This window comes from Rhyacophila brunnea, unplaced genomic scaffold, assembly GCF_057557595.1.
Source record: "Rhyacophila brunnea isolate RB1 unplaced genomic scaffold, BYU_Rbru_1.0 scaffold_13, whole genome shotgun sequence".
Lineage (NCBI taxonomy): Eukaryota > Metazoa > Arthropoda > Insecta > Trichoptera > Rhyacophilidae > Rhyacophila > Rhyacophila brunnea.
In genome coordinates, this window is record NW_028232785.1 from 7,761,462 (window position 1) to 7,833,550 (window position 72,089).

Genomic DNA, 72,089 nt, shown 5'->3' on the forward strand with positions numbered 1-72,089 from the left:
TCAGTAGCAGCGGCGGGTTTCCTTGAAGCAGATGACGCAATTGATTCGTCGGAAGATATAAAAGGGGGCCTTGAAACGGTTCCAAGCTGTCATACAATAAATAAAATTAAACCAAAATCTTAAATTCCTCCCAAATTTTGTATAAGACTTACAAAATCCTTGCGAATAACAAAAAGGAGCCCATAATATGACCACGCAAACATATATGTACTTGTACACGACATAAGTCGATGTGTCGGGCCTTCACGTCCCTAAATCCACCACTGTTTAGACGTAGCAAATACACATGTTTACCACAGTGATCTTCACATCCAGTGATTGCAGTCAAGACCCTCGTAGTCCAGTGCGTAAAGGTTTAGGTAAATGAAAATAAATGGTTACATGTAAATTATACGTTATAATTTCACTGTAGCACATTTCACCGTGAGCTTCCTTATCAGAAAGAGATGACCGTATACTATACGGTCTCAAATTTTATTAGATTCGATATGAACATTAATTCAATTTTAATCGCTGATTTTGGCAAAATTCATGAATTATTCAAGAATGAAAACCTAACCTAACCTAACAAATAATCCAGTAGGTACATCGGCTATTTTCAAAATTTAGTAATAAAATATAGTAAAGTAGTATAACCCGACAAGAACCGTGTTTTATTTAGACATGAATTTTATGTCACGACCCAAAGAAGTTGGACGGTCTTTAATATACGGCCAATCACTCATAAATTGATACAACTAACATATCTGGAGCATCTATCTGATGATTGCATTAATATTCCGATGAGGCATGTTTGAAAGACAAGACAGCTCGGACGATACAAATAGACACTAACGAACCTTATAATAATTATGACCGTTAAGCCAGGCGTATTCGATAACCACTTGCGGATGCGACAGCTCGCAATAACTCGTAATTATACCTGCAGGTCAGATGTTTATCGCTAGACTCAAAGTGCGGGTCTGGGTATGAGGAACGTAACTGGAAAAGTGCGGTATTCCGTGGGTAAATGTGGAAGTCAGTGGCGCCTGCGAGATTTTGTTAAACCTTTAACCTCGCCCCTTTAATCATCAATCATAGGTGCAGACCATGTGTTTATTGCTAGATTTAAAAAATGAAGTGTCTGAGTATGGTGAATATAGCTGGAAAAGTGCTAAGGTCGGCGTTTGCAACCCCGCCCTATCGCGCAGCCTTAAAATTCAATACTTGAAGCGCGTAGTTTCAAAAGCCTATAAAACGATTTTAGGTAGTTTTGAGAAAAATGAGAAAAACTCATAGATATCTATTAAATTTGTGATATATTTATTTTTTAATAAATAATTAATAAGTGTATTTTGGCTTATCAATTTTTGAGGTATTTGAAAAGCACACCCAACTATTTTAGCGGGTTTTGAAGTTAACCCTATTTTTTGATCAATTGTGGTACGTATTGACGGTTTTTGGCGTTTTTTAAAGTTCAATCTTTTGCCATCATACAAGTAACAAAAATATCCATCTAAATCATGGGTGGCCAACCTTTTCAGCAGCCGGGCCAGATTCTAAAAATGAGATTTCCTACCGGGCCGCACAACCGATTTTTTTTATTATACAAAACAAAAAAGAAATATATATTTTATATTAATAAAATAAAACAAAAATGAGAATCAAACATATTTATTAGATTAGACTTTTTTTAAATAATAAAAATTAAACAAAATAGGTAATATAAAAATAATAAATTTTAGTGATAAGTTTGATTTTGTGTGGCAGAACTAAGTGCATCAATATCGATATCGGTTGAGGTTGTTCCTACACGCAAACAGTTTTCCAAATGCACATGAGTGATTCATGTTCTCACTCGGGATTTGATATGCTTCATCCGACTAAAAAGCTGTTCACACGTGTAAGTGTTTCCAAATAGCGAAGTCATTATTAGAGCATGTTTGTAAAATGCAGGATATTTCTCCTTGTCCAAATATGTTTTGTAAAACTCTTCCAAACCAACCTGATGGAATTTCTCCTTTAACTGTTCATCGCAACATATTTCACAATGTTCCATTTGTAAATTTCCCGGTAATAAATTCACGTCTACGGAGAATGGCGTTGCAAATGCAGCAAAAGCCACACCGTGCTTTTTTAAATCTTGAGCCAATATCGAATCTCAATTTGCGAAATTAGCACATCTAGCGGCAGCATTTATTATTATTTTTATTTTCTCACTGTTCCACGGGCCACAAATTGACTCCCAGCGGGCCGAATCTGGCCCGAGGGCCGCGGTTTGGCCACCCATGATCTAAATACATATTATCTAAAGCGTCAATTACATTGAGCTGTTTAATGGCAAATTTATAATTTGCCTGTAAAGTCGCCCAGTGTAATCATCGAACAAGCTAATAAGCAGGTTGTAAACACTCTACCGAGAAAAGTTGAAAGCCGGTCATCTTTACACGCTACACGCCGGCGTGTGGGCCTACTGCGTCTGCGCAGTAGAGCGCAGTAGCAACCTCCCGGTAAAAAAAACAAAATACGTTCTGTCAAAATAGTCGCTGGCTTGTGGCTTCTCAGCGAATGGAAAGTTTTGTGTGTAATCATCAAATCGCCAACAAACAGCTCGTAAAGAAGCTCAATGTAATTGACGCTTTAATCTGTTCTGTGCTATTGACATGTCAGATGACGCCATTACATACTTTACGATGTATATTATCTAATTTGCTTTTCAAAACTGTTTTACCTATTGTTTATGGTTCTTATTTTGCCGCCAATGTTTTATAAAGTTTATAAAGTACCCACAATTAGACACCCACGGTGGCTGCGCGGCTTAAACGTAGGACTATAACGTCATGGGTTCCAGATTCGAATCCTGCATCTGGCAAGTATCTAAGTTCCAAAATTTCAAAAACCGTTTTAGGGGGATTTGAAATTAGGCGGAATATTTTTTTGAAATGTACCCCCCAAAATAAATTTTCTGTGTATTGTGCAAGTTAATAGTAGATTGGGGTGTCTGAATGTATACCTCGCTTTCCACATAATAAAAATAAGCATATTAATAAATCTTGGATCTTGCCATTTTTTATACTTTCTGCAACCCCCTGCCCCAACCCTTTCTGGGGTGAGGCTCGCGTGTCGCCGGACAAAGGTGAGAGAAAAAAAGGGCGATCGAGAGGATGTGACGTCACGGCGCGGCGGCCAATCTCGCGCCCAACATCTCGGTGACGTCATGAGCGATCGACCAATAGCATGGCAGGATGGCCTCGTGGATTTTATTTCAATTTTTATTTTATTTTATTCAAAAGAATGTATTATTTTTGGCCAGACTGTCTATATGTGGCGAATCGCAGGTTGGATAACAATCAGAGCGTCTTCTTAGAGGTTACATATTGTAAATTGTACGTAAAACATTTCACCGTGGCACAATTCGCCGTGTGCTTTCTAATTATTTTATTAGATTCAATATTTTACCCTTTTGTACTATAATATTCAACATAGAAAAGGATGGCAACACTGGCTCTACTGGTTTTTTGCGATTATCTCAAAACTCGGCTTTTGGAATATGTGAGTTATGTAGAGCGTTGGAGCGGACCCTTTTTTGAATTGTTCCGCTCCGGGACCTAATACTTGCTCCGGCTACGCTCCGGGTAAAAAGTTTTAATAAGTATTATATTATCTAAGTATACAAATGTTAAAAAAATAAAAATAAGTAGTTTTAAAATAATCGTCATTTTCATTATTAATTATATTAAACAAAATTTCCGTTGACCTAACGAGTGTGCTAATATTTCATTATATGTAATTTTGTCTTTAGGGAATGACAACTTTTGGCGGTGTCAGTCACTATCCTCAGCCATTAGGGGACGATCAAAATGACAAAGTAGTAAGACGTTTGTTTCATCGCATTTTTCGCAATCAATAATAAAATTATAACCAATTTCAGGCACTCTACGCCTAGTGAAAAGCGTAAAATCAACCCCTCGGTGAGTTATCGGGTAGTCACACGAAACATGTGAAAAGTTCACGAAATCGTTACGTCACGCACCACAGTGAAAATATAACATAAGAATAGGAATTCTCAATTTTGACCGCGGCTATAAAAAAAATAATTCTCGGCTTCGATCGCAGTTTAGATTGGGGTTTGGATACGCGTCGACAAATTCGGGGGTTTCTTGCGGAGGGCAATTTTAGACACGCCATGGCGCAGTACGTATGCCTAATACCTACTTAAGTAAGAAAGAAAAACCGTCTATATATTAAGTGCCTTCTTAAAGGTGTATATATATATCGAGCATGTCCAACTTCAGCGCTCGAAATGGAAAAGCTTATGAACCGGAACCGTTCAATAATTTTCCGAAAATATTGGCGTGAGATTATTTTATATATTATATTGTCTTATATCAATGGCGAGGGTAGATGGGTAGACGTAGGTTGTAGAGATCTGACATAAACAGTTCACACTAAATTTTGTCAGTCATATTTTTTTATTTTCAATTAACTAAAAATACAAATTGTAGATAGGTACTGCTGTCACTTTTTAAAATTACGAAATGAAATTTACTGTACTTTAGCGGCGAAGTGTGGAGGTAGGAATAAGTAATAGTGCACACTAAACAGTCAGGCATACAATGTATTTGTTTTTATTGAACTAAGACTACAATTTGCTGTGGATACTATTAGTTAGTTTGTTAGTTTTTAAAATTCAATTAAACCATGCCTATCCAAGCCGTAGAAGATAATAGTCAAAAAATATTCGTTTTACTATAAACATCTAACATTATACCATTAAACCATATAAATCATTTTAAATAGTGTGCAATTTTTTTATATGTCTTTGATTTTCAGGAGTCGATCCACTGCTGGATGAAGATCTCCTGTAGCTCTGTCCAATCGTCTCGGTCCCTCGTTCTTTGCTGCCACGTACATCTACCGAACTTTATCGGTTCTTCTATCCAGCGGGTTTAATAAGTGTGTTTCTTGGTTACCAACATGTTCAACCCGTTGCCATTTCATCTGCGTAGTGCCCTCTATTACGGGGGGGGGGCAAACTTTTTGGATGGAGGCCCAAATTCAAGAATTCAAAATGAGCGGCGGGCAGCAAGTAAAATATCATTTTTAAATATACACTATTTATTATCACGAAAAATAAACATTACAAAAAAATTAATGGGAAGAATGAGACTGTTATAGATTAATAAACATATATAGGTTGATCCAAAAATAACGAACATTATTCTTGCATAATCTTTAAGTTGGTCGAATTTGTCTGAATTAAGGGTATTGTAAAATTTGGAGATTTCTTCACGACGATGCAATTCTCTTAAATCAGTGTCACACTGCAGATCAATAATCTCAAGTTGTAGCTCTGTCGGTACACTATCAATATCTATTGATCTACATACAATATCTACATCCAGAGCGAGATTATAATCCGAAATTTCTTTCCTTTCATTCCCAATCGATGTTCAACGTAGAAAATAGTGGTTACATAGTGTGAGACGAGACGCAAGGAAGACGTACTGAGATAATACATTTACGAAACAACAAATTCTTCAAATTTTAATCTATTGTCAATATTTTTTAAAAAAATTGTAAAAAAGTTATTCGTAATCAGAAGTAGGTACAATTAATAATAGCGGGCCGCAAAAAAATGCCCGGCGGACCGCAGTTTCCCCCCTCCCTCCCTGCTCTATTATATCGTGTACTCTTGTCTGCTTCCTTATACATTGGTTTATTGTGTGATATTCATGTGTTGTGCCCAACGTGCACCTTCACATGCAGTACTGCACTACTGGTATTTTTAAAATTTCTCTTACATTAAGTATTCATGTTTCACGTGCATACGTGAGAGTTGGTTGCACATATTGGTTGAACACTTTACGCTAAAGACACAATGGAAGGTCACTAACAAAATACTATTCAGGCGACCAAATGCACTCCATGCCAGTTTGGTTCTGTGAGCGATCTCGTCATAATATATCTACCTAATTTCGGACCTTAGGTGGAAAAATCCAATAATAGTCTTTAGACATCTGATACGCATGGCCCCCACAAAGGGGTGGCTAACAGGGCTCTAGCCTTGGGGCCCGGGCTCGGGAAGGGCCCGGTGTGGCGAATCGATCAGATAAGTGATATAAATACACATCACAAATCCTCCCTAATAGTAAAAAAAGTCGCCTGTTATTGTTTAAAATTATTTGTTTGTACGATACAATTTTTATTTGTGTATCGATAATCGACAACTCCATAATTCAAATAGATGTAAGTATTAAAATATAAAAAAAACACTAAAAATATACATAATTTATTTTACCGCGTACACCATTTGGAAAATGCTACTGTAGAGCGTCATACTGTCTTTATCCTTAGCGATAGGTAGGGGGGGCCACCAAAGATCCTAGCCTGGGGGCCCGCTTCAGGATGTGGGGGCCATGCTGATACGTACTACTATTTAAGGCAGCCCTTGTATTCCAGTGCATAAGGCATTGGCTTTTCATCCGGAGGGCTCCGGTTTCCATCCTGGTGAGGTCAAAAAATATGTATTTGATTTTATCAAAGCCTGGTTGTTTGTGATTGTTTCACTTATATTACTGATTACATTGCTTTTTCCCTACACTACTGTCATTGGACATCATGGCATGTATATTTATTAAATAAGGCTATACCTCAGTTGAGGGACGGTCTAAAAAGATCGTGGCTAGGCGATGTGCGGATTGCGGGTCGCGGGTGCAAATGACGCATGCCAAACGAAATATAATTTGTCATATAAATCCAACATGCGTCCATTTAATGTTCTGTTTATTCGCCATCACGAAACAAATTGACGTATTCACACCTCGACGTTCGGTCACCGAGTGCCAGCGAGTCCAAAATTTCGTCGCGCCTATAGTTGAAAATTATTTGCCGTTTCACTGATGTATCGTCTTAATGTAAGATTTGTGAAGGAAAAAATACAAAATTTTACGAAATAGGCCGTCAAAAATTATATAATTGCTTTTCATTACTTTATCTGCCGCACATAAGCAGTGCATGGCCTGTCTACCCCTGCTGGACATCACATTTTTTCACTTATAATTAATATTGTATTATTTCCGATCGTTTAAGTAGGTAGTTTAATTAGTAATATCATACAATATCCACGGACAATGAACATGTACAAACAGGCCAAAAGGCATTGTATTGTATTTAGTAATAGAAATAAAACATTGAAGTTAATCTCTCCAAACCACGCCACGCACCACACCCGGTCTTAATCGAGCATATCACGTGGCCCTACATTGGCGATGTGAAGCATCTAGTTCAGTTTCAGGCCGGGAATGCCCTAGGCATAGGAGAATATACCCAAAACTAAGGTTGCTACACTCAAAGTGAGCTCTGACTGAGTTTAAAGTTACTTTCTAATGCAAAGTGCCGGGGAGAGAAGAGCACAGGGAAATTATAAAAATAAAAATGATTCTAGTGTATATATAATAAAAATAATGAAGCTAATCATACGGACAGCACAAATTATGTGAATAGATCTTCACGCCCGCAGTAAGACGCCGCAAATTTTTTAAATGCAAGATAATTGGCCTTAGTTGCAACCGACTCGGACGGCCCGATGGGCCTAACAGCTGGTTGGACCGACCTGAGCATCTCCTCCCGTTCGGAGCACATTCTAAGACATTCCCAGACGATGTGGTTGGCATCCTGAATTTCCCCTCCGCATGGACATGTCGGACGGCTTACAAGTCCAAGCTCAAAGATCTTGCCAGCGAACCCACCGTGTCCAGTCACAAATTGACTGGTGTGCAGCGCTCGAAATGGAGAATTTTACAAACCGGAGCGCTCGATAATTTTACGAAAATATTAGCACTGTTAATTATCTAATTCTGTACATATATATGTATTTAAAAACGATTATGTTAGATTTTTTTATTATATGACATATCTCGCTCAGACGGTAAAATTAATATTTACACGAGACGGAGCGATAATTTTGGGGATTTTATGAACCGGAACGGCGCTCCGGTGCGTTCCGGTCCATTTCAAACCCTGCTGGTGTGATGATCAGGAGTCAGATATTTAGTTATCTCCAATCGCCATTTAATATTTGGAAAAAACATATATGTGTGCCGGCCCTTGGTTGATTCGTCCCACCGTCGCTGCCAGGTCTCCACGCCGTCATGAGACGTATTGTCCGCTTCAACTCACTAAAAATGAAACAATCATCAACCAAATGCTTTGAAAATAATCACATCAATATATTGTGACCTCACCGGAAATCAAACCCGGAGCTTCCGGATGCCAGCGCCTTACGCACGTCACCACCAGAATTTATCTCGTATTAATATCGCATAAAAACTTTGTAACACAACACATCCACCCGAGAGTTCCGGGTTCGATTCCCTCGTCAGGACACAATATTTATATAGTGTTTTTCTCAAAGCCTGGGTGTTTGTGATTGTTTAAAATTACTAACAACCACCTTGTACAAAAAAGCAAGGACATGGTAATTAATAATTCTAAAAACAACATACAATCTTATTATTGTTTGTAGAAATACGTGTGTACGACATATTAACAACTTTCTTTTTAATAATTATTAAAAGATAATGATTTTCCTAATAATTTCCGAAATAGAGCGTTATTTTTATTTTTTCCTCAAGACAGAGCGGTAGCCTCCGGTGCGTTCCAGTCCATTTGGAGTGCTGGATTTACTATATTAGCATACTTTCCCATTGTCATTGTTTAACTTATATAAACAATATTATATTATATTCGACTGAGGGCATTAAGGTATAACCAATTACACAACAATACATCTCTTTTACTATGATAAAGAAACACGCAATTTATTAATCGTTGTAAAAATTGATTTATTCCCAATATTAACGTCTCAAGGAAAAGTGCCGCTTTAGGGAAACCAAAATTATTTGAATACTTTTATTTTTCAGTCTCAGATTGTATGTACATATTAGGTTATATTTGACAGTTCCAAAGATGAATAATTATAGTCTGAAACAACTGTCAAGGTTAATGACTCCTGGCTGAGAATCGTGGCCACCATGGAACGCAAAATTAATGGGAACTGAAATACTTAACGGGTGTGGAGTATAGGTCGCACAATGAAAGTTGAGGCGAATACAGATACGAAAGTTTGTGTGTATTGGTGCATTTCTGAGACAACGGGCATTGCACAACGTCTACTAGAAACAGCCGTTTGTCCTGCTTACGCGTACTTATTGCGCTTATAGCGAAAAGAGGACAACATGCGTATAATAAATCGACTGTGTTTAGGAAAAAGGGCGTAACCTTCGATTTTTCGAAAAGTGCTTTTATTAGATATTAACAATGTATACAACTAAATACACGTTCTGTAAAAAGGAAGTAAGCCGCAAATGCCGATTTATTATCTAAATTAAGGTTTTAATTGAGCTTTAATTAAGTTTGGATTTAAGGAAAAAAGCATTTACCCTCAATTTTAATGATTTTTCTGTAATAACTTCTTTAATTATTAGTAGATCGAAAAGATATTACACCAAATCATCAATCATCATACACCCAATGTCTGTGCTTATTTTTTATTAATATAGAACCAAAATCATTCAAAAAACGTTTTTTGCCTCTCCTGTAAAAAGGTGTTTTGAGTGGGTTACGCCCTTTTTCCTAAACACGGTCGAAACGTTGATGTCGATTTAAAAATTTGAATCATCACGTTTGTAAACAATGCGTCTGTGTGAGTATTGCTTGACCTCAACTCTTGTTAACACAATATCTATAACAGGCAACCGATCTTGAGTGTGGAAGAATATAGGAAACTTAAACAAGTGAATATTGATGCAACACACACTATTGCACGTCTATAATGTGTGTTTCATTTTTCTAGGACACTCACACATTCAAAGGCAAAATGTAATGTATTGTGATATAGCCTACCTGAATTCTATTTATTGATCTGTTCTGTGGTGACTATCTTGAAATTCCGTCTTCTTCTGAGCGACCAAGACTTTCCACCTCTCTCGGTCCTCTGCTTCTCTCAGGAAAGAGTAAAGACTGCCCCCATTCAGCTCCTTCACTTGGTATCTCCAGTGCGCCGACACTCTTCCTCTGCATCGCCTCCCTGGAAGTTACCCAAAACCACCAGTCTCCCAGTGGCGAAGGGTGGAGGTAGGCTATTAAGATCCATCATAAATAGTGCACATTAAACTTGGTCAGTCAAACGTGTATGTTTTTATTGAAATAAGACTACAATTTACAGATGGTATTGGTTAGTTTTTAAAAATAAATTAAACCCTGCCTAAACCAAAACATTATAATATTTGTATATTTTAGGCGATACGACAAAATTGAGCACACTTTTTCATTCATACTTATTTGTTTTCGTTTGATTAAGAATACATATTACACATATTGTTGGATCATTTTTTTAATTCATTAAGCCCTGCCTACGCCAAACTATAATAGATAAGAATTATTATTCTGTCTATAAAATATCCAAAGCTATGTATGTTTTAATTGCATAATTTTAGTTATTTTATAGATAGATGAGTATTTTTTGACTATTATCTATTATGGCTTGGTTTTCGCAGGGTTTAATTGAATTTTGAAAACTAACCAATACCATCTGTAAATTGTAGTCTTATTTCAATAAAAACATATACATTTGACTGACAAAGTTTAGTGTGCACTATTTATGGCGGATTTTAACAGCCTACCTCCACCCTTCGCCACTGCAGTCTCCACAGGTTATTCTCTCCGTACCGAATAATATGATACCTATATAAAAATGCTGAATGTGTCTTAGACATGGCCCCAACATCCTGAAGCGAGATATACGGCGGACCCTCTACCCATCGCTCAGGTTAAGGGCACTATGATTTTTTACAGTAGTTTTCCCCAAGTGGTTTCCACGGAACCCCAGGATTAAGGGTATTCCGTGTATTTTTTACAATGTTTAAATAAATCCAATTGATTTATTGAGCTGTTGACACTCAGCATATTATTACGAAGCACTGATCGGGTCATCCTTTTTGTGGTAACCAAGTAATATTATATGCTACCCTTCGCCATATTGGATAGAAAGCCAAAGGAAACACGCTTAAAATAATTATAAAATAAAATTCTACACGCGAAACATCATTTTATTAAGATATGAATCATCAAAGCACGTCAAATTACATCACACAGTCATATTTTATTAAATGTTAATAATCGATAAGGAAAATACCACTAAGGTATATTTTGTGGTGTATGTTTTTATCACTTAACTGGCCGACCCGCCACGCCACCCTTGTGAGGGCCATGGTCTAAGACGTCATATTTTGAGAGTCCTTCTTTTATCTGGAGTCTCTGGATGATTGACTCCTTCATTATGTGGTGTGTCCACCGATCAGTGTTGCCATCTTTTTCTATAATGATTATAGTACAAAGGCGTAAAATTTATAGTATTTCTGAAAAATATATAGTGCAGGAACATTTTTCGTTTTGAATCCTTTAAAATTATAGTATTTTGGTATATTTGGCGTAAAATTATAGTACGAGGGTGGGTCAATAAGTCCTTAGAAAAGCCGACAAGTGGCGCGACTAGTACTGTAAGCGGTTTGTTTTCATGCAGCGGCACTACCGATTCAGTATGCTGCGAAGTTTCAATCAGATTGGTCGGGTTGTTGTGTGTTTTTCGTACATTTAAAAAAAAAATTTGCTTGTGGAAAATGGAAAAATGGAAAATGGAGAAAATTGAGTTTAGAGCTGTTATTAAACATTTTAATATAAAAGGGTTAACAGCAAAGGAAATAAAAAATGAGTTGGATTTAGTTCACGGCATATCTGCTCCTTCACTTGCAACTATTTATAACTGGTTAAATGAATTTAAACGTGGTCGTACATCAACAAAGGATGAACCACGCTCAGGACGTCCTGTAGAGGTGACTACACCAGAGATGATCAATAAAATCCACGATATGGTGTTAAGTGACCGAAGATTAAAGTTGAGTGAGATAATTGAGGTTACAGGGATCTCAAAAGGTAGCGTCATTTCTATTTTACATGACAAATTGGGCATGAAAAATATTTCTGCAAGATGGGTGCCGCGTTTGCTCACAGTCGACAATAAACGCAATAGGGTGGTGGCCTCTAAAGCCCTGTTGTCGCTCATGCAACGCAATCCGGATGAATTTTTTCTTCGCTTTGTGACTGTAGATGAAACATGGATACACCACTATACTCCCGAGACGAAAGAACAGTCAAAGCAGTGGATTGCGAAGACAAACCATGTCCAAAGAAGGCGAAAACCGTAAAATCAGCTGGTAAGGTTATGGCTACTGTATTTTGGGATGCACGTGAAATTATTTTCGTTGACTATTTGGAAAAAGGAAAAACAATAACAGGGGATTATTATGCATCTTTATTGGACCAGCTAAAAAACGAAATTGAAGAAAAATGGCCTCATTTAAACAGGAAAAAAATCCTCTTTCATCAGGACAATGCCCGTGTTCACACATGTTTACGATCAATGGCTAAAATTGAAGAATTGAAGTTCGAATTGGTCGACCACCCACCGTATTCGCCAGATTTAGCCCCCAGTGACTTTTTCCTTTTCCCAAACTTAAAAAAATGGCTAAGTGGACAAGGTTTTTTTGCAAATGAAGAAGTCATCGATCGGACAAATGCTTATTTTGAGGACCTTCCGAAAACTTATTTTTCTGACGGTTTAAAAAAAATTGAGAAACGTCTAACCAAGTGTATTGAGCTCCAAGGAGATTATGTTGAGAAATAAAAAAAAATACAAAAATAAAAACTGTTTTAATGCTTTTTTCTAAGGAATTATTGACCCACCCTCGTATTTAACATTTTCCGCGGAATTAAAATTATAGTATTGTACTATAATTATAGTACGGTTGGCATCACTGCCACCGATACTACATTTTGAAGACATCAATTGCCTTCCACTTCCATGTCCTATGGATCCATGTCTCGTTTATATTCAATAATATCATACATACATAATTGAATTTGATAACACCTCAGATATGTACCTACAAGATTTTTTTTGTTTGTTTAAATACAATGCCCGACGAGACTTGAACCATTTATCACTGAATTCGGGCCAATGTGCTTTACCAATTAAGCTACGGGCATCATAGCTAATTACGGTTAAATTAACTAGTTGTTTTTAAATAAAATGTTTATCAAATTGCGTTATGTTTGGCTTTCGGTTTTTGTGTTTTAAATCAAAGTATCAATTATTGACCTAATAACTAACCGACGCCCTAATCTTAGATTAAGCTACGGACACCATATCTAATTACGAATAAAAACCAATCAAAAGTCGCCAGTGGGATTCAATCACATCTTTCATTTGACGGATTAGTGGTCTTATCCTTTGAGCTATCAATCCGTCTGCAATTAATGCAAATTATTTCTAATAAATAAGTATCTACGCTTATCTGAGGTGAAACATTGTTGTAGGTAATTTATTGACTAAGATGATTTAAAAAAATATATATTATCAACGTCATTGTATGAATTACGAATTAGTGGATATTTAAAAAAAAAAATGTGCGCGCCTGACTGCAATACTTTTAGATTCAGTGATGTCCCGTGGGGGTAGGCAGATTGAACGTCGCTTGGGGGTGGCAATTACTCGAAGGGCGGCAAATCGAGGAGAATCATTAGATATGTACCTAAACTTAGTAATAACTGAAATATCTATCCATTAAAAAAAACAACTGACTGGTTGGAAACAGAATGTATTAATTAACATAAAAGGTTTACCAGGACTGTAATTTTAATGTCGATTTCACGATGTCTAGTTTACTTCCGTTCTCCTTCGACGTCACGTCCTTGATGACTAGCAATGACACGTGCAGATTTGCGAATTATAGGTAAGTATATACCTACCTAATTAATTTATCCAAATATTTTTGCCGGTTACTCATTTTTAAATGTATCTGAAACCGTAGACTCGCAATATTGTAAATTAGTATATAGTGGTATATATTTTGTTAGTAATGTATCCATTCAACACATTTCTCAGATATTTAAGTCATGAAAGGATGATAAAAATACTGAATAACAAAAATGGGGCGGCATTTTGGCGCTGCCTAGGGGCGGAATTTTGTCAAGGGACGTCATTGTTTAGATTTAATACCTGGTGGTCATATGCTCCACCTAAATGGCTGACACAATACAGACAAAAAGCAGGACATCAATTTTGTTAATATATATAATATAATAAACATATTTAATTTTAAGTGACTAACCGTTCAATGTCTATAAACATATTAATGCGTTATCTAATCTGTATTTTTTATCCCACGGAAAAGATAATAGAAACACCTGCACATTTTAACAAAATGATGATCAGTGTATCTGTATAAGCCACCTGTGATAGTGAAATATTTATTGTGTTGTAAATACTTGTAATAATAATATAATAATAAGTCGCCTATAGTCATAACACATATTTTGCAATTTTGCCATTTTTTAGTTAAAACTAAGTGATTCTAAAGGCATTATTATATAATATAAAGAAAAATAGTTCGGTATCTAAAATCACTGACAAAGTTAACTTTTGGTGTCATAACTCACATTTTTAAATATAACCTAACCTAACTAATCAGGGAGCTCTATTTTAACATACTGTGCTGTGTGTCTGCAGCTAGAGTTGGGTTTCGGGAATTCTCGAGAAATTTTCGAGATTTCCCATCCCGAATCTCGAGAATCGAAATTTCTAACATGTCGGGAAATCCCGAATGTCGAGAATCTTTTCTCGGGATTCGGGATTTCTTTATTATCAAATATTAATTGAAAAAACAATTATCTATATGAAAAAAGTGGACAGAGAACACAAAACGTTCAATGACTGATCGGGGCATTTAACACAATTATGCCAATGTCGACTGAAAATGAGTGCAATTTTTGCAATATCAGGGAATTTTGTGTCTCAAAAGCGTACGCGATTGTCAGACGCAGCGATTTTAAAATTTATTTAAATTAGTAAAGTTTTGAATTATTTTTGTTTTCCTACTTCTATTTTGTTTGTTTTCTTACAGAAATAAAAAAAATCATATTTTTTTGGAATAGGTACCTATGTCTGTTTTTACACTGATTTTATGATTTTTACTGGTTTTTTTTTTAATCTCCCGATTTCTCGAGAATTCTTTTCTAGAAATCCCGAATCTCGAGATTGAGATTTTCTCGGGAAATACCCAACTGGATTAATATTCAAGGGAGTTATTTATAAGAACTATAGGGAGTATAATATGGAGAGTATATGGAGGTTCAATACTGTTCTTATAAAAAACAGTGCTCTGGTAGTTTTTTGCGATTATTTCAAAACTCGATTTTTGGAATATGTCAGTTATGACTCTAGGCATATCAATTAAGTATGTACTCTTGTTTATTAAATAATTATTATTTTTATAAAATAATATAAATACCTACATTATAATAATATACACATAGTATATCTCCAACGTTTTTTATGATGTCTATCTAGTTAACAGACCAACATGCATCTGTCTATAAACAAAACAAATGAATTCTAATAATTGCTTTAACATTCGTGCTATTCCATTTGAGTTATTTTTTGCAACTCGGGTTTCGCCTTTTGGTATCTTCAGGCACTATGTGTCAATGACGAAGGGCGAAGGTAGGCTGTTAAGATCCGCCATAAATAGTGGACAGTAAACTTTGTCAGTCATACGTGTTTGTTTTCATTGAATTAAGAGTACAAATTGCAGATTCCACATAAATTAGAACTAATAATCTCAGTCGATAAGTACTCTTCACTAGAACTTGAAGGGTGGAGGTAGGCTATTAAGATCCGCCATAAATAGTGTAAATTAAACTTTATTAGTCATACGTATTTGCTTTTATTGAACTAAGTTGCTATATTGCAGATTGTGTTGTTTAGTTTTTAAAATTCAATTAAACCTTGCGAAAACCAAGCCAAACATTTTTTTTTTGTTATAACTGCTCGACACGTCAGTACGTACGTAAAAAGGTTCGCCAACCCTGATCTATAAATATAAACAATGCCGTACAAATCTATTAATTTGTTTAAATCTTAAAATGCATTTCGTGGGGTTACCGCCAAAAGTTATTAAGTTTCGAAATCATGTTATGGAGTAATAGCAATTTGAATTTTTACATGCCCTATAAAATCAGGCACAACGCTAATTTAGTTTACTTTGTTTGCATGTTATATGTATCGAATGCGTGTCTGAAAACTTGTACGTATGCAGTTCGGCGTATCACACTTCGCTGTGAAATGTTGTATTCGAAATATATCGCCGTATATTAAAGACCGTCCAACCTCTTTGGATCGTATAGTACTGACATAAAATTAATATCTAAATAAAACACGGTTCTTGTCGGTTTACACTTTACAGGAAGCCAGCAGCAAATAATTTTTAAAACAGCCGATAATATATTATTATCTTCTTCTTGGTCGTGCACTCATGGCTGAGGATCGTGACCACATTTGAATTTCGCCATCTTTGAGCGACCAAGACTTTCCAACCTTCTTGATATTCCGCTTCTCTCTGGGCAGAATGTCAGCTCTTTCACTTGGTAGCTCCAGCGAGCAGACGCTCTTCCTCTGCTTCGCCTTCCCTGGAGGCCACCCAAAACTACCAGTCTCTCCAGGTTGTCCGGTCCGCGCCTGACAATATGTCCAAAAAACTGCAGAATTCTTCTCAGACATATTATCGAGAGCCGTTCTTTTATCTGCAGTCTCTGGATGATTGACTGGTTCGTCCTGTGCTCCGTCCAAGAAATAAGAAGCATTCGGCGCCAACATCACATATTATTATACTGGATTGTTTGTTAGGTTAGGTTAGATTTTCATTCTTGAATTCATGAATTTTGCCAAAATCATCTATTAAAATTGAATAATTAATGTTCATATTGAACCTAATAAAATTGGAGACCGAATAGTATACGGTCATCTCTTTCCGATAAGAAATCTCATGGCGAACTGTGCCACGGTGAAATGTTTTACGTACAATGTACATGTATCCTATCGGATCACCTTTTTTTTTTTCTAGCGTACATATTATATAGACATAATATAATGAGTTACTCATTCACTGCTGACTGGACAATGATTTTTAATTACCACCTTTAAAATGCACGTTAATTACATCGATCGGTCGCCAGGTCATTACGCGCTAGGTGCGTCTCCAGCGTCCAAAGTATTAGCTCAAATACCTAAATCATCCATTAACAGCGCTCGAAATTTTCTGAGGATATTAACAAGGTTATCAAATTTTATGTGTATATTATAAACATAAGTGTGCTAGATTTTTTGTTATATCTATGGAATATCTAGCTCAGACGGTCAAATTATTTTGTCCGTGAGACGGAGCGATAACTTTACATATTTCACGAACCGGAACAGCGTTCCGGTGTGTTCCGGTCCATTTAGAGCCCTGTCGATTAATCAATGTTTTTGGCAGTAACCCCACGAATTATAATAACTGTCTTTAAATCTTAATTTATAGTGTAGCAAAATGAAGACAAAATTAATTGTCTCATTAAGTGTAATGTTATTAGCTGTCAGTTTGGATTTAGCAAATGGTGAGCATTTTTATTTAATTTAAAAAAATAATAAATATTAGGTATATTAATAATTGGATAAGTATATATGTCAAAAAATATAAACATCACAAACATGGACAACCCAAACCAAATAAAATTTCAATACCTGTTTTTGCTGATCGAAAAAAGAGTGCAAAAATTAAAAAATGCGTATTTTACGTGTAAAAATGCTCTTATTGTTATATTTCTCAAGTACCGATCTCTCTTCATTAAATACCTGAATATATAAACTAAACATCTAGCTTATTTTCAGTTAATTTAAAGCTGTTATTTTGAGAGAGATGCTGTGTCCTTCAACACAGTCCGACCACCGCAGTTTAGGTCACCTATCCTTATTTTCTATCTTGTTTATAGAATATAAGCCTTTTGCATCGTTCCCTATCTTCTACTATTTAGACATGGCCAGATGGTTTGATCTATGCAGCAGTAGCGAAGGGCGGAGGTAGGCTGTTACGATCCGCCACAAATAGTGCACATTAAACTTTGTTAGTCATACGTAATTGTTTTTTTTATTAAGCTAAGACTACAATTTATAGAAAATGGTGTTGGTTATTTTTTAAACCCTGCATAAACCAAATCATATTAGTTTTGGTATATTTTGGGCGATACGAGAAAATTGTGCACACTTTTTCATTCATATTAGACTTATTTGTTTTCGTTGGATTAATAATACGTATTATTACATAATTATATTGTTGGTTAATTTTTTTTAAATTCATTAAGCCATGCCTAAACCAAACTATAATAGATAAAAAAATATTATTCTATCTACCTATAAAATATCCAAAGTTATGTATGATTTAATTGCATAGCTTTAGGTATTTTATAGATGGACGAGTATTTTTTGACTATTATCTATTATGACTTGGTTTTCGTAGGGTTTAATTGAATTTTAAACCATCATTTTAAAACATCTGTAAATTGTAGACTTATTTCAATGAAAATAAATAAGTATGTTTGATAAATTTTAGTGTGCACTATTTATGGCGGATCTTAACAACTTACCTGCACCCTTAGCCACTGCTATGTAACGTCTCTGTTATAGTCGTTAATTGTAAGTAAATTTCAGGAATCTGGCAGTGCACATCATCAGATCAATGCCCTGGAGACGTGGTTACAGAGTGTGAAGATGGAAGGTGCATATGTCCAAGTGGGAAGACTTTAAACAGCAATGGGACGGCTTGTATTGCTTGTAAATAGAAAAATTATATTATAAATTATACATAGACGAAGTTTTGTTTTTGTGTACCAAATGAGCATTCAATTGATTCTATAATATCACCATGGCCCCCACAAAGGGAGGCTGACTGGGCTCTAGCCTAGAGGCCCGGGCTCAGGAAGGGCCCGGCGTGGCGAGTCGACCAGTTAAGTGATATAAACAGACATCAAAAATTCTCTCTTATATTTAAAAATTATTTCGCTATTTCTCTTCAATAACATTAATATTTAAAATTATGTGTTATTCGATACAATTTTTTATTTTGATACTCGACAACTCCATAATTCAAATGGATGTAATATACAAATAACCACTTAATATACACGTTAATTTTACCGCGTAATCACACCATTTGGAAAAGACTACTGCAGAGCGCCACACTAGCTTTATCTTTAACGATAGGTAGGGGGCCCGCCAAATATCCTAGCCTGGGGGCCCGCTTCAGGATGTGGGGGCCATGATTATCCCACAACTACAGTTACATAATAACACCGCCAAAAGGTGTAATTCCCTAAGGATCTATTTACATAGTACCCTAAAGAGCTCGTAATCATTATTGGGCTGATCAAAGCCAACTCAAGTACAAGCCAAAGCAGTCGGAAACTTTCACGAGTGGTCCTACCTCTCCAGCCTATGGCTGACCTATCATTATAGAGTGCTTATACTGACGAGTCTGTCGTGTTCACTTGTCAGAGTATTTTTATTGATTTCGTTAAAAACTGATTATATTAAGGCTATACTTCAGTTGAGGCATGGTTTAAAAAGATCGTGGCTAGGCGATGCGCGGATTGTGCAAATGAAGCGTGCCGAACGAAATATAATTTGTCATAAAAATCCAACATGCGTACATTTAATGTTATGTTTATTGTTATATCACTAATAATAATAGTAAACGTCAAGTTTTTTAGTCATCTTTACACGATTTAAGAATATTTTCATCCGACGCCATGACAAAACAAATCGACGTGCGGACACCTCGGCTGTCAGTCGCCGATTGGCGACTGGTGAGAAATTTTGTCGCACTTACTGTTGAAATTTATTTGCCGTTTCACTGAAGTACGCTTTTAACGTATCTTGGAGACCTCGGAGTTCAAGTGATTTAGTGGTTCTGTGTTATCGTTCTCGATTCACTTTAAGCAATACACGTTGTATAAATAAAATACAGGTACTTATTACAATTTGTATAAAGTCAAGTAGTAGGCATATAGTAAATTTTCGAAATTCGAAACGAGAAAGGGCTTGTGTGGTTTTGCAAATCAATATGTTAGGTAATCTAGGATTCCATTTTGACAGCTGAACAGTGAGACCACTCGTTTGAGAAATATGTTTGTGCAAACAAATATGTTCAGGCTTTGTATCTTAAGATGGCGCTGGGCTGATTCATAAAAATATATGTAGGGTTGACTACAAGACACCAATTTTTAACCCATAAGACAACACCCACGGTGGCCGCGCGTCTTAAGCGTTGGACTATAACGCCGTGGGTCCCAGGTTCGAATCTTGGGTCTGGCAAGCACACATATTGTTTTTCAATTTGTGTGAGTCAGGGTATGGACCCAATAGGTTGAGCAAGTGGCTGACATCCATTTCTCGTAAAAAGCAAAACCTGTTAATACAAACCTCTACTCTGTGGAGGCCCATATGATCCTATTAGGATCGGACATGGTCAAAAAACTAAAAAAAAAAAAAAAGACAATTTTTTAGTCATCCTTTCATAATTTTCGACAACAAACTTGAGTAGAATCATTTTTCCATTAATATATTATTATATAAGTTCCTGCATTTTATGTATTTAGTCTAAACTTATTCATATTAAGATTTTAGAAAAATATGTGTTTGGTTGTAGATTTTAGAATAATAATCAGTATTCTCTAGTGAAGAATTTGTTCAGCCACCAGAAAAGATAATAAATAGAATTCCGATAGGCAACAATACAGTAAATTTTGAGGCAGGGGTTTGAATGTGAGACTCATACGAAAATGAAACACATTATAGACATGCAATAGTGTGTATTGCAACCTTTAAAAATATACTAATATTTGAAGGCGTCCCCGGAAAAGGGGTCTATATAATACATCAAGTGATTTTATTAACTAAAACGGGTCTATATAGCATTGCTCACGATATTGGAAAGTTTTATTATTTTAACTGCCACACTTTTTGAGATATTAGCAACACTAAAATGCTTACCGTAGAAAAGGGGTCTATATGAATATTTTACTATCCAAAATAAAAAAAATGCTTTTTTCTGTCAATGATAAAGAGTATTTTTATGAACATAATTATTATCATAGATATAGTTACTCCAAAAGTCCGCATGATTGAATAAAACGTTTTTTTCCTCTCCTGAACAATTTTGTTTTTGCATATAGACCCATTTTCCGGGGACGCCTTCATTTAATGAACGTGACTGACTGATTTTGACTCCTGTCAAAATCGCGTGTTTTTTGTTTTAGCGTTTGGCATTCTGTATTTTCTATAAGAATGTTGTCTATTATCTATGGTCTGTTGTTCGGTTCTGTTCAAAATATTATATATGGATATACAGCACGACTTAAGCGTCGGCCTATCCCTATAGCGTCGTCAGTCCCAGGTTCGAAACCTGGGTCTGGCTAGTACATATATTGTTTTTCAATTTAAGTATGAGTCAGAGTATGGACCAAATAGGTTGAGAAAGTGGCTGACATCAATTTATCGTAAAAACAAAATCTGTTGATACAAACCTCCACTCTGTAGAAGCCCATATGATCTTATTAGGAGCGGACATGGTCGAGAGAAGGTAATATCGCAACTATTAGAGTTGGCACTCTCCATCATAGAATTTACAGAGATGGTGATCGTTCGAAATATTCTTCAATATGACGAAACCATAGATACAATTTGTCGCCGTGACAGCGTGACAGTACGCAACGTGAATCTCAATATAATCACAACTTTACTGTAATCCATTCTTGCACAACGGAGTCGATTCATTTTAAAAGAATATATTCATCAATGTCTTTATATTTTTTTTACTTCCATTTCCAGCTGCGCCATACTTCTTGTCTCCATGCATAGAACATCAACAGTGTAAAGATCTTGTTACAGGATTCGAATGCAACGAAGAAAAAGGTTATTGATAAAGTATTAATTCTTTTATTCAACGAAAAATTCATAAGATTTTAGAATATAACATTCTTTATATTGAACATACATAATTTTAAAACACAAACCACAACAACCGACGAGACTTGAAGCTGTAAACACTGAATTCGCGCCAATTTTTTAAATTTCACATGTTAAAAATCTTGATTTGTTGAAAAATGGTAACAAAAACGCTATAAGCTAGATGCATTTTTGCAAGCTAGATGCCTATCGAAAAATGCTACATCTGGCAAGAAAAACGCTAAGTTGGCGACGCTGTTCGACGCCATCGAGCCCCTACGTTTGGATGTGAAGCTCAGCAGTTTTTTACGCCTGAGAATATCTCAGGGGCAGATACCTAAGTCTGCCCTCTCGCCACCCTTTCAAGTAAACTTTGTCTGAGTTTAAAGATACATGGTAGAGAAAGGCATGGAGACTTAACAAAAATAAAAATAAACGAAATACTTATCTGGTAAAGCTGGGCAACATAATAATATACAATAACACTTCAAGCGATCTCGTCGGGGTCACCAATTGTGTCGCTGAGTTTCAAAACCCGCTATAACACTTTTTCATTATGTTGAGAAAATCAACAAAAACCTTTTGAACTAAAAAGGTTTTTGAATGTTTCAGTAGTGTTATAGCGGGATTTGATAGACACATTGATTTTGTTTCATAAATGACAGTTAATCGTAGCGGCGTTTGAAAGAGGCGATAAAGTTTTCATGTAGAGATTTTAATAACGAATCCAACGATATATATATCTTAATTATTTCAAAAAAGTGTTATAGCGGGTTTTGAAACTCAGCGATACAATTATAAATCTAACAGTAACATTGATAAAATTATATTTTTTATCTGTTAAGCGTCAATTACATTGAGCTTCTTTACGAGCTGTTTGTTGGCGAATTTAAAAGCGGGCGATTCAGCTACTGCGATTTGATGATTACACACAAAACTTTCCATTCGCTGAGAAGCCACAAGCCAGCGACTATTTTGATAGAACGTAGTTAGTTTTTTTACCGGGAGGTTGCTACTGCGCAGACGCAGTAGGCCCACACGCCGGCGTGTAGCGTGTAAAGTTGACCGGCTTTCAACTTTTCTCGGTAGAGTGTTTACAACCTGCTTGTTAGCTTGTTCGATGATTACACTGGGCGACTTTACAGGCAGATTGTAAATTCGCCAACAAACAGCTCGTAAAGAAACTCAATGTAATTGACGCTTTAGGAACAAGAAAATTAATGATAATGAATATGAATTGAAATATACATACTTTTAAAACCCTCACATATATAGGTACTTACTAGAAAAAAAATCTATAAAAAAAACACTGTCTGACGGAGCTTGAACTGGCTCTGTTTTCGCGCCAATGTGCTTTACCAGTTAAACTACGGGCATCCTATCGTATTACAATGAATTATCAAATTGCCCACTAATACCCACTCTGTTTATATTATTACTCTGAGGATAAAACACTTTTATCGAAATTATTTAAAAAAAAAAATTGATTGCTAATTGCATGTAGTCCAATTAGTATGATCCAAATGTATTAGGTACCTAGGTATAATAATATAATATATTGTAATGTATTTTAATAATATATTGTCTCCAGGATCCTGCATGTGTCTCCAAGGGTTTCACTATGCATCAGGCCGCTGCTGGCCCTCCTCCTTCTTCGGGCAGAGCTGCTCCGTCGACCAGCAATGTGATGGTGGGCTACTTTCGCTATCACTGGCCTGCAAGGCAGGGAAGTGCTCGTGTGCCGATGGTTATTACAACAGACAGAGGGGAGAGTGCAGGAAAGCTGCCAAAAGTAATTATTTTTTATTTATATGTTATATTTCATTGAGTGATACCTACTTATTTATAAGTTGTAATATATATCGACATAAAATAGAACTAACAGTCTTAGTCGATAATTAAGTACTCGAACATAATATCATAGTATAATTCAGTGGCGAAGAGTGGAGATAGGCTGTTGAAATCCGACATAAATAGTGCACACTAGGGATTCCAATCCCGGGATCCCGAGCTATTTTCGATACCTATGAATCCCGGGATTGATAAACATAATCCCGAAACTTTCAGGATTGATTTTTTTATCAATTTTTATGAAAAATAAAATAAAAACAAAAATACATAAAACAGAAAAAATACTTTTAATAACAAATAACTACATTAGAAATAAACTGAGTTTGAATGAAGTTTGATTTATATCCATGTGTAAGTTGCCGATTCATTTTATTTTTTCACATAAATTAATAAAAATGAGAAAGATTGAAAAAAAAACAATGCTTCGCACTATTAACAAAGTAATTCCACCATTATCTCATACGTTTTACGGCAGTTTCATATTTGGCTGACTAATTTGATTTATGAAGCGGAAAGGTAAACCATGAATTGCTATACTATTTTAAATCTCACTAACCCATTCATTAAGTCTTTACTATCAGAAACAGCAATCTCATATTAAATTCAGATTAATATTTATATTACAATAATATTTACTCCAATAAACTTATGTATTTCCAAGATTGAACGTAATAGTACCTATACAATATTAACAATAAATGTCTTAAATAGTATAAATTATACTAGATTCATTTTTGACCAATTTTACCAATGTTATTTGTAAATATAAAATTTTTATATTAACAATGGAAAAAATGCTAATCCCGGGATTGACAAATTGTAATCCCGAAATCCCGAGATCAGAATTTTGGCTCGGGATTGGATTCCCTAGTGCACACTAAACTTTGTCAACCAAACTTATTTGTTTTCATTGAAGTAAGAATACAAATTGCAGATGGTGTTGGTTAGTTTTTAAAATCCAATAAAATATAACCCTGCTTTAAACCAACCCATCATAGTGGAGGTAGGGTGTGGAGATCCATCAAAAATAGTGCACAATTTTTTCAGTCATACTTATTTGTTATCATTGAATTAAAAATATCTGTAGGATATTTTTTTTAATTAGTTAGGCCCTGCCTAACCAAACCATAATCGATACAAAATATTCTTCTATCTATAAAATAACTTAAATGACTGCATAATTTTAGATATTTTAAAGATATACGAGTATTTTTTGACTATCTGGCTTATGCTATTCTGGCTTGGATTAGGCAGGGTTTAATAGATTTTAAAAAAAATTAACAAACACTATCTACACACTGTAGTCTTAGTTCAATAAAAACAAATACGTTTGACTGACAAAGTTTAGTGTGCACTGTTTATGCCGGATCTTAACGGCCCACCTCCACCCTTCGCCACTGATATATCCCAACCGGAAAATTTGAAGGCAAACGAAGACTTGGATGATCTCGTACAAAGTGAATGGCTAGTGTTAAAGGTGGATTTTTTTTGTGAAAACGTTCAATCGAATGTCAAACCCAGACATGTACATTCTGGTTCTATGTCTCCTAGTCAAGTTGACTGTTGGCCGGCTCTCACATCAAAATTCGTCTCGCATGCAACGTGTCGAATACGTCGATGTAACGTCATCTTTATTCACAAAACACAATATTGCAATCAACAAGTAACATGCTTCTCAGGCTACGAGTCGAAGACGCCAGGACGCATACAAACACCTACAAATTGGTCATTCCTATACCGGCTCTCCGATCGCCGCATCCAAATATTTATAATTTTCGAAGGTTACGTGCGACTCTCGATAGGTAGATGTGCGCGGTCATCAGATGCAACACCTAATCGACGTTCTTGGAAGGTTTTATTTATGGCTGTGCCGCAGACGAGGCGAGTTTAGATGTCAGAGCCGGCTTAGAATTTTCGAGTAGCCGTGAACACTATTTTTCACCAATTACCACTTCTGGGGGGAGTATACTGCAGTGTAACATTGTAAAAAAAAAATAAACATGACCCAGTTTGACAAACGTACCTTAGTTTAAGTAAAGCGAATAAATCACTGGGCCGCTTCCTCTGGAATAACAATTCCATTTCCTATACGAGTTCCACGGTATGTTTTATTTATTCATTTCGATGTAATTTACATATTATCTAGCCTGTTATTTAGGTGGCATTTAAATGTTTAAATGTCTACAAAGATTGTATCGTTTCCTGAATTCTAATTAAATAAAAGTGACCTTTTAGTGGGTACCTACATATTAATGTATCTATCTATTTCTGGAATTAAAAAAAAAAACACTAATATACTAACGATACGTCATAGCAGTAGGGTGGAGATAGGCCATTAAGATCCGCCATTAATAGTGCACATTAAGGGCGCGTTTACATCATTTTACTCCATACTTCAATTATTATAGTTTGTCAATTTATGGCTACGGCCGTATGTTGTAGCTTAACTACTGGGAAATGCCAAAAGAAATGGCGTATTTCAAAAAAACACTACCTTACTCTTAGGTCAATAATTATTATAAATCAATCATTATTCGTAGGATGTTTATCACACTTGAATGGTCAAAAACATAGCTTATAATTAGTATCTTTATAATTATCTTCAAATGTGTTAATCTTGACCATTTTTTGAATAATAAAATGCCTAATTCTTGTCAAATTTGGGATCACAGAGATTATCAATATAATTTTTATCGTAAATATTTCACTATAATAATGTCGATATAAATTATACTAATAGTTTTATAAATGCGTTTAAAAATTAATAAATGTAAAAAATCTTAACACCACTGCACATGCATGCACTGAAATATGACTTTATTCTAAAACATTAGAGCAAAAGGTTTAAAAGAATATTATTGTATGTAATAAAAATACTTTATGCAGTCATCAAATGTTTAAAATAAATATAAAGGATAATAAAGCTTCAAAATTATATAAATAGATTATCTACAACGTTTAAGGAATGTCCAGGATCATGCTTTGAAAATGCAATAAAAGCTCCATTTTGACCTACGTTGAGCATGTCCCCCCTTAAGCTTTGTTAGTCATACGTATTCGGATATCTAAGATCTTAAGGACACACAAGTCACAAGACACAAAATTTTACGAACTGAAGCGCTCGATATATTAACGAAAATATTCTTCTTCTTTCGACCATGTCCGATCCAAATAGGATCATATGGGCCTCCACAGAGTAGGTACAGGTTTGTATTAACAGATTTTGTTTTTTTACGAGAAATGGATGTCAGCCACTTGCTCAACCTATTAGGTCCATACCCTGACACACACAAATTGAAAAACAATATGTGTCTAGCCAGACCCTGGGACCCTGGGACACGGCGTTATAGTCCAACGCTTAAGCCGCGCGGCCACCGTGGGTGTTACGAAAATATTAGCTATATATTATACTATATTAATTGTATGTAGGTATACCTGCTTATGTATTTAATAAAAATAAGTGTGTTAGATTTTTTTTATTATATGACATATCTAGCTCAGACGGTCAAATCAATATACATAATTTGAAAACATCTCATGCATGTATGTATACACTAGAAAAAATCATTTTGTAGAAAAAAACGACACCCGACAGAACTTGAACCTATATCTGCTGGATTCGCGCCATTATGCTTTTCCAATTAAGCTACGCACATTTTATTGAACTACGACGATTGTAACTGGTAGTTGTTACATAAAATGCTTTTTCTAGTGAGTTGTTTTCAAATTATGTATATTCAGTATATCATCATCAGCCGGGGTCAATCCACTGCTGGATGAAGGCCTCCCCAAGCTTCTTCCAACTCTCTCGATCCTGTGTCGTTCGCTGCCACGTATTTCCCCCAAACTTTACCAGTTCGTCAATCCAGCGCCTTTTAGGGCGACCGTGTGGCAGTTTTGTGCCCCTTGGGTACCACTGGATGACGGCATTTGTCCAGCGGCCGTCCTTTCGGCGACCAATGTGCCCCGCCCATCTCCATTTCAGCTGTTTGGCAACGTCTATTACATCGCGTACTCCTGTCTGCTTCCTAACCCATTCGTTTCTCTTGCGGTCCTTTCGCGTGATGCCCAACATACACCTCTCCATGCCTCCCTGTGCGACTCTTAGCCTTTGGACATCTCTCTTGTTGAGCAGGTCCACGTCTCGCAGCCATACGTGAGCACGGGTAGCACACATTGGTCGAACACCGTACGCTTAAGGCACAATGGTAGGTCACTTTTGAAGATACTATTCAGACGCCTGAAAGCACTCCATCCCAGCTTTGTTCTTCGAGCAATTTCATCGTGCATGCTTCCGTCTATGGACACCTGCTGTCCGAGATAGACATAGCTGCTGACTTGCTCGAGTTGGGTGCCATTAATAGATAATCTCAGGATCCGAAAAACAGTTCCTCATCACATGTATAATGTTACATTCTTAAATCTTGTGTCTTATTCGTTGAATAAAAGAAATAGTGTATTAGGTCAAAGTAATATTTCCACGAAACAGAGCGATAATTTTAGGAATTTTATGAACCGGAACGGCGTTCCGATCCATTTTGAGGCCTGATACTACCAAGAAGTGAGCGTTGATTGCACACACTGGTTGAAAACTTTACGCTTAACACACAATGGGAAGTCACTTCTGAAGATACTATTCAGGGGCATGTCAAGTAAATAATAAAGTTATATTTCACGTCAATAGGTATATATTATATTATATATTACAGAAATTGGGGACGCCTGTATTGTGAGTGACGACTGTCAAATCGCTGGAGAACCAAAAGCAGTTTGCGAGATGCCTTCATTCAAGTGTCAGAAGAAAGCTAAGGATCTATTCACTAGAGGTGAGTTGCGACTTTTTTTACTATTAGAAAAAAAAATGTGGTGTGTGTTTATCTCACTTAACTGCTCGACCTGCAACGCCGGGCCGTTCTTAAGCCCGGGCTCCAGAATAGAGTCCTGTCAGCGCCCCCCCCTTTTTGGGGGCCATGGTATAGATTGATAGTATTCAGCTGCCTTTCAGGACGCCGGAATCCGGTTGGCTTGAAGAACAGGCAAACCAGGTTGAGAATCTCTTCTGACATCCGCAGCACGTACCCGAGCTAGGTCTCAGTATGATGAAAGGCTGCTTGGTGCGTTCTCTTATCTCCTCGCTACTCCTTCACATCTATTCTATACACGAGGATGCTATCGGCGGCTATCGAGGGTAGTTTATCGTATTTATGTATTGAGAGGGTTAATACAATAATTACATGCGTGGTCGCAGCCATAACCTATTTTGGGTGAAATCAGCTGTTTCCTCATGTCAGGCTCACATGCATGAATGGCGAGAGCTATGCGGCTGGTCAATGCTCTCCCTAGATATGTAGACATTTTAGCGATTCATTATGTGTTTTGTTTTTAAAATTCTATTTTATTGTTTAATTTGTATTTTATTTTAATCATTGTTATTTTATTGTTTTATAAATATTGGCAGCGCCTGTAATAATTTTAGTGACCATATCTTCATAAAAAGAATCGTGTCCGGAAACTTGTACATATGCAGTTCGCCGTATCACACTTCACCGTGAAATGTTGTTCCGGAAATATACTGCCATATATTAAAGACCGTCCAACCTCTTTAGGTCGTATAGTACTGACATAAAACTCATGAGTAAATAAAACACGGTTCTTGTCGGTTTACACTTTACAAGAACCCAGCAGCAATCAAATTTTGAATATAGCCGATACACTGGATTATTTGTTAGGTTAGGTTTTCATTCTTGAATAATTCATGAATTTTGCCAAAATCAGCTATGAAAATTGAATTAATGTTCATATTGAATCTAATAAAATTGGAGACCGTATAGTATACGCTCATCTCTTTCCGATAAGAAAGCACGGCGAACTGTGCCACGGTGAAATGTTTTACGTACAATTTACTTGTAACCGAAGAGAATATGAAGAAGGTAGGTAATAACACATTAATTAGATTAAATTTATATTGTAATAACACGGCTTCTAATTAAACTTTTCCAGGTGTAAAATCATCTGTGTCATATATGAATGCCAAAGATATCAAAATGGACGCCGATGGACAAGAAATGGCGTCGATTTTAGGCGGGAAATGCAAGAAGGATGACGATTGCGCAGCAGTAGCATATTCCGAATGCTCTTCATACAAACATTGCATCTGCAAAACGGGGTATCACCCAAACGCAGATTTGAACATTTGCTTAGCAGGTAAAGTAGAAATACGACCAATTGGTTTCCCTTCACCCAGTGACGTCCCTAGCCAAAATGCCACTCCTTGGCAGTGCCACTAAATCTATTTTAAATGCCATCTCTACTTCAATAGACAATATTGTGAGTCCTCGGTTTTCAGATACTTACATTTAAATATACATCTGACAACTTTCAAAACTCGCGAGTGACTGGCAAAAATATTTGGATAAATTAATTAGGTAAGTATGTACCTACCGATAATTTAAATATAATTCTCAAATCTCCACGTGTCATTGCTGGTCATCAAGGATGTGAGTCCAAGAACAACGGAAGTAAACTAGATATCGCAAACCCGACAAAGAAACACTCCGGTTAAACATTTTATATTAATTAATACATTTTGTTTCCAACCAGTGAGCTGATTTTTTATTGGAGAGATATTTCCACGATTACTAAGTTTAGGTACCTATGTCTATAAATACCTAATGATTCTTCTCGATTTGCCGCCCTGCGAGTAACTGCCGCCCCCAAGCGACGCTCAATCTTCAATCATCAATCAAGACGTCACTGCCTTCACCACCTTTCATTCCTGCACATATCCAGCGGCATTCTTTGACACAGATGACGCAATCGATTCGTCATAAGATTTTAAAAAGGCTCGACATAGTTTATATATAATTGAAGGTTTAAAAGTCTAAAGGGTCTAAGTGCCAAAAATGTGAAACTGACATAATATAACAAAACAAAAGAAAAAAAACTATGCATATATGAAAACTTACATTTTTGTTTTGACAAAGTTATATGATAAGTTTGATAAGTTTACATAATTCTAAAGATAAAATAAACAAAGGAAGAATGAAATATTTAAACATGGACAATATTGAAACGTTCTATGTAGATATTTCAATGTATTTGTATGACAAAATGGTAGAGTTAGGAACTTAGACCCTTCAGAATATCATTAGGCTTGGCATATAGATTGTATCGAAGTAAAAAACTTGTTATAGAATGTCAGACGCGATATCTTTTAACACGGCTGCCCTTAACCGCGTTTACCGCGAGTCGTTGAATAACACAGTTAGCACGTCTTACTTATGAGATTCTAATGTGATACATTTGGAATCAAATAAGATGTGTTAACTGTACCTACTCACAATATTAATTGTAGATAACCGCCTTATTTATGGAATTCCTCCGAGTAATATCCGTGTTATTTTGGAGCAATAAAAATAACTGAAACGTGTTACAGTGTTAACTATTTAGAATAGCTCTGCTGACACGGCTAGTTGTTGATGTCCTACGACCTATCTGATATCATTATGAAGTATTTGTTAATGTATCCTAATCATGGCCCCCACATCTTGTAGCGGGCCCCCTTCCTATCGCAAGGTTAAAGGCAGTGACACTCATAAAAAGCGTTTTCCAAATGGTGTTCCAGGGTACAGGATATTCAGTGTATTTTCAGCGATTCTTTGTATTCTTAAAAACATCCACTTGAATTAACAGTTGTCAACTAACATACACCCATACTTACTTATTAATATTCTACGAGTGAACTTTTTTACGAAGTACTTTTTTCACCATTAGAGCAAATTTGTGTGTTTATATCACTTATAAGGTAGACGCGATATGCTGGGCCCAGGGAACTCAGAAATAATGGGAACTGAAATACGAACAGGTAAGGCGATAGCAGGTAACCGACTCGAGTAAGGAAGAATCCGTGTTAAACTTACACACGTGTCAAGAATACGTTTTACGTAGAATACTGAAAACTGCTCTCGGCTTATGCATTTACGCTCATCTAATGTTGGTGTATTACACACACTATTGCACGTGCATAATGCGAGCTTCATTTTTGTAGGACACTCACACATTCAAAACCCTGCTTCAACATGCGGCGTTTTGAATATAGCCTAACGGTATTATATTTATTATCTGTTCTGTGGCCGGGCCTTTAGGCTAGAGCCTATTAATAATATTATAACGTTGTATGTTTCTAGAACTTGGAATGCCTGCAACATCGGCCAAACACTGTACCGGAAAATTTGCAAAATTCGTCGAAGGAGTTTGTGATTGCCCAATTGGGTTTTTCTACGAAATGGGAAACAGAGATTGCATCAAACGTAAGTCAAATTAGTGCACATACATAACTTGAAAACACCTCAGATATATATACCCACTACAAAAATCATATTTTAAAAATCGGTGTGTGTACCTACTTGTACGAGCGTTAGAAGTTATACTTCTTTGGCGTAACAAAACAAAACTTTTTATAACCTAGATTCTTCAACTAGCTTTTATTAAATTAAATATATTACTTATATTAAAATATATATAAAAAAAATTATATTAAATTAAACTAAATTATCTGGTTAAATTACACACTCAAGAAACAGGGCCACTTATTGGAGCGCCGTTGGTTTATTTCTATACACTTATATTACTAAATTATATAATTATTTATCGTTGTTTTTATGTTTAAAGTAATAATTATTGTCACTCTGACGTTTAATCGTTTGTTTACGCAAGGAATTGAAAATGGTCGACAATAATAAATTCGTTGCCTAGGCACGGAACGAAACAATTCTACTATCAAACTTGCGTTCGTATACAGCTGACTGATTCGCAGTTAACTTCATACTATCGCGCATTTTCGTAATGGTGTGCGCGCGCAGCTCTCAATTTTACTCTCTTCCAAATGCCCCAAAAGAAGTATAACTTAAAAAAATACGAAACTCGACTAGATTTTGATAAAATTCATGAATTCAAGAATTAAAATCTAACCTAACCTAACAAACAATCCAGTATATCGGCTATTTAAAAAATTTGTTTACTGCTAGCTTCCTGTAAAGTGTAAACTGACAAAAACCGTGTTTTATTTAGACATGAATTTTATGTCACTACTATATGACCCACAGAGGTCTTTAATATACGGCCATATTATATTTCCGATACAAAATTTTACGGTGAAGTGTGATACGGCGAAATGCATACGTACAAGTTTCCGGACACGTACCTACGGAAACATGATATGTCCAAGCCATATGAAACGTCTCTTCATGATTGCATATTTTTATAAAAATAGAAATTTTTCTACTTCTAGCTGCCAGAAGGTTCGGAGAATCTTGCCAGAGAGACGCATCGTGCTTCACGTTCGGCGCCGAAGGAAGGTGCATCCAGGTCAATGATCTGACGCAGTGTCACTGTGATGAGGAAAAGTCAGTGGAAGACAAAGAACGGCAGATATGCAAGCTAACTGAGAGTATGAAATCGAAATCAAACTGTTTAATACATTGTTTACTTACTATCCATAATCATGACCATGGCCCCCACATCCTGAAGCGGGCCCCCAGGCTAAGATGTTTGGCGGACCCCCCTACCTATCGCTAAGGGTAAAGGCAGTGTGACGCGCTGAAGTAGCTTTTTCCAAATGGTATACGTGGTAAAATTAAGGTGTATTTTTTGCGATTTTTTGTGTTTTTAATATGTACATCCATTAAAATACAGTTAAAATGGTATTGTACAACCAAATGTTTTTAATTATTAATATCATTGTAGTAAAATAGCGCTGCAGGCGACTTTTTTTTTACTATTAGAGCAAATTTGTGATCTATGTTTATCTCACTTATCTGGCCGACTCGTTACGCCGGGCCCTTCCTGAGCCCGGGCTCCCAGGCTAGAGTCCTCTCAGACCCCCTGGCCAAGATCATGACATCATATTTTAAGATATTTTTCGGGTCTAAAACGACGGATCTGGATGCCGCTAGGGATTGCAATACCGAATGAATATATCAATACCGGTATTCCGGTATATATTGTAGAATACCGGTATTCGTCAAAACATATTATAGAAACAAATAAGTACTTATCAATAAATATAACTATTAAAATCTATGTCGAACACTATTTTATAGCAACTTAAGGGGGGGCATGCTGAGCGTAGGTCAAAATGAAGTTTTTATTGCATTTTCAAAGCATGATCCTGGACATTCCTTAAACGATGTAGATAATCTATTTATATAATTTTGATATCTTATTATCCTTTATATTTATTTTAAAATTTGATGACTGCATACAGTATTTTTATTACATAAAATAGTATTCTTTTAAACCTCTCGCTCTAATGTTTTAGAATATAGTCATATTTCAGTACATGCATGTGCAGTGGTGTTAAGATTATTTACATTTATTAATTTTTAAACGCATTTTTAAAACCATTAGTATAATTTATGTCGACATTATTATATTGAAATATTTACGATAAAAAATTATATTGATAATCTCTGTGATCCCAAATTTGACAAGAACAAAAACGACAAGACAAGAAGAAAAGACAATTATTGACCTAAGAATAAGGTAGTGTTTTTTTGAAATACGCCATTTCTTTTGGCATTCCCCAGTGGTTAAGCTACAACATACGGCCGTAGCCATAAATTGACAAACTAAAACTGAAGTAGGGAGTAAGATCATGTTGACGCGCGTGTTTGAACATGTACCTAACCGATTTTTTTTAAACGGTAAGGAATGTCCAGGATCATGCATTGAAAATACAATAAAAGTTCCATTTTGACCTACGCTGAGCACGTCCGCCCTTAAAGTACCTAAATACCATCATTTATTATGTTGACCTTTGTAAATATCTATAAATCATAATATTTTAGAACTGTTAATTTTTACAAAACTCCGGGTATAGAAACAACTCTCTGAAATTCAACGGCTGTTGGATATACTATCAACGTTGGATCAATAATGACTTATAGAATAATTGGAAATATTTGTCATGAATGTTTTCTTTTTCGAAATATGTTAATTAATAATCGATAAGTATATTTGAGGGATTTTTTTAATGTTATTTAATTTTTGTTACTTTCAGTCAATGACATTAATATGGACGAAGCATCTGGACATGACACTCACTTTTTTGTCGGGTCTGCCGAATGGCATAATCTGTTCTAACGCCATATAATAAAGGTGATATTGCTATAAATTCCCGATGCTTTTTATCGGGTCTGCCGAATAGCATAATTCATATTTTAATATAAAAATATCGTTCGCTCAAATGAACATTGACACTAGAAACACTGTTCTAACGCCATTACAATAAAGGTGATATGCCCGATGCGTGATATCCAATAATGTAAATTGCGAAATTTTGTCACGTGACGTCTACCTATACATGTGCGAATGTCGCTATGCGCGAATTTACTTGCTAGCTACTGTACTGAGTGCGTTGTCCATTAATAAAATCATCGGTTTCAGTCAATGTATTTGCGTTTTGGCTCGATAAAACTTATACACTAAATTTAATATAGGTACCTACTTACAATTTAAATTCATTTTTTAAAAACATGTACTTATACTTATACTTTCTTAATACCGAAAATACCGGTATTTTGGATCTTTGAAACCGGTATTTCGGTATCTATAAATAAAAGAATACCGGTTTTGAAATACCGATATTGCAATCCGTAGTTGCCGCTACAGAGTATTTCGTTGCGCATTTCGTTTACCCGTGACATGCCCAGATGTCCATAATTCAGTCATCTTGGTTAGAAGTACCATCAGTATCGAGGGATGGAAGTAGGCTGTTAAGATTCGACATAAATAGTGCACACTAAACTTTGTCAGTCATACTAATTATTCGTTTTCATTGAACTTGGAATACATTTTGCAGATGGTGCTGGTTAATTTTTTTTAAATTCAATTAAACCCTGCCTAAACCAAACCATAATAGTTTAGGTATGCTATGGGCGATCCGACAAAAATAGTGCACAGTTTTTCAGTCATATTTATATTTGTTTTCGTTGAATTAAGAATAGGTACATATTATTACATGCCTATGGTGTTCGGTAGTTTTTTTTTTAAATCCATTAAATTAAAATTACGTATTGCATAATGGCATAATTTTAGATATTTTATAGTTTTTATAATGTTTTTTGACTATTATCTACTACGGTTTGGATTAGGCAGGGTTAAATTGAATTTTAAAAACTAATAAATACTATCTACACATTGTAGTCTTTGTTCAATGAAAACAAATACGTTTGACTGACAAAGTTTAGTGTGCACTATTTATGTCGGATTATCCATATCCATCGTCCATATTATTCATATAAAATATTCGTCATAAATAATGCACACTCAACTTTTTCATACAATTTGCATATCGTCTCTGTTCTGGCAGAACACACTAACTGGAGAATACTAGTTTTGAGTAATTTGACTTTGAAGTTGTTAAAATGTTCGAAATGGTCTATCATGTGAGTTTATTAAGTAATCGTAAAAAGGATGACTTTAAAATAAAGACTGTTTATTTATTAAGAAGGTTTCCAGACGGTAAAGTTTGAAATAAGGAACATTTTGGTATAACTAACTCAATATGTCATTTTTTCGAATTAGTGTCTTCTGCCAGAACAGTGACGATATTATGGTGGTAGTTAGTTTTTTAAAAATCAATTAAACCCTACCTTAACCAAACCATAATTTTTTAAGTATTCTATGGGCGATCCGACAAAAATAGTGCACAGTTTTTCAATCATACTTATTTGTTTTTGTTGAATTAATTTATAGATAAATGAATATTTTTTGACTATTATCTACAATGGCCTGGCTTAGCAGGGCTTAAATGAATTTTAAAAACTAACAAACACTATCTACACATTGCAGTCTTAGTTCAATTAAGATAAATACATCACTATATTTGTCAGATCGCCCTAAACTATTAATTTATTTTGGCTAGGTTCACGCAGAGTATAATTTTTTTTTAAATTATCCAACACTTTCTGTGTAATATTGTAGTCTTAGTTCAACGAAAACAAATAAGTTTGACTGACAAAAATTAGTGTGCACTATTTATGTCAGATCTTAACAGCCTACCTCCACTGCTGTCCACATTATTCATATAACAGGTAATCATAGGTATAGATTAGATTATTAGAATATGTTCAAACGGGTTCATTAACAATAATTGATATTATATTTTCATCGTGTCCGGATATTTATTTTTACGTATGCAGTTCGCCGTATCACAACTTCACCGTGAAATGTTGTATCGGAAATATATGGTCGTATATTAAAGACCGTCCAACCTCTTTGGGTCGTATAGTACTGTGATAAAAATCATTTCTAAATAAAACATGGTTCTTGTCGGTTAACATTTTACAGGAAGCCAGCGGCAAACAAATTTTGAAAATAGCTGATATATTGGATTATTTGTTAGGTTAGGTTATATTTTTAAGAATTATTAATAACCATGTCCTTGTTTTTTTGTACAAGGTGGTGGAACAATCATAAACACCCAGGCTTTGAGTAAGACACATAAATATTGTGTCCTCATCGGGAATCGAACCGAGAACTCTCGGGTGGAAGAGCAGCGCGTTACGCACTGAACCACGAGAGCCGCCGGTTAGGTTAGATTAGGTTTTCATCTTTTAATTCATGAATTTTGCCAAAACCGGCAATGAAAATTGAATTAATCTTCATATTGAATCGAATAAAATTGGAGACCGTATAGTATACGGTCTCCAATTTTATTCTCTTTCCGATGGAAAGCTCACGGCGAAATGTGCTACGGTGAAATGTTTTACGTAAAATTTCCATGTACAGTCCTACAAAGTCATCTAAAGAACGGTCAAAAAATAAATGGAACTACGAACGACCATATAGACGCCACTTTGAAAACGTCATTCGAATGTCAGATTCTGTCCAGTTGCGAGTCTTGATTGGGTAGTTTTCGATGGAGCAGTGGCTCCCTCATCCATTCTTTAGATAAGTTTATAGATCTATAACCATATTTTTCTAGGTATCGGAAACACATGCCAGGAGGACAATGACTGTATGCAATCGATGCTTTGTCAAAATGGAAAATGTGGTTGTGCCAAGGGTGATATTCCAGCAGAATCTGGATTGGTCTGCTATAAGACAAACTTAGGTAATGTAATTTATATTATTATTGTCTGCAAAAGATGATCACGTCATATTATACCTATGAATTGTAAACCATGGGTGGCCAACCTTTTCAGCAGCCGTGCGAGATTCTAAAAATGAGATTTCCAACCGGGCCGCACAACTGATTTTTTTTATTATACAAAACAAAAAGAAATCTCTATATATATAAAAATCTCGTGTCACGATGTTTGTGGTCGAACTCCTCCGAAATGGCTAGACCGATTTTTATGAATTTTTTAATGTATATTTGTTAGGTATGAGAATAGGTCAACAAGTATATTTCATACCGCTAGGTGATTAGGGTATCTCTATCCAGAAAATTTTTTTTTGTATTTTTTTTATTATTTGGCATAAAAAAATACCTATAACCCCAAATTTTCACCCTCCTACCCCCACCCTCCCATTTTTTAATCGCGATTTTATTATTTTTGTATGAACAAATTTAACCGTCGTTCGTATTTCAAACAGAACGAAATTATTTATGTTGTTGAATGACAGATGACGCTACGTCCAAGAAGAATTCAAGAGACGCGTCGCGTCATTTTGACATTTCATTCGGCATATCACAACGCAGTGCGTGCAAAATTTTGTACGATTTATTTTAATTTATCTATTTTTGTGTGCGTGTATTACAGTGCACAATGCCAGCAAGACGGGGGCCATTTGGGCCGTCGAACGAATAAAGCAACACACATGCGAAATAGTAGAGCAGAAAGAACAGACGAACAAATCCAATAAGATAACAAAAACGTGCGTGTAAGCATGTCGCAATTGCGTGCATCTCAATCACAAGAGGCACGAGCTGAACGAAATCAACTACGACAATTGGAACGGACCCAAGCGCGCCGGTTCGTAGTTAACACGCGCAGAGCAAATGACCGACAATGCCAACAAGTACATCGAACATTTACATCCGCTTCGTTCCTTCGTCTCGCATTCGAGTACGAGCCAGATATTGAATATTCCGCTCATCCGAAAGTGCTGATTGGTGCTATGGACAAAGAATGTCCCCATTGTCATGCGCTCAAGTCAGCCGGGATGTGTTGCGCATCAGGAAAAGTGCAACTACCAGAAATTGAGATACCACCAGAACCATTGAACGGCTTGCTCATCGGCACGGTTCCAGATTCAACCTGTTCCTGAAGTCCATTCGCACATTCAATTCATGCTTCCAAATGACTTCGTCCGGAGCAACAGAAATAGTTCACAATACTGCGGCAAATGGTCAACAATTCCATTCTACGTCCAAAATCAAAGGCCAAGTATACCACAAAGTAGGCTCATTGCTGCCAATGCCAAACGAACCACATACATTTTTACAAATCTACTTCATGGGCGCGGCCATCAATCATGTGGATGCACGTTGTGGCTACAATAGCCTCAATTCGCCTAATGCCAGGCGCATCGTCGGCGAATTGGACGCCCTGTCGAATGAGCACAATGAATTATTGAAATTCTTCAAAGCACACATGCACGAATTGAAAAGTGACAATCACGCTACTGTCATCAATCCTGATAAAACACCAGCTGGAGAGCACGTACGTCGATTCAATGCGACTGTTGTTGATGACATTGCTGGAATCATGGTTGGCGACCGCACATCGACGCGAGAAATCGTGATTCGAAGAAGAAACAATAATCTGGAGTTCATCGCTGACACACACCGTTCATAGGACGCTCTCAAATATCCGCTAATTTTCTGGAAGGGACAAGACGGATATTGCATAAACATTAAACAACGAGATCTTGTCACAGGTAATTCGTTCATTATGAACATCATTACTCATTTTGAATTGAGAAAATGAATGGTTGATGTTTTTTTATTTTTATCGGCGGTCATCGTCTACAGCGCTCTATTCCTCTTTCTGTCATAGATCCCATCCCCACACACTTACGATACATTCGTTATTTTTTATTTAACAACCAAAATATTCACTAGAAATAATTTATATGGCAGAACAACGTTTGCCGGGTCAGCTAGTACTTATATATATTAATAAAATAAAACAAAAATGAGAATCAAACATATTTATTAGGTTAGACTTTTTTTAAATAATAAAAAATTAACAAAATAAAACAAAAAAATTCAAGATAAAAAGAACTTTTTATATACCTACAACGTTTTTAAATTTTCTGTTGAATTATTATGCTCAATATGCTCAAACTTGTACTTGATATGAAGTAAATAAAAAACAAACAAACAAACAAATTAATATAGGATACTGAAATGTCATTTTGATTTCCATAGTAACGCACGTATATATTATTAATTTAATTGCTAAGACCACCCCCTTAGCAACCAATAATAGTCTTTTACCTTCTACGGATTTTTCTGAAATAACTTTCCATACAAAACAGAATTAACTGAAAATTAATTCAATTCTGCTTAAATATAACTTAAAGTATTAAAAGAATGCATTGGCATCGTGTTCTGATATATTCTAAAAGTTTTAAATGTCTAGCTAGTCGGGAAGTTAGTTAAAAATCAATTGCAAGATTTTTACTGGACAAACAACCACCGGACAAACAAGAATACGAGCTAATAGAGACGTTGTGATAATACATTTTAGTGAGAAGTTTGATTTTGTGTGGCAGAACTAAGTGCATCAATATCGATATCGAGTGAGGTTGTTCCTACACGCAAACAGTTTTCCAAATGCACATCAGTGATTCTTGTTCTTACTTGGGATTTTGATATGCTTCATCCGACTAAAAAGCTGTTCACACATGTGGGAGCTTCCAAATAACAAATCATCAGAGCATGTTTGTAAAATGCAGGATATTTTCTCCTTGTCCAAATATATTTTGTAAAACTCTTCCAAACCAACCTGATGGAATTTCTCCTTTAACTGTTCATCGCAACATATTTCACAACGTTCCATTTGTAAATTTCCCGGTAATAAATTCACGTCTACGGAGAATGGCATTGCAAATGCAGCAAAAAGCACACGGTGCTTTTTAAAATCTTGAGCCAATATCGGATCTCAATTTGCGAAATTAGCACATCTAGCGGCAGCATTTGATATTATTTTTATTTTCTCACTGCTCCACGGGCTACAAGTTGACACCCAGTGGGCCGCAGGTTGGCCACCCATGGCCTAGGCCCTAGACAGAGTGGCGGTTTTGTATTAATAGATTTTTTATTTTTACGAGAAATTGATGGTAGTCACTTGCTCAACCTATTAGGTCCATACTCTAAAGACTCCAAACACAAGGAGTCGAACCCGAGACCGACGACATTATAAGCCAACGTTTAACCGCTCAGCGATCGTGGTATTACTATTATTATTAAAGATATTTTATGAAAGACATATTTAAGTACCTATTACACTGTACAATTTGTTATAGATTAATATTCATCATAAAAGATATTTGTCCAGATAGTCTAATACCGACATTAGAACCCTGCAAACTCTAGCGCAGTGTTTCCCAAACGCCGGACCGGATCTGGAGATATTTTCTGCCTGTCCAAAAATAGTTGTCGGCCCATCGGCGAAGGATGGAGGCAGGAGGAACTAAGACTACAGTATTATACAGAAAGTGTTGGATAATTAAAAAAAAAAATTATACTCTGCGTGAACCTAGCTAAAATAAATTAATAGTTCAGGTGTACGGTGTACTATTGGCTATCTGACTAAGATAGTGCAAACTTATTTGATTTCGTTGAATTACGAATACATATAATTAAATTCACGAAACCTTACCTAAGCCAATCCACAATAGATAAAAATAATTACAAGATAAAAAAAAACTTTTCATATAAGAACGTTTTTATATTTTCTGTTGAATCGTATAAACTTGACTTGACTAGCTTAAACGATCAAAAAAAATTGTACTTGATAGAAACTATCAAACTATTGACAGATACTGAGTTTCAAAACCCACTATAACACTTTCTCATTATGTTGAGAAAATCAACAAAAACTTTTTGAACTAAAAAGGTTTTTGAATGTTTCAGTAGTGTTATAGCGGAATTTGATAGGCACATTGATTTTGTTTCATAAATGACAGTTAATCGTAGCGGATTTTGAAAGAGGCGATAAAATTTCCATCTAGAGATTTTAATAACGAATCCAACGATATATATATCTTAATTATTTCAAAAAACTGTTATAGAGGGTGTTGAAACTCAGCAACACATGTCATATTTATTTCCATTGTAACGCACGTATATATTAATAATTTAGCTGCTAGATCCCCAGACCCCTAGCAACCAATAATGGTGTCGAAATAACTTTTCATACAAAACAGAATTAACTGAAAATGAATTCAATTCTACTTAAAGATAGCTAAAAGTATTAAAAAATGCATTGGCATCGTGTTCTGATATATATAAAATATCTAGCTAGTCGGGAAGTTAGTTAAAAATCGATTGCAAGATTTGTACCGGACAAAGAACCACCGGACGAATAAGAATACGAGCTAAGAAAAACGTTGTAAAATAATCTTCTATCTATAAAATATCTAAAATTATGTAATCAGGTAGTTTTTTTTTAAATTCATGAAACTAAAATTACGTGTTGTTTAATGGCATAATTTTAGATATTTTATAGATAAATGAATATTTTTTTACTATTATCTACTATGGTTAGGATTAGGCAGGGTTTAATTGAATTTAAAAAAACTAACGAACACTATCTACACACTGTAGTCTTAGTTCAATGAAAACAAATACGTTTGATTGATAAAGTTTAGTGTGCACTATTTATGTCAGATTTTAACAGCCTACCTCCACCTTTCGTCACTTTGTCACTCATTAAAAAAATAATAAGAATAACCATCACTGAGTTACAAATCCGTTAAATTATTGTCCAGATTTTCGACTTATTGTTTATGTGAGAAGGCTTTTTAAGCCATGTCAATATTAAAAATGAATCAAAACAACGGAATGGATGTCAATGTAGCACTTCGTCTTTCTGAAACATCACAACTAGGGATCCCGGGATTCCAAGCTATTTTCGATACCTATGAATCCCGGGATTGATAAACATAATCCCGAATCTTTCGGGATTGATTTTTTTATCAATTTTTATGGAAAATAAAATAATAACGAAAATACTTTTAAAGTTTGAATGAAGTTTGATTTATACCCATGTGTAAGTTGCAGATTCATTTTATTTTTTCACATAAATTAATAAAAATGAGAAAGATTCGAAAAAAACAATGCTTCGAACTTTTAACAAAGTAATTCCACCATGATCTTATACGTTTTAAAGCAGTTTCATATTTGGCTGACTAATTAGATTTATGAAGCGGAAAGAACATAAGTACACCATGATTTGCTTTACTATTTCAAATCTCGCTAACCCATTCATTAAGTCTTTACTATCAGAAATAGCAATCTCAAATTAAATTCACATTATCATTTATATTACAATATTATTTACTCCATTAAACTTATGTATTTCCAAGATTGAACGTATGCAAGATTAACAATAAATGTCTTAAATAGTATAAATATTATACTCCGATTTTATCAATGTTATTTGTAAATATAAAATTTTTATACTAACAATGGAAAAAAGCCAATCCCGGGATTGTCAAACTGTAATCCCGAAATCCCGGGATCAGAATTTCGGCTCGGGATTGGATTCTCTAATCGCAACCTATTGGGTCCTTACTCTGGATCAAACACGCATTGGAAAAAAACAACATCTAATATTTGCGAGAGCACTGCTACAGAGATAGGCACTCTAACAAAATGGCTCATGTAGTGAAATAAAATAAACATTCAGCTCTATTATTCATCATACAGGAATTGGAGACACATGTCAGCTGAATGAGCAATGCACAAAAACAGAATATGCTGCATGCATATCTTCAAAATGTTCCTGCACCGAAGGGTTTTTTGTCGACAACACAACAATGAAATGTGTTTTAGGTACGTACATTTTACTTAAGTTTTACTTTACTTTTACTTAAGTTTTACTTAGGTTTTACTTGACTTTTACTTATTTTTTACTCTTCGTCATATCGGATCTTCAATAGCTACAATTTGTCGCTCCAGAAGTTGGCGAAGGCAACACCATTTTCCTCGACTTGTAGGATCTCGTCAAAATTGCAGTTTACCGGGCAAGCCTTGCATGGAAATAGGCATTTCACCACACTCGCAAGTCTGTTCATCGGAGAACCCATCATGTTGTCTCGAGTGCGCCCTCTAATGGTTCTCAGTCTATTTATGGCTTTCTATGTACGGTACCTGAGACTGGCTCCAGGTGGGAGATGCTCTGCAAGCTTTACCCAATCTTTGAGACCCTCAGAGGCTAGGCTTACCTCCATAAAGCTTATTTTGGATTTTAGCCTTGTTTTCCACATTTGATACCCATGCATGACGTGTCGCGGGTCCCTCTCTTGGGCTGCCTTTTCAACTCGGGCTGCGGTTTCGCGTTGGATTGGGAAGAGGGGCAATTCCTGAAAGCACGCGAACTTTGGTGACAGCTGGTGTAGGTTTCAAGCACCCCGTCACGATCTGGCAGGTTTAGTTAAGCGCAGTGACCACATGTCTCGTGTGTGCAGACTTATGCCATACCGGACAGGCGTACTGAGGCACAAGGGCTGAGACCCTCAGTGTATGTGGTTGAGCTCCCCATGTATTGCCGCTTAGCTTTCTCAAGATACTGTTCCTTTCCTCTATTCTCATTTTGGTATTAATGCATCTTTTACTTAACCTTTACGTAAGTTTTACTTAAATTTTACTTTACTTCAATTTAGGTATCGATGGAAACTGTACCAAAGACACAGAATGCCTGGTCGAAAATAGTTTCTGCGACGTCAACGGAACGGCTGTTTGCAAATGCATGGAAGGTTATATCAACAACTCACCAGAAGAGTGCTTTAAAGGTAAAAAACTATTCTCTCATAATCCACCATTAATTTCTAAGTGTACCTAAGTACAGATTTATAATGCAATATTTTGTTCTTATATAAGCAAAAAAAAAACTATAAATACTTATACAAGCAGATTCATAAGGCAGGGTAAATGTGATTATTAAATAACTATTTATTTTATTCAACGAGTAATTCACAAGATTTAAGAATGTACCATTCTAATTATTGAACATACATAAATCTGAAAACACTCACGAGAAAATATAGCCAATAGAAAAAATCTTTTTAGAAAAAAGTAAGACACTCGGCAGGAATCGAACCTGCGTCTCTTGGATTTCGCGCCCTGTGCTTGGCTATATTGTCTCATGAGTGTTTTCAGAATTATGTATGTTCAATGTGATTATTGTTACAATTGCTATGCCCGATTATACTTGCAACAAGCGTATTGCATTGCATTCTCGTGCTTGGTGCTGCTCTGACTATGTCTTGTTTTCTGGCAGAAGTACAAGCCTCACGCTAATGTGATATATTATTTAACAGGATTTACATGACTTATAAAGAACATTGGGTAAAATCATGTGGCACACCGGTTGGGAAGCTCTGCATTAGCGCGTACAGCTCATCATGACTCTTTTTGTTAAAAACAAACATTGATTCTCCCAAAAGGATAATAATTGACATTCCTCCATATATTATGCTCCGTTCTGATGTTGCAATTTCGATTACCACAGTGTCAGTGCAGATTGGCGATTCTTGCGAAGTGGACGAGCAATGTTGGGAAACTCTGGGAGGATCTACGGCTTCGACATGCCGCAACGGGAACTGCTCCTGCACTGAATTGCACCACGAGAGAGATGGAAAGTGTTTCAAAACGATCCGTAAGTATTTTAAGATCATTTTTTTACTTATATCTTTACGATCCACGTGACAAAACAGAAAATGACAAAACAGAACAGCCAGGGGAAAAATGAAACATTAATTTTTGTGGAATCTATTTAGGTTAGGTTAGGTTAGGTCATTATTTCGTTGTACCTAGTCACCCAATCATTTTGAACATATTATAGTGATTAAGATGAGATATTCTTAGCTTGCCGGCAACACCGAGTTAAGTCTCGTTTATTTGAGGCTTTCTAGCGATTAGGAATGCAGAAATTAGGTATATAATTTGATTTATTATGGCGTATTGAAAATCTGTGCTATTAGAAATCTATCAACATAATAGAGATAGGACAATTTCAATATTAAATTTATATTTTTCCTGAAAGATCATATTTATATTTATCGTTGTTCGGTTTTGTCATGGAACCGGCATCATTAGGTATGTGTCGCTACATTTTAAAATCAGCCAAGTCCACCTTTAGGTATTTTTGACTTTTTTGTGAATTGCTGAAGAACTACTGCTTTCTAACATTTCTGCATTATCAAAATGTGGAATTTATTAATTTTAAATATTCTATACTCGAAATAATATAAACTTTCACCCTTGTGAATGTGTATTTGATAAAACAAAAAGCTGTTTTTCTCCTATTCATCTATTATGAACTTGGCTGATTTTTAAATCTAGCGACACATAATATATGCTACGAGGAATTTGTCTCGAAGATTCGCTTCTGGAGGGAGGTAAGCAATGGTTACTATCATTATTATGGGACTTAGTTGAATTTTGAGGCTTCTCTAGCATTCTACTTCGCTAGAAGCGTCTTTTTCACTTGTATTGAATATCGTGTCATTTTATTTATCTACCTAATAATATTTTTATTCTTAGTGATTTGAAGTAAGTATATCAAAATTCCATTTCAATTTAAAATACCGAGTTTTCACACGTTTCCTGCAGAAAAATCAGACCGCCGTCGGACGCCGTATTAGCCTGAGCGCCCATTAATTCCATTTTTGTGGTTGTTTTTATGGGTCTAGGACGATTTGGCACCGGACAACTGGAAGCCACGGAATTCGAAAATAAATAGACGTTAGGTACTTATAGGTACTTTAAAAAAATATTTAATATTATTATTTATATTTCAATGATTAAATTATGATTTAATAGTTGGTGAGAATGTAAATATGCAGACGTAAACAATGATTTAATCGTGCATATTATGTTTAAGTTCCAACGAAAAAAGAGTTTTTTATTTTATATAAAGCATTAGGCATGGTAATTCTCAATTTGCGATAAAGAATAAATTATGTTAAGAGTAAAATGAATTCAAATTACTAAGTAGTAGATAGAAACTGATTAAAATACCTCGTCTACACGTGTCTACGACAGTGCGGCGTCCAATTGTCCGGATGCCAGTCGTCCCATTCCCGTTTTTATGTAGGTATCAAATTGCAGTAGGCTTATTCTAACAAATCACTTAACATCCAAAAAGAGCTAATTGTTCCTAATACCTAAATATAATATCACATTTTATTACTTTACGTATTCTGGGGGTTAACTATGTAAAAAAGTTAACCGTCTGAACTATCAAAAAGTGCAGCCCCTCTCTTGGCCGTGCTAACCTTTTGAGAACGAGACAGAGTGCGTCAATTTTACATAATATTGAGAATTTAGATGCAAGATTCGACTATTGAACTGCATTTGATATGACATGACTAATAAAATGGTAGGTTATGTTGATATGTCTGACGTATCAATACAAAATTCTTGTGTTCGGCTTTATCCGCTTGGGTCTACCAACCTAACATTTCGCCGTATAATGAATTTAGAGATAGCCGCCGATAACTATTATGTTTATAGAATACCTTCTGTATTAATTTGGACCAATGAAAATAACGGAAACGTGCTAAAGTGATAACAGTTAAGAATAGACCTACATATATTGTTAGTTACATCTTAAAAATTAATTAAAATGTAGCTAAATCAAACCATAATAGTTTTGGTATCCTTTGCAGATGATGTTTGTTAGCTTTTTAAAATTCATTAAGCCCTACCTAACCAAACCATAATCGATAAAAAATATTCTTCTATCTATAAAATACGTAAAATTATGTATGTTTTGATGCCATAATTATTGATATTTTATAGATAAACGAATATTTATTGCCTATTATCTACAATGGCCTTGGATCAGGCAGGGTTTAAATTGAATTTTAAAAATCAATCAACACTATAATGCAAATTGTACTCTTAGTTCAATGAAAACAAACATTTGACTGACAAAGCTTAGTATGCACTATTTAAGGTAGGGGTAGTCAACCTGGTCCCTACCGCCCACTAGTAGGCGTTCCAGCTTTCATTGTGGTCGGTAGGGGTTGTAAAAACATTTTCATTAAATGAAATTTCATCAGACTTCATGCTTCTATGTATGTAATGTATAAATAAAAGATAGATTTAACTACAGTAAGTTGTTTTATAAAGATTTATTCTGCCAAACTTAGCGAAAGTCTGACATAAAGTATTTGGTAAGTAATTATTATTATATGCTTTAACTTGCTGTAACTCTTATATACTATTTATAAAGTAAAGTTACTTCCTTACTTTATAAATCACCATTACTGTGGAACCGGTGGGCGGTTAGAAAATTGTACTACTAACAGAGATACAAAAGTGGGCGGTAAATGCGTTTAAAAATTAATAAATGTAAAAAATCTCAACACCACTGCACAGTTATGTACCGAAATATGACTATATTCTAAAACATTAGAGCGAGAGGTTTAAAAGAATACTATTTTATATAACAAAAATACTTTATGCAGTCATCAAATGTTTAAAATAACTATAAAGGATAATAAGGCTTCAAAATTATATAAATAGATTATCTACAACGTTTAAGGAGTGTCCAGGATCATGATTTGAAAATACAATAAAAACTCAATTTTGACCTACGACGAGCATGTGGGCCGCTAAGAAGAGATATCCTAAGCTTGCCGGCAAAGTCCCGATTATTTGAGGCTTTCTAGCGATTAGGAATGCAGAAATTAGGTATATAATTTGATTTATTATGGCGTATTGAAAATCTGTGCTATTGAAAATCTATCAACATAATAGAGATAGGACAATTTCAATGTTAATTTATATTTTTCCTGAAAGGTCATAGTTATATTTATCGTTGTTCTGTTTTGTCACTGTCCTGTTTTGTCACTGTTCTGTTTTGTCATGGAACCATCTTCCACTGGCTCATAGCCTCGTAATATAGTATCGAGAGTGTTTAATATGTGTTTTTTTTAATTTCAGAACTAGGAAAACTTTGCACAAAGACTCCTGAATGCTACGTAGAACAGCAAATTGAACGAACTGAGTGTCGGAATGCTATCTGCCGTTGCAAACATCAATATAAAGAATCATTGAATCCACAAGAATGCAGTAAGGAATTTTTATCTTTCTTATGTATTTAGGGATTGCAATACCGAATGAATATATCGATACCGGTATTTCGGTATTTCTTATCGAATACTGGTATTCGTCAAAACTTATTATAGAAAAAAAGATGTAGGTACCGATTAATAAATATAACTATTAAAATCTATTTTAAATACTATTTTATTGCAATCTACCTACATTTATTATGTTGACCTTTATAAATATGACATCATTATCATCATCAGCCTGAATCTATCCACTGCTGGATGAAGGCCTCTTCAAGCTGCTTCCACTTCTCTCGGTCCTGTGCATTGCGTTGCCACGTACTTCCGCAGAACTTTATCATTTCATCGATCCAGCGGCCTCTAGGTCTACCTTGCAGACGCTCTGTACTTACTACGTATGACTAGATTTGTCCAACGATTGTCTCTTCTTCGAGCTATATTGTGTCCAGCCCATCTCCATTTAAGGCTTTTAATAAACTCTATTACATCGCAAACCCTTGTCTGCTTCCTTATCCACTCATTCCTCTTTTTGTCCTTTCGCGTTATGCCCAGCATGCACCTCTCCATACCACGTTGTGCTACTCTAAGTTTCTGGATCTCTCTTTTACTTAGGGTCCATGTTTCACACGCATATGTCATCACGGGAAGCACACACTGGTTGAACACTTTGCGCTTTAGGCACAGTGGAAGGTCACTTTTGAAGACATTATTCAGGCGGCCAAAAGCACTCCAGCCTAGCTTTACTCTGCGAACAATTTCATCAAATATACATCCATCTATAGATACTTGTTGTCCCAGATAGATGTAGCTTTTCACCTGTTCGAGCTGAGTGCCATTGATGAGGATCTCTTTTTGGCCTGCAAAGCAGTTGAACATGACTTTCGTCTTTGTTACATTTATTTTCAAACCTACTTTGTTGCTTACTTCAGCGAGTTCCTGCATTCTGCTTTGGAGGTCTTCTGAGTCTTGCGAGAAAATTACTATGTCATCGGCAAAGCGCAGATGACTCAGGTATTCTCCATTTATGGGGATCCCTTTGTCATTCCAGTCAAGTTGCCTGAATAAGTCTTCAAGGGTAGCTGTAAATAGTTTAGGTGCGATCGTATCACCTTGTCGGACTCCTTTGCTGATATGTAATCTGCGCGATGGTTTATGGAGATTTACAGATGCTGTTGCGCTACTGTATATATTATTGAAAATATTTATATAGCGTCCAGGGATTCCTTGTTTCGGTATTTCTTATTTATTTTATCAAAACAGAATTAACTGAAAATGAATTCAATTCTATTTAAAGATGGCTAAATGTATTAAAATAATTAGTATTAGAATAAAACATTGGCATCGTGTTCTGATATATTCTAAAAGGTTTCAAATGTCTAGCTGGTCGGGAAGTTAGTTAAAAATCGATTGCAAGATTTGTACCGGACAAAGAACCACCGGACAAATAAGAATACGATCTAAGAAAAACGTTGTAAAATAACATTAATTTATTTTCGAAAACATAAACTTGTATGCTTTCTTAATACCGAAAATACCGGTATTTCGGTATCGATAAATAATTGAATACCGGTTTTGAAATACCGGTATTGTATTCCCTATAATATGTATTATCTTTTCGTGATAGTGATTTCATTTCTATGCTGTCGAATCTGGGATATTTCAAAATCTTCATTAGCATTTTTTTTGCAAGTTTTATGAAATTATTAAATTACTCTGAAATTGGCGAACGGGCTTACATACAAAAAAAATGGTTTTGGGAGCTCTATTTCTGAAAAAAAAAACATCCATACTAATTTAATATTGTTTTTTACGAGCACGATTATAACGCAATTCGATATGTAGGTATTTCATGTAACAAGTACTATCTAAAATCGTTCTAATTAACTAAGATGGGCATCTCATCCTTAATTGGAAAATCATACTGGCGCGAATCCAGCAGTTACAGATTCAAGTCCCGTCGGGTGTCGTATTTTACAACGTTTTTATTAGGTCGTATTCTTATTTGTCCGGTGGTTGTTTATCCAGTACAAATCTTGCAATCGATTTTTAACTAACTTCCCGACAGCTGACATTTGAAACTTTTAGAATATATCAGAACATGATGCCGATGCATTTTTTTTAATATTTTTAGCCATCTTTAAGTAGAATTAAATTCATTTTCAGTTAATTCTGTCTTGTATGAAAAGTTATTTCGGAAGAAATCGGTAATCCAATCCACTATTATTGGTTGCTAGGGGTCTGGGGTCCTAGCAACTAAATTAATAATATATACGTGCGTTACTATGGAAATCAATATGAAATGTCAAAATGAATTTCAGTATTCTATATTTATTCAGTATTTCTATCAAGTACATTTTTTTTGATCATTTAAGCTGGTCAAGTCAAGTTTATATGATTCAACAGAAATTTTAAAAACGTTGTAAGTATATAAAAAGTTCTTTTTATCTTGTAATAATTTTTCTACAAATTGATTTTTTCTACTGGGTATAGTATACTCGTACATTGCGAATAATAAAATTGTCTCAGGAGGTTCCATGAAACACAGAGTTAGTTAATTCTACTGTAAATCTAATACATAACCTTAACGACATTATTTTGAAAAATTGTGTTACAACCTAATTATTTTTTCATTTAATGATTCACAAACTTATATTATACTCGCACGGACAGCTACATTTTGCGCTATTTTCGTTCTAACTATCGGTTCGATATACGCTGATACCGAGGATCTCAGAAATAATGGGAACTGAAAAACATAACCGGAAAGGAGAAGCAGACAACCGATCTCGAGTAAGGAAGAATACGGGATAAACTTGAACACGTGTCAAGAATACGTAATACGTCGAATACTGACAACTGTTCTTGCATTTGCATTTTATTTGTGCATTTTATGCATTGACGCTCGTTTAATATTAGTGTATTACACACACTATTAATTGCACGTGCATAATGTGTATTTCATTTTTGTAGGACACTCACACATCAAAACCCAGCTTCAAAATTTACTGTATTGGTATGCAGTTCGCTGTATCACACTATACCGTGAAATGTTGTATTCGAAATATATCGCCGTATATTATAGACAGTCCAACCTCTTTGGGTGTTTAGTACTGGTATAAAATTCATGTCTAAATAAAACACGGTTATTCTCGGGTTACACTTTACAAAAAGACAGCGCAGCAAACAAATTTTGAAAATAGCTTATACTGGATTATTTGTTAGGTTAGGTGAGGTTTTCATTCTTGAATTCATGAATTTTGCCAAAATCAGTTATGAAAATTGAATTGATGTTCATATTAAATCTAATAAAATTGGAGACCGTATAGTATACAGCAGTGGCGAAGGATGGAGGTAGGCTGTTGAGATCCGCCATAAATAGTGCATACTGAACTTTGTCAGTCATATGTCATTGTATTTCTTTTCATTGAAATAAGACTACAATTATTTACAGATGGTGTTAGTTATTTTTTTAAATTTAATTAAACCTTGCGAAACCAAGCCATAATATATAATTGTCAAAAAATACTCGTATATCTATAATATTTTTTATCTATTTAGTTTGGTTTAGGCAGGGATTAATGAATTAAAAAAAATGAACCAACAATATGTAATACATGTATTCTTAATCCAACAAAAAACAAATAAATATGAATGAAAAAATGTGCACATGTTTGTCGTATCGCCCAAAGTATACCAAAACTATTATGGTTTAGTTTAGACAGGGCTTAATTGATTTCTTAAAAACTAACCATCTGTAAATTGTAGTCTTAGTACATTAAAAAACAAATACGTATGACTAACAAAGTTTAATGTGCATTATTTATAGCGGATCTTAACAGCCTACCTCCACCCTTCGCTATTGGTATACGGTCATGTCTTTCTCTCACGGCGAACTGTGCCACGGTGAAATTTTTTACGTACAATTTACATGTAGTCATCGGAATTCTATTTATTATCTGTTCCGTGGCTGACACGTATAAACAAAACGATCATTAAATTTTAGTTTGTAGTAGTGAATTTTTCAATTAAAGTCTTTCTTCCAATTATGGCTGATAGACAACATCGTCGAAATGTACTCTTGGCTGAAGGATCTTGGAAAAGGGGTTGCGTGTTCAAAGAGCTGACGTTTAAAACTGGTTTTCTGCTTATCTCATAGACGCAATCAAAAATGAGAATTCGCGTTCTCATTGTAGTATTAAATTTTATGATTAATTGTATTATATAACTAACAGGTCCCAAAGTTTTCCCCTTTCGACACCTTAAATCGACAAGGTTCTAGTTAAGAGCGTACATACCTAAGTGAAACGGCAAATAATTTCCAACAGTATGTGGAACGAAATTTCGCAGTCGTCGCCAGTCGGAGAGCGATAGTCCACCTGTTTGCACGTCAATTTGGTTTGTGATGGAGTTGGCGGAATATATTCTTAAATCGTGTAAAGATTACTAAAAAACGTTCCGCGTGTACTTGAAAAAGAAAACATCTCAATGAATATACCTACTATTAGTATTACGAATATCATAATAAACATAACATTAAAAGGACGCATGTTGATTTTTTATGACAAATTATATTTCGTTCAGCTCGCGTCATTTGCACAATCCGCGCATCGCCTAGTCACGATTTTTTTAGACCATGCCTCAGCTGAAGTATAGCCTTAATATTTATTTAAACTTTAAAATGGGGATAACATCAGCGTTGCCAGTAATAGATTGTCCCGCGCGGGACAATACAAACATAGACCCCTCCAAACCAACCGCCCTGCACCACACTCAGTCTTAATCGAGCCTAACACGAGGCCCTACGTTTGGATGTGAGGCATCAGCAGTTTTTTACGCCTCGGAATGTCTCAGGAGCAGATGCCCAATACTGATATCGCCATGCTCTCAAATGAGCTTTGACTGAGTTTACTGAAAGACATAATTTAATAAATGTGCCATGGGAGAAGAAAGGCATGGAGACTTGATGAATTTAATGATATATAAGATACAAAAGACAAAGCTAAACCAATACGGATAAACAAAATTACGTGAAGACATCTTCACGTTATCTTCATGTAAGTTGTACGTATTACATTTCACCATGGCACAGTTCGCATGGTACAACATTAATATAAGAATGTAACAGAAACAACATTTCACGGTGAAGCGTGATACGGCGAACTGCATACGTACAAAAGTGTCGGACACGGTGTATGTTATGGTGTTAAATACTTATTTGAGGTTAAACGTGACATTTTACAAAAATTGGAAGTCCACAAAATACCAAGATGGTGGCCATGATGTAGCTATGGTTCACAAACAAGTCGGGGGTACGCTAATATAATCACAAAACAGATTAATAAAGTAGAAAATCGAAAACCAATCGCCATAGACGATTTGTTGAAGTCAGATTTGGTTTATTACTTATATATATATTATAATGGTCAATCCATAAAACGAAAGAAATACAAAACCCGTTGAGTAGCCTCAAATATACCAATATTAAATTTAATGCGCGTTTCATTTACACGTCACACACGACGTGCTTAAGTTTATTCAATATTTCTCCACATTCATGAATATCTTCTTACAGCCTCACGTAGAGGGTAATCCAATTCCCTTATTTTTGTATTTTTACTAAATATAATTATTTCCCCCATAAATATGGTGAAAAACTAATTTAGAACCATGTCGGCGTAATGTCACGAAATGGTAACGAAAATAAAATAAAATTAATAGCATGACAAATGGCACCTCTTAATACAGTGTAGATTGCTATATTTGGGAATCGCTTTTTGGCGTGTTTCGTTCATTACATTTGAGAAACATTAAACGCCTAAGTGATTCCGGGACTCAAAAACTAAAGTGTAATAACTGTACTCGTATACGCTATGTTGATTTCCATAGAGGTATTAAATAGAAAGAGGGACCAGTAATCGGCTTTCTCATACAACTGATTGAAGCAGGCCAACAATAGCTGGCAACTTGTGAAAAATAGTGACGCGATAAAAAAAATGCAGAGCATTACGGAGGATTCACTTTGGTCATTATAACGTACCTATATAATAGAATTTAAACGTGAAAATTTTGCCGCAAATTGATTACCAGCCTGCCACACCATACTTGCCTATTTCACCATACTTTCATATAACCTGCCGCCCCTAGTTGATTTCAGTCAGGTATTATCGAATATATCAAGGCAAAATGTGAACAGGCCGGGGCACTGAATTGCGAGTTACGATGGTAGTGCTTATTATTAGCTACGTCTACATTTGATCACTTCACTACATTTAATACCGAGTACTTTTGCGCATGCTTTAAGTTGAAAGCATGTAAAGGTTCGAATAAATTATCATCACGTTATGTGCTGTCACAGTAAACTGCCGCTATGGGAAAAAAAATATATATTGTCGTTTTTCTTGGTACCTATTTAAAATGATCAGACTGATGCTCCCATCCCGTAGCACATTTTGAACCTTTAAACTTTAAACGAACATTATCAGTAAGCAAAATATACCGAAATCACCAGAATAACGATGAGATCACCTCACGCGTACCGCGCTATATCATGAAACGTACTAGTCAGTGAACGTTTTTCTGCAGGCCTACACATTTTTGACTCACGTCAAAATCGCGTCTTTGTTTTCAGTGGTTTTCTTTGTGGATTTTCTATTAAATTATTATCTATGATCTGCTGGTTGGGTTCTGTTCAAAATATTATCTATTACTGCAATATCGGAATTTATTTTAAGGTACGCACACGTGGAAACTGTTAAAATTAATTGAAATTACCATGAAAACTACCTAATTCAAAATACTAATAAATTAGAGTCGACACTTTCCATAATTGAATGTATAGAGATATTGATCATTCATAATATTCTGCGGAATGACGAAACCATAGACTAAATTTGTCGCCGTGCCAGCACGTGCGTGATCAGCAGCTTTATGTCGGCGTCAACTGTCTACACTTGTTGCACTAAAATAAATAGTTATAATAAATAATAATAAATAACTAAAATCAATTCTGTCGCGTATGTTAGACGCATACACGCATTTAAAATAATTGTATCCCTTTTGTAACACTCAAGCATAGAGTATTTTGTATAAGAGATTCAATACTAATAAATAAGGCTAGATGAAATAATTAATATCTAAAATATTTGTTATTTGTTTTTTTTCCAGGTGGCGCAAGCAACGTCTGGAGCAGAGCCATTACATTGCCAATTCTCATGACAATACTCCCTTTCTTCTTTATGTTATTAATAAAATAATAATTAATTTATATGTAAATAATATGTAGGTACTTACTTACCAATGATTGTATAAATTTTTGTTTATATAATATTATATTTTATGTAACAAAAAAAAATGATGTTTTTAATAATATAGTAGGTAAAATAAAATAATAAGAAAATAAATAAAAGTTATATTATAAATAATTACAAGATAAAAAGAACTTTTTATATACCACGATTTTAAATTTTCTGTTGAACCATATAAACTTGACAATTCTATGTATTAATAAAAACTTTTTATTGTACTTGATATAAATACTGAATAAAACATAGAATAATGAAATGTCATTTTGACATTTTATATTGGTTTCCACAGTAACGCACGTATATATTAATAATTTAGTTGCTAGGACCCCCTTAGCAACCAATAATAGTGAGTAGTAAAAATATTACTTTTAACGATTTTTTTCCGAACACACACAAAACAGAATTAACAGAAAATGAATTCAATTCTGCTTAAAGATGGCCAAAAGTATTAAAAGAATGCATTGTCGCCGTGTTCTGATAATCTAAAAGTTTCAAATGTCTAGCTAGTCGGGAAGTTAGTTAAAAATCTAGGACATCGAGAAAAAATTTGTACTGCACAAGAAAAAATCTGTACCGGACAAACAACAATACGAACTAATAAAAACGTGGTAATAACATTCATTATAATCAATGAGAAGGATGAAATTGTTTATGTTGAGACAGATCATCGAAATTTGGTTCCCTTGTTGTTAATTTTAATCTGAGATGCAGTTCCACCTCCAAAAGCCTGTTCCTTTTTTTGACTTAATGTTTACAAATGCTGAAAAGGCAACTTCGCAATATAGATAATATGAAGTTGGAAAAGGCAAGATGTATTTCAGGACTTTCTCTGTTAAAACTGGATACACAATATGTTGCATTTGCAACAAGAATGATGTTAATACTTTGGACGCGGAAGACGCACACGGTGCGTAATGACCAGGCGGCCGATCGATGTAATTAACGTGCATTTTAAAGGGGGCAATTAAAATCTCATTATCTCTTCAGCAGCGAAAGTACACTCCTTATATTTATTTTTCAAGAATTCGTAGACTTCTTCGTCGACTATAGATACATCTAGACGCCACCCATTGCATTGCTAAATGAAGCTGCGTGCCGTGCGTTTGGTTTGTGGGCGAGCGAACGCATTCGAACACAAATGTTTGAGACCATAGACCATTTCGCTAGTGCTCGCCCAAAGTGCTCGCACTAGACGCTTAGAATAATTAAAACATAACTTTCTATTTTTTTACGTTATATAGTATTTTTAAGCGGTCAAAATGCAACCATTAGTTAAAAATATCCACAATTTAAGTTATTTTAAAGAAACACTAGGTCATTGATATTAAAATATATAATAATATACAAATAAATTATCACGAACATGTATCAACTACCTTTGAAACGTAATACCATCTTCTTGCTTATCAGTACGGCTACCACATTTTAATACAACACACAGACCCATTTTTCTACTTAATTAACTAAAAATATTTACCACTGACTTTATGTTTAATACAAAAAATATGAATTTTAGCGACACGCGCTCGCAGGTTATCGACGCTTAGCTATGCAACAAACTAAGATTTGGCGGCGACACCACAGCAAATCATCTCACTCATCTGTAAACCTTTTATCTTACTCTAGCGCGTGTCGCAGAGATTATAAGGGTGCCGGATACTTTCTCACTCGCACTTATGCATCGTTTTTGTTCAGGCCTTGGTCTGAAGCTAATTCCAACAATATTGCTCTTCTTTTCCATGCGATAAACCTTCTAGAATGGATGTTGTATTAATGTTGAATGGATATCTTAGCCATTCAATATTTTTGTTTAAATCAGTAAAATAGTTTTTCTGGTCCACTTGTAAATTCTCTAAGTGCTGTGTTATACATTTCATAGTAACCACACACCCAATCCTAACAAGTAACGAAGTTTTTTTTAAATTATTAATTAAGTTAATTGTTCGATGTTTGTAATCGAAATAAGTAAGCTGCTTGTTGCACCAGGCGCAGCCAAAGACCGGTGCAGCGCGTACCCCCAAACTCTTCCCGTACCACACTTTGGGAAACACAGGACTGTACAGAATACCTTCCGTGTTAATTTGGAACATTGATAATAACGGAAACGTGCTAAAGCGATAACAGTTAAGAATAGACCTACATATTATGTGTATTGCTAGACTCATAGTGTATGAGGAATTCACTTGAAAAAATGCGTTATTCCACGGGCGGGGTAAATGTGGAAGACCACAGAACAGATTAATACATCGAATTCCGATAGGCTATATACCAGTACAGTAAATTTTGACGCAGGGATTTGAATGTGTGAGTGTCCTACGAAAATGAACTACGCATTATAGACGTGCAATAGTGTGTGTAATACACCGATGTTAAATGAGCGTAAATGCATAAGCCGAGAGCAGTTTTCAGTATTCGTACACGTCTTTAAATTTATCTCGAATTCTTCCTTACTTGAGATTGATGCCTGCTTCTCCTTACCCGTTAGGTATTTCAGTTCCCATTATTTTTGAGTTCCCTAGAACCTCCTGAGTATCCTATGTATGCTATAAATAGCAGGGTTTCCCAAACCATGTTCCGCGTGAATAGGTGTTATGCGAATTTATCAGAAGAGTGTGTCAACAGTGTGTCAACACAATCTAATAAACTATTTTTTTTTATTCAACGAATAAGACACAAGATTTGGGAATGTAACATTATATATAGTGAATATACATAATTTGAAAACATCTCATGCATATACACACTAGAAAAAATCATTTTGTAGAAAAAATACGACACCCAATGGAACTTGAACTTGTATCTGCTGGATCCGCGCCAGTATGCTTTTCAAATTACTCTTAGGAATGTAGCATTCTAATGTTACATTCTCAAATCTTGTGTCTTATTAGTTCGCTGTGAAAGATACACAGAAGAAGATACGCCCACGGTGGCCGCGCGGCTTAAGCGTTGGACTATCACGCAGCGGGTCTCAGGTTTGAATCCTAGGTCTGGCAAGTACACATATTGTTTTTAATTTGTGTGTGAGTCAGGGTATGGACATAATAGGTTGAGCAAGTGGCTGACATCCATTTCTCGTAAAAAAACAAAATCTGTTAATACAAACTTCTACTCTGTGGAGGCCCATATGATCCTATTAGGGTCGGACATGGACGGAAAAAAACGGTGAAAGATAGTGGCGTCTGCTAGATTTTGTTAACCTCTCACCACCCGCCGCATTAAAAATCAATTAAGAAAATATTATAGACAGTTATTTAAATGAACCCCCTTCAAACAACTTGTCTGTGTGCGCGCTTTCAACTACACGAATTTATTTTACAACGTTGTTACCTGAGGTCATATAGCGCAATTAAAAAAAAAATTTACAATGCATTTTTATAAATTTACTGGCTATTACGTATGAATTAGCAATTCGATGCAAAGAGCAAGCAGCGCTTAGAAATTTCACCTTTGATTCATATTAACCTTGTAAAATCAAGCCTCAAGTGTAAAATATCACGTTAGAAATAAGGGGTTCAGTTCCTTCCGTGGATCAAGTCCACGAAAATATATTTTGATTATATTATTAACGCAAGACACATGTTGTATTGGTTACACGCAGTGGCAAGAGGTGGGGGGCTAGCTGTTAAAGTCAGACATAAATAGTGCACACTAAACTTTGACAGTAATATTTATTTATTTTTATTGAACTAAGAATACAATTTGCAGATGGTGCTGGTTAGTTTTTAAAATTCACTACAACCCTGCCTTAACCAAACCATAATAGTTTAGGTATGCTATGGGCGATCCAACAAAAATAATACATACTTTTTCAGTAATATTTATTTGTTTTTAATGAACTAAGAATATATTATTACAGAAGAAATCAACAAGAGAATCATGTCTGCGAATAAATGCTACTTTGGCCTGTTAAGACATTTTATACTATCTCGCAGAACTGAAATCACTCTTTACAAGACACTTGTAAACCCAGTGCTCACCTACGCATCGGAAACCTGGACATTAACCAGCCCTGAACATCTTTGAAAGAAAAATTCTCTGCCGAATATATGGACCGATCAGGGACGGCACCAATTGGAGGAGAAGATATAATGCTGAGATCTACGGGCTGTACGAAGATTGCAGCGCAGTTCAATCAATCAAGATTGGGAGACTGCGATGGCTGTGCTCATGTGCACCGTATGAATGACAATGAACCGGCAAAGAGAGTGATGTCCAGCAATCCTAAATCCAAAGAATAGACAGATGGTACCGGTTAGTTTTTAAAATGTACTGAGACCCTGCCTAAATCAAACCATAATAGTTCAGGTATGCTATGGGTGATCCGACAAAAATAATACACACCTTTTCAGACATATCTCTATTTTATTTTATTCAAATAATACTACATATTTATTACAGATATTGTTGGTTAGTTATTTAAAATTCATTAAACCCTGCCTAAACTAAACTATATTATTGATAAAAAATATTTTTCCATCTATAAAATATCTAAAACTATGTATGGTTTAATGGCATAATTTTAGTTATTTTATAGATTAACGAATATTTTGTGATTAGGCATCGTTTAATTCAATTTCGAAAACTGAGAATAATATTATCAACGTATTGTAGTCTTAGTTCAATGAAAACAAAGAAAATTTGACTAACAAAGTTTCTTCACGGCCTACCTCCACCCCTCGCCACTGCTTGATATACTGATATGCTTTTAAATAAATACTATAAGTAGAACAAATGTTTACCAAATATTTTTATCACTGTTAGATTAATTTTATCATGTTTTCATTTAATTTGCATGCTCTTGTTTTAATTTCATAAGTTTTTCTATAATAAAACATCCATTATTGTAAATGATATGTCAAAATGTTGAAAATATTTTTATGCCAAAACCCCATATGTCATTAAATGCTCAATAGCTCATGAAATTACTTAACTTTCTTTTTTTATTAAATATATTTTTAAAATATACTAGTTTTTTTATAATAATAACATTAAACAATCCAATTTCCATCATATCCTGATTTGTGACACTTCTTTAAATGCCCTTGTAAAATGCGAATAAATGACTTATATGCTTCATCCATATATGTACCGACTTGTTAGTTGAATTGAAAGCAGGTTAATGTCATCGTGGGAATAGAAATATATGTAGTTTATTTCGTTTAAAATTCATCTTTCTGGACTTGTCCCGTCTGAGGCCTGATTCCCACAAATAATATGGTAAGTAGGTGTAATAAATGTTTATTTTTTTATTGAAAACATGCAGTACTAAAAAAGCTCTTTTAATGTATGTTAAACAAAGCAGTGCACTGCAAACAAATTGAATTTTCCCTTCAATGCTTAGACATGACATGTTTTCTCTACACTTTGCGGAACACCGTTGTATTTCTGAGAATCTTCATTTTCTCACATGAAACTTAATACAACTAAATATCCAACACGTTTAATAAGTAATCATCTAGAATATCTAGATATTTTAATAATCTAACTTTTAACTAACTTAATGCGGAGTGTCTGGGACTCACGATTGTACTCGGTCAAAACGTATTCGACGCTTTCATTCTGACGGTGCTGCTTTACGGTAGCAAATCATGGCAAATTACGGAGACTCAGACCAACTGTATATTGAGCTTCGAAAACAAATGTTTGGGATGGATACTGGGTGTAGGTGGTATGACTTTAGGAGCATTGAGGAGATAAGAGAGCGCACCAAGCAGCCTCTCGTCACCCTGAGAGTGAAGAAGCTACGTTGGACCTGGCTCAGCCACGTGCTGCGGATACCAGAAGAGAACCTCAACCTGGCTTGCCTGTTCTTCAAGCCAACCGGATTCTAACGTATACGGCGGATATACGGGATGCTGGTTTGACATGGAACTATGCATGAAGACTGGCGAGCGACAGGGATTCTTGGAGGCGCCTCGTGTTGTCCATTTGCTTCAACTAAGGGGCGGGTATGGCCGAAGAAGAAGAAGACCTTTTGATTCGATGGATAATTCTTATTCTGGCTCCAAAGATTCGACATACATAGTGCACATTAAACTTTGCCAATCATACTTAAGTATTTATTTTCATTGAACTAAGAATACAATTTTCAGATAGTGCTGGTTAATTTTTAAAATTCAATTACCTAAACCCTGCCTAAGCCAAACCATCATAATTTACATATATACTATGGGCGATCCGACAAAAATAGACCACACTTTTAGGCATATTTGTTTTTGTTGAATTAAGAATACATCGCACCCCCAGTAAAATAGTGTCGTAAGTCTGAAATGGGCGTTTTTGAGTTATGGATGTGGTTGGATTCGTATTTTTTTTTGCTATTTTAATAAAATACTATCGTATCTCAAACTCAAATAGTGTCGGAGAGAAAGCACTTAATACAGTACATTACTTTCCGAAAATTGTTGAATAGATAATAAAATAGTGTTGTAACTAAGTTACGACAGTATTTTACAAGAAGCTTTCTAAAAAACTAAAACAATACTTTTCAAAAAAATACTGTTGTAACTCTGTTACTACAGGAAAATCTTGAGATACAGCGTAATTTTCTCACTAATTGCATGGATATTATTGTTCCAAAGTATTCAAACAAAAAAAAACTGGAAGCAGCAGAGGCAACAATTTTTGTTATCAACAATTAAATGGAAGTAAAATACAAGAAGTATGCAAAAAATACTTTATTAACACATTTGGGGTGAGTGAAAGGTACTGCTCCACTGCATGGAAAACAAGAGATCTTCTTTCCGGAACGCCAATTCCAGAACAAAGAGATCACAAAAATCACAAAAAAATTAGTGATTTTTAAAAAAATGATATAAGAGCTCACATTAAGTCTTTCCCAGTGATCGAGTAACATTATTTGCGTGCACAGACGTCCAAATTGTATTTAGATGGTAAATTAACAATTGCTGAAATGTATCGGTTATACAAAAAACAACAAGCTGACAGCAATATGCCATTTGGAAAAGAACACTATTATACGCATCTATATTTAATGACGAATTTAATATTGGCTTCTTTAAGCCTAAAAAAAGATTTGTGCATTGAATGCGACCTATACAATAATTCTTCACCACCAGATGAAAAAAAACAACTTCAAGAAAAATATGAGACACATCAACCTGGAAAAAAGAGGCAAGGGATGAAAAGATCAAAGACGTAGCAGAGTCCCGAACTAATGGCCAAAATAGCGTCATTGATGTAGCTGTATATGATTTGCAGGCTGTTTTACCGCTTCCTTGCGGAAATGTGTCAACTTTCTATTATAAACGAAAGTTTGGCAATGTACAATCGTACAGTCTATAATATCACTGAAAATATTGCAAACTGATACATGTGGGACGAGAGTCAAGCTGCATGAGGATCCAATAAAATTGGTAGCTGTGTACTCGATTACAATGCATGTAAAAAATATCACCACAATGAGCATTTTATTTTTTACAGTGACAATTGTGCCGGGCAGAATAAAAATAAATACATTGCTGCAATGTATTTATATGCCACCGGGAATTCACAAAAAAATACAACGATCTCTCATAAGTTTTTGGTCACCGGGCATAAACAAAATGAAGGCGATATCGTCCATTCTACAATTGAGCAGCAGAAGACCAGGGCTCTAAAAAGTGGACCAATATTTGTGCCCAGCCAAATGATTACCATTGTACAAACAAGTAAGAAAACAGGACAACCATACATAGTTAAACCCATGACGACAAATAATTTTCTCAACATGAAAAAACTAGCAGATGAAATCGGTAAAAAATACAACACGGATGAAAATGGAGAAAAAGTTTTGTGGCAGAAGATTAAAGTTATAAAAGTAGACAGAGACTATCCATACATTATTTTTTTTAAAACCAGTTATCATGAAGAATGTAGGAAATTGAATGTTCGACAACAGCAAATAGGCAAACCGTTACCAATGGATGGTCTCAATATATCCAAAGCATATCAAGAGTGGCCAAAAATAACGACAATTAAAAAGAAGGATTTGCTTTCCTCTGCACCGCTAAACATCGTGAATTTTATTATGATTTTTTGCTTCTCTTCCAAGTGATGTTTAAAAATTAAAAATCGTATGTAAAAAATTTATTTTCCCATTAAATTAAATAATTAAGTATTTTTTTGTTGTTTTAAACTAATAATTGTATTTTTCTTTTTTTTTCAATAAATCTTTAAAGATTGTACCATAACTTAATATTTTGAAAACCTTCCTTTACAGTGCCCAACAAATTAGTTGAAATTATTAGAGTGATGGTAGGGAAATTTAAATAGAAAGTATTGAGTTGATTCAAATTTTACCATGAAATTGTCAAATATCCTAATAAAATACAGTCGTAACTCAGAAATATCCAAATATCTCCGTTTGTATATGTTTTAGAGAAAAATGATGAATACAGTTGAAAATAGATCATGTTTTTCCATAAAAATGAGTAATAATTTTTACATTCAGACTTTTCCTGTATTTACAAAGAATATTTGAAACTTCAAATGGCTCTCCTGCAAAATGCCAATTTTTGACTTACTACAGTATTTTACTGGGGGTGCGACATAGTTATTATTACAGATGGTATCGGTTAGTTTTTTTTTAATTCATTAAGCCCTACCTAAACGAAACCAAAATAGATAAAAAATATTCTTATATGGCTCGGATTAGGCAGGATTTAATTGAATTAGCAACATTGACGTTCCGTGGGGGTAGGCAGATTGAGCGTCGCTTGGGGACGGCAGTTACTCGAAGGGCGGCAAATTGAGGAGAATCATCATGTATATATAGAAATAGCTACCTAAACTTAGTAATAACTTAAATATCTTTCGATTAAAAAATCAGCTCCTTGGTTGGAAACAAAATGTAGGTATTGATAACATAAAATGTTTAACAGGACTGTATTTTTTTGTCGGGTTCGCGATGTCTAGTTAACTTCCGTTGTCCTTGGACGTCATGTCCTTGATGACCAGCAATGATATGTGTAAATTTGCGAATTGTATTTGTATCAAAATATTTTTGCCAGTCTCTCGCGAGTTTTTAAAGTTGTCAGGTGTATTTTTAAATGTATCTGAAACCGTGGACTCGCAATATTGTTTATTGGAGGAAAGCTGGCATTTGATTAGATTTAGTGGTATATTATTTTGTTAGTAATGTAGCCATAGGCATTTCTTCGATATTGTAGTCAAGAAAGGATGACAAAAATTACGGTATAGATAACGGGGTGGCATTTTGTCTAGGGACGTCACTGATTATCAAAACTAACAAATACCATCTACACATTGTAGTCTTTGTTCGATGAAAACACAATACGTTTAACTGACAAAGTTTAGTGTGCACTATTTATATCAGATCTTAACATCCAGCGAAATAGAATAAAATGCCAAAATTTGCAATAACAACGTCCTGCGATGTGTTAGAAAAGCTACCTCTTGACCACTCATTGTGTGCAATGGCGTGCGTGCAGTGCTGGAATTCGTGCCGCGTCTTGGCACATGAAAGGTCACATGTTTGGCCTTTGTTGTACCCTCCGACTTCGAGGTACTATGTTATTAAACCTAGCTATGCCCACGTACATAAGTATGTTCTTGATAAATTATTGCGGAAAATGGGGAAGGATTTTATAGCTACCTGCTAACAATTTAGAAGGAGGTAAGCCACAACTAAAATCAATAAACGAGGTAAAACTACCTTCCGTTTTTACTAACCTATGTGTCAGAGCTTTCCAACAAGGGTGCCGCAGGCGCAGGGACAATGGGCCGTGTTTAAAAACGTCATACCTTCCGCCACTTTCAATAAAATCCAATCTGCGCATTTATTCTATACACAAGGCTTCAATGATCCATAATATGCTGCCGAGAGTCGAAAATTAAACATTTCAAGTAGATTTATTTAAAAATAACTAAAAATACATGTAAAGGTTTGATCAAGTTGAGGTGCATGTCGCCTAATATCACGTGATGTCACATTAAGCTGCCGCTAAGGGAAAAAAGTGTGTAGGTAATATCGTTTTTCTTGGTGTTTAAAATGTTATCAGACTGATGCTCCCATCCCGTTGCATATTTTGAACTTTTAAAGTTTAAACGAACAGTGTCAGTTAGAAAAATCTGCCGAAATCACCAAAACAACAATGAGGTCACCTCACGTTGAACTGCATCGCATCGACACCTGCATGACCCAATGAACGTTTTTATCGTCTTCTACATGCCTACACTTTTCGACTGTCATGTCAAAATTACGTTTTTTTGTTTTTAGCGGTTGGCACTATGTATTTTCTATAAGATTGTTGTCTATTATCTATGGTCTGCAGATTGGGTTCTGTTCAAAATATCATCTATGGCTGTCATATTGCAATTAATTTAAACGCAGGCACACGTAGAAACTTTTAAAATTAATTGAAATTATCATGAATAATAATAAAATTAATAATAATTAAAATTACTAATACAGTGGAGTTGGCACTCTCTATAATTGAATTTAGAGAGGTGGTGATTGTTCAAAATATTCTGCAACGAAACCATAGACTAAATTTGTCGCCGTGACAGCGTGACAGTAGGCGACATGCACCTCAATTTGATTCGCGCTTAATAGCCTTTAATTTTATTTATGTAAGTAAATAAATTTATGAAAAATATACATTATTTTAAGATTTATACTTAAATAACCATTTTAACTGTTTCGAGGCCCACTTTAAATCATACAACGAATCGATTGCGTCATATGACGTGTTAAAGATGATCACCGCTGTTTAGTGTACTTTGTTGGTAACGACGGCCAGATACCAGCGCGTCTATTCCATACACAATGCTGCTATCGACGGCTATCAACGGTAGTTTATCATATTATGTATTGAGATATTATAATTGTAACAATAAGTTAGCTGTATAAACTGTCAAAACTATCTGTCTCGCTCTAAACGTTAACACAGCCAAGAGAGGTGCTGTTAAAATATAGCACTTTTTGACAGTTCAGACGGTAAATTATTATATGAATTAACCACCTAAACACATAAATATGATAAACTACCCGCGATAGCCGCCGATATCAGCCTTGTGTATGGAATAGACGCGCTGGTATCTCTGGACATCGTTACAACAAAGTACACTACACAGCAGTGATTATCTTTAACACATATAACGCAATCGATTCGTTGTGAGATTTAAAGGGGGGCTCGAAACAGTTCAAACTGGTATAAAAGTATAAATCTTAAAACGATGTGTTTTTTTTTTATTAATTGATTAACAATATTACCTACATAAAGCATAAAATTAAGCACTATTCTTTATTATTTTAGGTTCTCTCGAAATGTTTAATTTTCTACACTCAGCATAATATTATGAAGCACATCGCAACCTGCTTCTGTGGTAGTCAAGTAACATGCGACCCTTCGCCATATTGGATAAAAAGCCATTTTTATTAGTCAGGAAACACACTAAAAATAATTATAAAATAAAATTGTACACGTGAATTATTATTATTTAATTATATTATATCAAGTTGCATCGCACAGTCCAAATATATTTTCAAATTCACTTAACTGGTCTACCCGACATTTATTAGCCATATTTACCAATAAGGTACTGTTCGGTTATGAGGAATACAGCGGAAAACACATTCTTAAAATACCCGATATAATGGATTATTTGTTAGGTTAACTTAACCAAACCTAACCTACTCTAACCTAACCCAACCCAACCTAACCTTAATTAACCCAAACTAACAAATAATCCAGTACCTATATCGGGTATTTTAAAAATGTGTTTTCCGCTGTATTCCTCATAACCGAACATTACCAATAATAATTATTCTTTAGTTCGAAGCAGGCTTGAGAGTGGGTCTATTGTTTGGGCACCGCATCAGTTGAAGTATGGCTTTATGGTTGAGAGCGCTCAGAAGAAACACCTTTATTTGAGGATGTATGGATACTATCCGTGGCTTTATCCAACTGACTTTCTCTTAGGTACCTATGCTTACATACTGCAGTCTGCAATTCAGAAGAGATCTTTATTTAGCTACGTATTTTTTTCGACGTATGCGAGATATAAATGAGAACGCTGCAATTCTGGGCAGTGTTGACATGTGTTTTCCTGATAGAAATAGAGAGCATCAGTTGATTATTCTTCCAAGGTGCAGAACCAACCTGCCACTGGTAATGCCAATTGGGAGGGCGATAACTATGTTCAACCAAATTGCTTCGGGTGTTGATATATTTCACTGGCATGAGTTGAGTATAGGTGGACGCTATTTTATAAATTCTTAAAATAACGTCTCCTTAGTAAACTCGGTGTACTTCTTTGAACTTCTATAGATGTATAATTGTATTTTCACTGATTTTATATGTTTATATTACGTTATATTTATATATTTTCATTTTTATCCCTTTTATTAATTTTCTTTTTCTTTCTTCTTTATAATAATGTTTCTTGTCATGTTGTGAACGTCGTAAACTTTATATAATAATTTGTAATGTCCAAAATATGTTAAAAAATAAATAAATTGAAAATTGAACACAGAATTGAAATTGAACCCGCTAAACCGGGCCCCCAAGTTAGAGCCATGTCTTAAGTATCGAGGTATATCGATCATCAATACAGAGATTACTTTGTCAAAAATAACTATTTAAGCAAATTTAAAATACCCTACATTGACGTTTTTCTTTGTCAACCGCTGTTATGCTTTTTTCTCTCTCTCTCAGGAAACGTCGAATTTTTCTTTCAAATTCCCATAGTCATGGTTGTTTTTACAAATGTGCCAACACAATGTGACTTCCTCTCGATATAACAACACTGGTTTCCCTTTTTTTTATTGTATACAACACGGAAATGACTCGAAATGTCAGACAATATTATAAAGAAACCAAATTTTGTTTTCTACTTAAAACGATTCGACTATTTACGTATGAATGTGGATTATTAATATGTCATATGTTTATATTACGTTATATAACTTGCTAGATTGTTAGTCCCCATTGACGGGCACAATGTTCGGTACCCCACGGTAAATGCCCGCAAAAGGTCCTATCATAATATTTACACAATATATCAGACAGTGGCGAAGAGTGGAGGTAGGCTGTTATTAGTAAAACGTATTTGTTTTCGTCTAACTAAGATGTGTAAATACTATTTATTTGTTAGTTTTTAAAATTCAATTAAGCCCTGCATAATCCAAGCCATAGTAGATAATAACAAAAAATATTCGTTAATTTATAAAATATCCATATTTTATAGATAGAAGAATATTTTTTATTGATTTTAGGCAGGGCTTCGTGAATTTTAAAGTCATTAGTAATATTATGTATTCTTCATACAACGAAAACAAATAAGTATGACTGAAAAAGTGTGCATTATTTTTGTCAGACCGCCCATAGCATTTTTAAACTATTATGGTTTGGTTTTTTTTCTTTTTCTTTCGACCATGTCCGATCCTAATAGGATCATATGGGCATCCACAGAGTGGAGGTTTGTATTGACAGATTTTGTTTTTACGAGAAATGGATGTCAGCCACTTGCTCAACCTATAAGGTCCATACTCTGACTCATACACAAATTGAAAAACAATATGTGTACTTGTCAGACCCAGGATTCGAACCTGGGACCCACGTCGTTATAGTCCAACGCTTAAGCGGCGCGGCCACCGTGGGTGTTAAAAGATAAAAAATATTTTTCTATCTATTAAATATCCAAAGTTATGTATGATTTTATTGCATAATTTTAGATATTTCATAGATAGAAGAGAAATTTTTGACAATTAATTGTTTATTATGGCTTGGTTTCGCAGGGTATAATTGAATTTTAAACCAACAGCGTCTGTAAATTATAGTCTTATTTCAATGAAAACAAATACGTCTGACTGACAAAGCTTAGTGTGCACTATTTATGGTGGATCTTAACAGCCTACCTTCACCCTTCGCCACTGCGTCATGATATGAGTCAAATTTAGTTATAATTTCAACCGTATACAGACAACTCAAACGCGAGATGTGTGCTTCGATCAACCAACGAGATATTATGTATATTCATGAAGATTTAAAATAATAACTCCTGTTTAAGTATATTTGGAACGCCATATATCATTGGCGTTACGGCAGAATAACAATTTGGGGCCAGAAAATAAATCAATTAAAATTTGCAGATGATACTACAGTGATGACTAGGGAATCCAATCCCAAACCAAAATTATGATCCCTGGATTTCGGGATTACAATTTGACAATCCCGGAATTGGCATTTTTTCCATTGTCAATAAATAAAAATTTTATATTTACAAATAACATTGATAAAATCGGTCAAAAATAAATCTAGTATAATTTATACTATTTAAGACATTTATTGTTAATATTGTATACGTTCAATCTTGGAAATACATAAGTTTAATGGAGTAAATAATATTGTAATATAAAAAATAATGTGAATTTAATATAAGATTGCTGTTTATGATAGTAAAGACTTAATGAATGGGTTAGCGAGATTTAAAATAGTAAAGCAAAACATGGTGTACTTATGGCCTTTCCGCTTCATAAATCTAATTAGTCAGCCAATTATGAAACTGTCGTAAAACGTATGAGATCATGGTGGAATTACTTTGTTAATAGTGCGAAGCATTGTTTTTTTCCAATCTTTCTCATTTTTATTAATTTATGTGAAAAAAAAAATGAATCGGCAACTTACACATGGGTATAAATCAAATTTCATTCAAACTCAGTTTATTTCTAATGTAGTTATTTGTTATTAAAAGTATTTTTTCTGTTATATTTTCGTTTTTATTTTATTTTCCATAAAAATTGATAAAAAAAATCAATCCCGAATGTTTCGGGATTATGTTTATCAATCCTGGGATTCATAGGTATCGAAAATAGCTCGAAATCCCGGGATTGGAATCCCTAGTGATGACTGTTTGATGAAAGTAAACTCACAGTGCCAAACCCTATTTAGGGCTCACACACATCACCGCAATTGTAACGCGTCGACGTAGGTCTTACTTGATTCCAACTGCATCCGATTAATTGAACCGACTTCTAGTGGTCTTATTACTATAAGTTGGCTGAATTGTTTTATGTAATAATATTTAAATTTAGTTTAATTATTTATGTATTGTTATTTAATTTAATAAAACGCATTTTTTGTAGTACTTATTCCACTTTTAATCAATAAATTAGGACCGGTTTCGTCCGCCTCAGAGGGACATTTTCAACGGAACTTATTAAATTAAACAACAATACAATGCAGTTCCACCATGAATTGACAGTTAACAAAATAAAATAAATATTTATGCATCTGTTCAAATTTGATTCGATGTAAAAATGTAACTTCCTGCAAAGACAAAATATTTTGTTAATGAGCCATCCTAAGAAGAGGGCACTGTAACTCAGAAAGAGGGGACGAGTCAATGAATAAAGATTGTCGTCACTTGCCGTTTACAAGGGTAGTCAAACGCTATCGTTTTAACTTACTTGAACTTGCTAATAATTTAATAAACTATTTTTTTATTCAACGAATAGTTCACAAGATTTAAGAGCGTTCAGTGAAACGGCAAATAATTTTCAGCGGTAGGTGCGACGAAATTTCTCACTACTCGCCAATCGGAGACTGACAGCGAGGTGTCCGCACGTCGATTTGTTTTGTTATGGCGTCGGATGAAAATATTCTTAAATCGTGAAAAGATGACTAAAAAACTTTTCGTACATACTAAAAAGAAAACATGTCAATGAATATACTATTATTATTAGTAATATAACAATAAACATAACATTAAATGGACGCATGTTGGAT

At 35.0% G+C, this 72,089-nt stretch overlaps 1 protein-coding gene across 1 annotated transcript; it reads left to right on the top strand.

Annotated features, from left to right (window-relative positions):
* Positions 1 to 5,860: 5,860 nt before the first annotated feature.
* LOC147076332 (uncharacterized) lies at positions 5,861 to 48,933 on the top strand. The gene is made up of 9 exons (XM_085940420.1): positions 5,861 to 5,867; positions 23,508 to 23,708; positions 28,477 to 28,593; positions 29,768 to 29,971; positions 31,954 to 32,076; positions 33,057 to 33,215; positions 44,612 to 44,740; positions 45,460 to 45,610; positions 48,903 to 48,933. The coding sequence occupies exons 1-9, from the start codon at positions 5,861 to 5,863 to the stop codon at positions 48,931 to 48,933; spliced, it is 1,122 nt and encodes a 373-aa protein (XP_085796546.1).
* The last annotated feature ends 23,156 nt before the right edge of the window (positions 48,934 to 72,089 follow it).

Excerpts from the sequence above, each read along its gene's own strand:
- LOC147076332 (XM_085940420.1), top strand. Across the intron at positions 28,594-29,767 it reads TAAGGATCTATTCACTAGAG|GTGTAAAATCATCTGTGTCA; the intron begins GTGAGTTGCGAC and ends AAACTTTTCCAG. Across the intron at positions 29,972-31,953 it reads TTTGAACATTTGCTTAGCAG|AACTTGGAATGCCTGCAACA; the intron begins GTAAAGTAGAAA and ends GTATGTTTCTAG.